The sequence below is a fragment of the Schistocerca serialis genome, chromosome 5, assembly GCF_023864345.2.
Source record: "Schistocerca serialis cubense isolate TAMUIC-IGC-003099 chromosome 5, iqSchSeri2.2, whole genome shotgun sequence".
Classification (NCBI taxonomy): Eukaryota; Metazoa; Arthropoda; class Insecta; order Orthoptera; family Acrididae; genus Schistocerca; species Schistocerca serialis.
In genome coordinates this window covers 587,459,894-587,531,982 of record NC_064642.1, presented here as the reverse complement: position 1 = coordinate 587,531,982, position 72,089 = coordinate 587,459,894, and the positions used below count along the sequence as shown (strand labels likewise).

At 42.2% G+C, this 72,089-nt stretch overlaps 1 protein-coding gene across 1 annotated transcript; it reads right to left on the bottom strand.

Moving 5' to 3' along the window:
* Window positions 1–27,168: 27,168 nt before the first annotated feature.
* Window positions 27,169–62,920, bottom strand: LOC126480973 (senecionine N-oxygenase-like). Its single transcript, XM_050104411.1, has 7 exons — window positions 62,710–62,920; window positions 52,501–52,639; window positions 48,114–48,232; window positions 45,531–45,708; window positions 40,327–40,477; window positions 34,867–35,030; window positions 27,169–28,891 (listed from the first exon to the last, which is right to left on the bottom strand). Exons 1-7 carry the CDS (start codon window positions 62,907–62,909, stop codon window positions 28,589–28,591), a joined length of 1,254 nt encoding a protein of 417 aa, XP_049960368.1. The 5' UTR covers window positions 62,910–62,920; the 3' UTR covers window positions 27,169–28,588.
* Window positions 62,921–72,089: the final 9,169 nt, after the last annotated feature.

Below are 72,089 nucleotides of genomic sequence, written 5' to 3'. Positions count from 1 at the left end.
GTATTCCACTCAGCTGTTGTAATTAAATGCCATTGTCAGAAACGAGAAGGTGATAACATATGGTGTAATTGCGGCAGTACACTTCCCAGTTAATTAGCGGATACAGGCGCAATGAACGAACGCGGCCGGACAAAGCGCTTCTAAACGCTTCCAGGAACGCAGCAACGTTACAACAGTCGGCGTTAATTAACGTACAATGGACTGTCATTGGCACTGTGGACGTAATATTCTCCAGAAAAGATGTAACTACGGATTGTCATCATGTTACTTATTTCGTGCTGTTAGGCAGCTAGTTTCATTCAGGTGATATAAAACTTCATGTATTTGGTCGCTAAACTGTTGATTGTAAATCGTCCACTGCATAAGGATGCCAATATCAGTACTCCATGTTGGAGTGTTGCCCTGGGTTTTACCATTTTCCTCTCTGTGATTCAGTACTAAGCCATTATAGCACACCCAGGTCACATAGTTATCGACAGGTGACTGGATGACAACTATAAAACACTTCAACAAGTATTTAACTTGGGAACAACACGGAGCATTCTTAATGTCACTGTACTATGTCACTGAGTACAAGGGTTAATGATAAGTTAGTGTAATGGCCTATCAACCTTCGTATGAAAATAGTTAATATATTGCAATATATGCCTTGGTTCCAGCATTAATTTTCTTTTTTTAATCGGCTGTAACACCCGTTTCGCAAGTTACGCCCATGTCATTAGGTCGTGGGCCATTTTTTCATAACTGTTGTTAGTGAAAAATAAGAAAAAATTTTCAGCACCATGCTAAGTGACCGGGACGTTCCGTTGCGCATGTAACTCGTTATAACAAACGGCTGAAGGACAGTATTTATAGATGTGTCACGGCGAGTAGATAGACAAAGGGCGTTTAATGTAAAAGAACTACAAGATATATGCAGCATTCTGAGATGAAAACATAATGCAGGCTGAGAAGCATAGCACATCGTTATTCTAAACGTGTTCTACACTTCTGCATTAATGATGTTTTTTATCCGTACAGTTATGATATCACAACCATAAACACTGTTGATAACATAAGCCGGCCGGTGTGGCCGTGCGTTTCTAGGCGCTTCAGTCCGGAACCGTATGCTGCTACGGTCGCAAGTTCGAATCCTGCCTCGGGCATGGATGCGTGCGATGCCCTTAGGTTAGTTAGGTTAAAATAGTTCTAAGTCTAGTGGACTGATGACCTCAGATATTAAGTCCCATAGTTCAAAATGGCTCTGAGTACTATGCGACTTAACTTCTGAGGTCATCAGTCGCCTAGAACTTAGAACTAATTAAACCTAACCAACCGAAGGACATCACACTCATCCATGGCCGAGGCAGGAGTCGAACCTGCGACCGTAGCGGTCGTTCGGCTCCAGACTGTAGCGCCTAGAGCCGCACGGACTAAGTCGCATAGTGTTTTGAGGCATTTGATAACATAATTTGTTATTACTAGTGTAAAACGTACGATAACCTACAGGCTATACCGAAACATGCTGCGAGAAATCACCAGAGCCTAACCAGATGAGTAAAAACGGCCTTTCGAATGATAAATACTGTAATGTCTCTTGCAGCGGTCTCTCCACGATATTTTCAGAAATTTTATAAATTATATAACTCAGTACATATCTCGAAATATCTCTTCTTATCTTACCGATTATCAATGCAAAGTAGTTTCAAGCCCAATTATTCCTTGGAGCGTCCATTTACTCCATGGAATAGCTTCTCTGCTGCATCTCTGCTATCTATGTTTTCTCTTAGGAAAAGAAAAAAAACTTCTTGCCGATTAGTCGTAAAAGAAGGATCTATATGTGCGTATTGTGGAGAGAGTCCCCATCTTGATGAGATTCGGTATGAGAAGGAATTTAATACATGAACTAAACTAAAGTAAGTGTGTTCGAGTATTATTTAACGGATTATTATTATTGACAGTGTCTGCTTACTACGCCGTGTTGCACGGGATCAGTGGGGAACGTCTGATTTACACTGGACGAACCTGCCGTTTTGAATGCTCAAGATATCCCGTTACTTCAAATAAATAGGCTAACACGGTATTACCAGCAGATCTCCGGTCTTCCCCATGTGATCACCGAAAAATAATAATTATTACAAATGTTTCCAGGAGATCGACTGACAATTTTCGTCGCACCGAGACCTCGAAATTGCTTCACTGCCTCATGGAATTTAAGTTAAGCTTAATTTAATCAGGACCGAACAGTATTGAACTGTGTGAATGTGATAAGCCTGCTTTGTCAATGAAAATTCCCTTAATATACGCATGTTTTTACTATCCTGATCAGTGAAGCTAAATCAGGCCGGGCTCAAAATGGTTCAAATGGCTCTGAGCACTATGGGACTCTACTGCTGAGGTCATTAGTCCCCTAGAACTTAGAACTAGTTAAACCTAACTAACCTAAGGACATCACAAACATCCATGCCCGAGGCAGGATCCGAACCTGCGTCCGTAGCGGTCTCGCGGTTCCAGACTGCAGCGCCTTTAACCGCACGGCCACTTCGGCCGAGGCCGGGCTCAAAATTCGTGCTTCGGAATTCTTTGTGTGAAAATCCTGAAGGCTTTTTAAATAAAAGAAACATTATTAACATACTACATCTTAATTCTCTATGCCTACATTTTTAGTTCTCAGGCCACGAACACATATTTCTCAACGAGAGACCAATCGGTTGATATCGTCACTATATAATGTTTGACTGCTTGCACCGCTTCATCACTACCAAAGTGCAGTCCTCGAAGGTGATGTTTAAGAAAATGGGATGGGGCCAAGTCGGGACTGTATGGAGGATGATCGATGACAGTGAAGCCAACGCTTCGGGTTGTTGCAGATGTCAAAGCGTCTGGAATTGTCATGCCGAAGGAGAGAGCGTTCCACGTGTGGACAAACTTTTCGAATTCGAAATTCGATTACAGTACGCTGTTCCTCACGCACCGATGTGGTTATGTTACACACAGCCACCTTACATGCCGCAATTCGGACCCCCTCTAGTGGGACAGAGCTGAAAATATGTAGAGATGAAGGTTAAAGAAGGATTAGTTTTCAGCACGCCCTCGCACATGTAGATACTGTAATGTGCTCTTTCAGAGTAATAGCTGCAGACTCATCACAATACTGTCAATAATGAATGGCGACGTTATACGAAGAGTGTTAAAGTAAGAGTGTTAAAACGTAAGAAACAACATGCAACGAAAAGCAACCAGAGCCCGACCATCAACGGCAGTCCGAGGACAACGCTGTCTCCGATTACTGGCTCCAATTAAGACCTCAGCAATCACAGACAAAAATTAATTCTGTCTCCCTTGCACACGGTTGTCATGGCTGAATATTAAGCACATTGGTTGAATCTCGTCCCTAAAATACAGAAGTGAGAAATCCACTAACACTGAGACAGGCTGCAAAAACGCTTATATAACCATAATTACAGCAATACTGAGAGACGATGTGTGCGAATAAGTAATGACACCATGGTTCATCGTTAAAATACAAATTATTTCGTATTCAGTCAGCGAGGAAACTTTCGCTCAATATATTTGTGAATAAAAGAGCGATCCGACCGGAGCAGTACGTAAATATAGGAAGTGATTCCAAATTTAATACTGCCATTTCAACTATTGATAACACCCAGGGTACAAAATTGCCAATTGTCCAGCACACTCATTCCATTGTCCAGTCCTCGGTTTCGGTGAACCTTAAATTTTCTGAGGCCTGAAATACGAACTGGGATAAATATGGTTCCGATCCTATGACGAAAAAGCATGGTATGCTATCGAATCCATTCGCCACCGAAAGACAGATAGCTGGACGGTACATTAAAAAAGGATTGGAATATCCTCGATAAACTTTAACTCCACTGACTATATATCTGAGCTTGTACTGAGATGTTTTATGAGAGATTTGGTATAACGCACACGGGTCTCCAGAGGCTCCTTACAGAGGAACTATGGGATTACGATTTATTCGATTCGTTACTCCAGAATGTTTTGTTTCTGTGAAGATACCTCTGTAACAGGAGTGAAGCAATTAATATGTTATCATCAAAGCGTACAACAGGAAGCCCAAAGTAATGCGACAGCTCTCAACCCGACACAGAGGTACTGTGTGGTGGCTGCTGTCACTACGGGAACAGTCGTAAGGGTACCGTATGAGATACCCCTCGACAATTTGATTCATATTGACAGAGTGTGTGGGGCAAAGCCACATTATGTAAGCAAATAGATGACACTGTCACCTGTATTCGAGAAAATCGAACTTTAAAATTTTAGGCGTGGTTACATACTTCGTATCATCGCGACTGTTAGACGACTCCGAATTCGAACGAGCGAGCACTTATTTCATAAAAGTGAAGTGTGTGGATCGAATCCCACTGCCGGTACTCTCTTTAGGGTTTTGTGCCTCAATCTGTAGAAGCGGAACCCTTATAGGATAGCTCTGTTGTCTGTCTGTCTGTCAATCTGCCCGTATGTTAAGAACCCATTTTCTCGGGAACGACTACAAGTTGTTGTTGTTGTGGTCTTCAGTCCTGAGACTGGTTTGATGCAGCTCTCCATGCTACTCTATCGTGTGCAAGCTTCTTCATCTCCCAGTACTTACTGCAACCTACATCCTTCTGAATCTGTTCAGTGTATTCATCTCTTGGTCGCCCTCTATGATTTTTACCCTCCACGCTGCCCTACAATGCTAAATTTGTGATCCCTTGATGCCTCAGAATATGTCCTACCAACCGGTCCCTTCTTCTTGTCAAGTTGTGCCACAAATTCCTCTTCTCCCCAATTCTATTCAATACCTCCTCATTAGTTATGTGATCTACCCATCTAATCTTCAGCATTCTTCTGTAGCACCACATTTCGAAAGCTTCTATTCTCTTCTTGTCCAAACTACTTATCGTCCACGTTTCACTTCCATACATGGCTACACTACATACAAATACTTTCAGAAACGACTTCCTGACACTTAAATCTATACTCGATGTTAATTTCTCTTCTTCAGAAACGCTTTCCTTGCCATTGCCAGTCTACATTTTATATCCTCTCTACTTCGACCATCATCAGTTATTTTGCTCCCCAAATAGCAAAACTCCTTTACCACTTCAAGTGTCTCATTTCCTAATCTAATTCCCTCAGCATCACCCTACTTAATTCGACCACATTCCATTATCCTCGTTTTGCTTTTGTTGATATTCATCTTATATCCTCCTCTCAAGACATTGTCCATTCCGTTCAACTGCTCTTCCAAGTCCTTTGCTGTATCTGACAGAATCACAATGTCATCGGCGAACCTCAAAGTATCAAGCTCGAACTTGTGTCACATACACTGCGCGATCATAGGTATCCTGACACTCCCAAAAACACACGTTTTTCATATTGGATGTGTTGTGCTGCCACCTCCTGCCCTGTACTCCATATCAGCGACCTCAGTAGTCATTAGACATCGTGAGAGAGCAGAATGGGACGCCCCGCGGAACTCTAACGTGGTCAGGTGATTGAGTGTCACTTGTGTTATACGTCTGCACGCGAGATTTAGCAGAATGGGACGCCCCGCGGAACTCTAACGTGGTCAGGTGATTGAGTGTCACTTGTGTTATACGTCTGCACGCGAGATTTTCACACTCCTAAACATCCCTAGGTCCACTGTTTCCGATGTAATAGTGAAGTGGAAACATGAAGGGACATGTACAGCACAAAAGCTTACAGGCCGACCTCGCCTGTTGACTAAGAGGCCTTCGACAATTGAAGAGGGTCGTAATGTGTAATAGGCAGACATCTATCTAGACCATCACGCAGGAATTCCAAACTGCTTCAGGATTTGCTGAAAGTACTATGAAAGGCGGGAGGTGAGAAAACTTGGATTTTATGATCGAGCCGCTGCCAAACGACACCTCGTTTGGTATAAGGAGTGTAAACATTCGACGACTGAACAGTGAAAAACGATGTGGAGAGTGATGAATCACGGTACACAATGTGGCAATTCGATGGCAGGATGAGGGTATGGCGAATGACCGGTGAACGTCATCTGCTAGCGTGTGTAGCACCAATAGCAAAATTCGGAGGCGGTGGTGTTACGGGTGTGGTGGTGTTTTTCATGGAGGGAGCTTGCACCCCTTGTTGTTTTGCCTGGCACTGTCGCAACACAGGTCTACATTGATGTTTTAAGTATAAGCACCTACCTGTTGAAGAGTAATTGGGCGATTCCATCTTTCAACACGATCCAGCAACTGTTCAAAACGCACGGCCTGTGGTGGAGTGGCTACACGACAGTAACATCCCTGTAATGGACTGAGCTGCACAGAGTCCTGAGTGCTATAGAACACCTTTGGGATATTTTGGAACGCAGACTTCGTGCCAAGCGACTGACGTCGATACCACTCTTCGGTGCAGCACTCCCTGAAGAATGGGCTGCCATTCCCCAAGAAACTTTCCAACACCTGATTGAGCGTATGCCTGCGAGAGTGGAAGCTGTCATGAAGGCTAAGGGTGGGCCTACACCATATTGAATTCCAGTATTACCGATGGAGGACGCCATAAACTTGTAAGTCATATTCAGGAAAGTGTGTGGATGCTTTTCATCACATAGCGTATTATGGGCTATGATAGTTAAGCTTGTAAGTCATCGTAGTTAGAAGATACGGCCAATTACGCCACGTATTTTGATACTCGAAAATTCATTCATCGAAACCTATAGCGTGCTTCTCGTTGACTAGAATCATAAAATTTCACGGGAAGTGAAGTTTCACAATACAAGTAAAAGAAAAAATCCGACAATTGTTAATTTGTAGTTGTATAACACGAAAAAAATAGTTTTTGTCGGTTTTTATCCGTCGGTCTGCTGGTCTGTCCGTCTGTTAAGACTCTTTTTCTCTGGAGCAGGTTAGCGTATAAAATTGCAATTTATGTTATATACTAAGCCCTAAGGTCCCTTGCGCTGTAAAAATTTTGAGCTTCTAAGTCAATGCAATCAACGGATACGGTTAGTTATGTGAATGACTACTTGTATTAAATATTTTGGAACTCGGAAACTCACTCATCGAAACCTATAGAATACTTCCCGTTGACCTAGAATCACGAATTCGGCAAGAAGCAAAGTTTCACAGTATAAGAATAGTAAAAAAATCTGAAATTTGTTAAATTTTGATTACGTCACATGAAAAATATCTTTTTTGCTATCTGAATGTACATTGCATTTACCGTCCGCCAAAAGCATAATAGACGAACATTACTCCAAGCAGACATGAAATTTAAGCTGTTATCCTATTTTAGTAAGCAAATAAAAAACGTTTTATAAAACTTCTCTCTTTACCCATATAAACTAAAGTCCTCTGTTCGCTTCTTTTTGTATGTTCGGGCTTGTCTGAGGAGCTACCGTAGAGATGAGACATGAGTTTCTCCCGACGTGTGCAGTGTTCAAATAACTTAGGGTTATGCAGCAGGGTGACGTCGTCGACAACCGCTGATATTTCCACAGGAGAACACCATGCGATTTGGACGCTGTAGAGATTTTGATGTGGTCTTGGAATTCCCGGGACCTATATCCTGTCGGTATCGCTATCAATAACAGGCAAAAACAGCTAATTCTTTATTGTGTAGCCATGCTGTCCGTAGTTGCTTTACAACTCTTGAGGGGATTTTTGTTCTGTCGTTGGAACTGCAAAACTGCGTGTTTTTTCACCAGGCGCTTTTCGCTTTGTTGACGTGAAGCATCGTCAGTCGTCTGTAATTAAGTTATTTACATTTTCGATCTTAAAGCAAATCAAAATGTAAAAAACTTAATTACAGATCACTGACGATGCATTACCTCAAAAAACTGAAACGAGTCCGGTGACAAAACTACGCTTTTTTGTAGTTGCAACGGCGGAAAAAAAATACCATCAAGAAAAATACTTATCAATCTCGATTTCCAGGACGGATGAACTATATACATAATTAAGTTTGTTCGGAACCCTTAGTGTTCGAGTCCTACCGGCACATGCCCAGCTTTTATCATTCCCACGTAATTATAAAAACAGATATGCTTGGTACGCAAGGAAACTGTTTGATGACAGAGAATTGTTTACTAATGTAAACCAGTTTTATTTGCAATAGACACATTACAAAATTATACACATGAAAACTTCGGCGTTCATTACAAGTCCCGTACGCCGCAATATTTATTGATTCCCCCTTTTCTCCGGCGAGTATAATCGTGATTCGTGCAGTGCAGCCAGCCGCTGTGGCCGAGCGCTTCTAGACGCTTCAGTCTGGAACTGCGAGATCGCTACGGTAGCAGGTTCGAATCCTGCCTCGGGCATGGATGTGTTTAATGTACTTAGGTTGCTTAGGTTTAAGTAGTTCTAAGTTCTATGGGACTAATGACCTCAGATATTAAGTCCCATAGAGCTCAGAGCCATTTGTACTATTTTTTTCTTCGTGCAGTGCACCATATGTTACCCTGTCACAAATGTAAGTACAACAGTATAAATAAATTGACTGTACAGATTTAACTGAATGTTCTTGAACATCATTTTCTTATTTCCAGTCTTCTTATGAAAATATTTTGCCTCCTTTTTTGAAGATAGAGATTATAAGAACAACAAATGAATCATTAAATACTGATAATTTGGACTGTTATAACCAATCTGCTCGTAGAATTACATGAGAATGAAAAAAAAAAAAGATATACCGGCAGGGAAATTCGCTCCAAAGACCTTGCACTGTTGAATGTAAGAGCTTATTCGCTTGGCTGGGGTTGTCTAGATTCTAGCAACAACACAAAGTTCTTAAAGTAAAATTTTGAAAATCGATTTTTCTCGAATACGGTTTAGAATTGGCTTTCCTGTGTACGTATGTTGAAGTTCTAGTCTCTGTCTACGCAACCCGTCACAATGAATGAAATCGGAGAGAACTTCGTACGGTCCCCTTGTCAGCATACCCGCGTTGCTCGCTCTTCCATTTCCTACGGCGAACCTATATACAAAGTGCACATTGGTCAGTTCTTCATCAGTTAACCAATTCATACTGCTATGTATCACTGTTAACGCACAAATAACACTGCCTAGAGGCAGACCAGAAAACTGAACCGAGCAGTAAGGAATGCAAGCTTGAGAACGATAGTATAGTGGCCATACCGCTGTTAGCAATAAGTACAGTGACCGAATGGATAAAGTCTGTTTCCAAACGAAACACACAGGTCGCTTAGTGGGACTTATGGCGGCGCTATTAATTCATGGACGATTCCTCGGAAAACACCACAAAAATGGTTTTTTAGTACATTTTCACTGTCACCAGCCAACCAAAACCTATCTGGGGATCCCAAGGCGGCTACGCACAGAAAATGGCTGAAATTTTTACAATATATTCCGAAGATCCCGATCTCGAAGAATCTTGAAAATTTTCTTGATATCTTTATCCGTCTCTAAGATATGGAGGTTTGAAGTTATCCTAGTTTTATGCGTAAAATCCGGCATGAGGCGAAATCTACATAATAAACAGCCGCAGCAAGAGAATTTTAAAGATACCGCCGAAGGTAGAATGAGGCAGATGGTATCCCACTTTTCAGTCAGAGGCTTTTAAATAAACAGAAACTTATTTGCGTTTTCTGTGCTCCTATAGGAGTTTTTTCCTACTGTCCTTTATCTGTAGAATGGTTAAAATTATGTTTTGCGTCTGTAACATTACGTTCTGTTCACGTGTTGTATTAATTAACCTCGAGCTAATGTTAAAATCCGGTGACCCACGGCCCAATGCTCACACCTGAAGAATCAAGAAAAGTAAGTCCAAATATAAATAAACCAACTTTTAGGTATATAATCAAACATCTACCTCACATGCTTCATGGTAGGCAAAAGGTGAAATGTTAAGTACAAATTAATAAACCGGTTGGGATTAATGTCAAGAGTTTAATGGTATCACAGTAAAAATTTTACTGAAACTGCATTTATTTATTTAACAGTACAACAAAAACTGTGCTCGTTATATAAATCTCTAGCCAGTATACTATGACAAGTAAAATCATTATTAAAAGGAAAAAGGGAACATCTTCTTACGAAATGCGAAAGCGAGTTGCGTGTGGGAGAAAAGTTCAGTTTACAGGCGTATTGACTTAAATTTAACCAGACATGGAAACGCCTTTAATTGAGGAAAAATTGTGATGAAATGCGTTTACCACATAGGCACACACGTGTCAAAAACTAAGGAATGCATGCAAATCACGAAGAGAATCTGAGCTAAATTATGCATTATGTAGGTGTTGTGTGTTGTCCTTAGGTTAGTTAGGTTTAAGTAGTTGTAAGTTCTAGGGGACTGATGACCGTAGATGTTAAGTCCCATAGTGCTCAAAGCCATTTCAACCATTTTTTTTATGCATTATGCGAAGTCGACTGGAAATATTCTTCGGAATGATCGTCCTTAAGTGCTTTGGAAACTCGTCTCAGTTCGTAAATAGTATTGACTTTGGAACTGGGTAAGCGCAGTGTACACAAGTTATAATGTACTATGTACACTGAGATATTAATTTTAAGTTACAGCTATTCAATCTGTTTATCTGGTATGAAGCTTAATTTAATAACTACAGTGCACTGACCGTTAGTTGAGATAACTAAGTTCATTCACTGGAATAACCACTGTCAAGTGTGATGGATAATTGCGACTCTGTGATATTTAGGCATTATTTGCTTTCAGTTATCAGGTGGATACGGAACCGAAGAGAACTTGTCACTGGTTAAGCGATCGTGGAATTTGTATCTTACTCTAACGTCGGCGTGAATGTTGAAAAGTGTCAACAACTATATGATTAGTGAAAGACGTTAAATGGAGACAGAAAGATAAGCAACTGAAGTGATTCAGAAATTTCCATAACTTTTCGTTTAACACTCGTGAGGGCAGTATGTAACAATGTTTGTTTATACGTATTATTGACTGTTAATGAAGATAACTAAATTTACTCCCAGGTATAATTACTGCCACGCATGATGGACAATTACGCTAACGAAAAGTGCAAAAATTGAGTGCTTTTCAAATGAAATTTTCACTCTGCAGTGGAGTGTGCGCTGATATGAAATGAAACTTGCTGGCAGATGAAAACTGTGCGCCGGACCGAGAATCGAACTCGGAACCTTTGCCTTTTTTCGGGCAAGTGCTCGGCCGACTGAGCTACCCAAACACGTCTCACTACCGGTCCTCATATCTTCACTATGAGGAGCGCACGTGTTGTGCTTGGCTATCTCAGTCGGTAGAGCGCTTGTCCGGAAAAAGGCAAAGGTTCCGAGTTCGAGTCTCGGTCCGGCGCACAGTTTTCATCTGCCATGAGGTTTTATTGTGTGTTTTTAATTATCTGGTGGATAAGGAATCGAATAAAAACTCTCAACCGGCTAACCTTGCTGGGATCTGAATTTTCCAGTAACACTGACGAAGATTTTGGCAAGGATCAGCAATTGTTTATTGAATGAAAGGTATTAAATTCCTATTGAAGGACGTGAAACTGAAATGATTCACTAATTTCTCTAACTTTTCCTTTAACATGAATGAGGGCAGTACTGGGTCAGCGTTTCTCCGTATGTGTCACTGGATCGTGATTCTTTGCTTTATTGTATTAATTAAGGAGTGATACATTATATGTATATAAGATTATCCTTTTTGACCTTATGTATTAGGAACTGAAATGCGCACAGAGCTTCATTATATGTGATGACACATTACACTAGATAAACCAGAAAATTTGATCAGTGCCGAGCACGGGAGTGAATGCTACCTGGTGACGTTGCGGGCATCTTACGTTGGAAAGAAAATATGTAAACGTATCGGAGAACAATAGGGAATCGTACTGGCTACAGTACCGACCACTCTAACTTTTTTTGGTTAAGAATACCCAATACATTTGTTTCTCTTGCAAGGGTGGAGAAAAGACCTTTCATTCCATCGGGTCTTGGTGTATGTATGACAACGCAATTTCATCAAGCGGTGAAAAATACAGATGAGTCTAAATACGTAGTTTGACTGCTTTCGGGAGAGGCAAACAGATAGCAATGTGTTCAAATGGTTCCCCTTGCATCTGTCTTCTGAGAACTCACTGGGAATACTACAATGCCTTCAGCAGAAAGTGCTTTGATCAAAGAAACTAGTTGCAAAATAGACATTTATTGGCTATGGCAAGTCTTTACTGGGCACTGTTGTTAGCGCTCTGCTGGACTCTCGTACTGTGCACTGTCTTCTACCGCGCGAAGGGTAAGTTTGCTATTGGCGCCAGAGCGACGTTAAGCCAAAACGATATGGACCGGCAACATAGCTACAACGTCTCGTTGGAGTCAACAACTCATCTCGCCTTTCGGCGAGTTCTTCACAAGTCGCTCCTCGTCCGTAGAGAGGAACAGAACAGCGCATCTGGACTCACATCCTCTGGCCTAAGTGTTGGACTTCCAAAACCTCAGGTCACTCAGGCGGGAAAGCAACCATACAACCATTAAATGCACAGTGCGCAATGCTTTAAACAAGTTCATACTGCTTTCTTGAAAAATTAGAATATATTTATCATTCTGAGTCTGACAAAAGAGAAAATATGTATGAAAATGTTGTTGATATTATAAACCACGATGACTGGCGGTAGAGTGCCCTGTGTAATTTGCTTGTCTCTCACTGTTAATTCGGTGACGGTTTTTAGTGGATTATTGATGTTCCTGTGGTGCGTGCAAATGTGAAGAGCTTTGGAGTTGAGACAGACCAACAGGTAAGGCTTCGCTCAAGCAGGTCGGTGACCAGTGGATAGGGCCGCGACCTGGGTGGCGTAGAAGTCTTGGAAATGAAGTCGGTTCGGAACTCACACGGACGGCAAGTGTCGTCCTCCATCATGAATGCATGTCTAGTTGGAGAGCAGTACGGCGCCGTGTGGAGGAGTCTGAGGCTATTTCCAAGTTTTACTGACTTCTTTTCAAGATAACCGCGTGCCGCTTATAGAAAGCGAGGGACTCAGGAAACAATCTCTAGCCTCGTAGCGTCCTCTCTGAATTTCTGAAACCCAGTCGTGAGGCTCTAGACATTGGCGTAAGAACTTGCAGTTGGCGTAAAGACATCAGATCGCAGCGCTGAAATAAATGCATTTTTTGGTAGTAGGGAAGAGAGACATTCACGTTATCATTGGAGGTTGAAAAAGCAGCGATATTTTTGGTGGGACTCTCTGCTGGACGGCATTCTCATGACTGGACCGCAGTCGTTCGTAATTTTGCGATTGGCAACTGGCACTCTCTGGCGGCAGGCAATACGTAGGGCGTAAGTGGGCGTATTGAGGGAAGCAGATCAGTGTAGGGTGGGAGACTGTTCGTATCAAATTCAGGATAGCAAGCTGTCGTGTCCTGATAGACTTGGCGTAGCAGAATGGTAGCGACAGCCATATCTTGTAAGTTCACAAAGGATTTGACGACTCTGCCTTCATGGAGGGATCAGCACATCTGCAGCACACACCTCGGCACCACAGTCACACTTATGATGAGCATACGTCGCCACACCGGTAGAGTAGTTCCATTTCAATTCAGACTTGTGGAATCCAGGACGATCGCTTGTCTGTCTGCTTTTGCACTGGTAATAACTGCATGGACTTCTGGATTTTTGTCAGCAGCTTCCAGTCACTTTTCCAATTGAGAATTACGGTATTAAATAGATGTCAGTTACCGGTGAACTTAGGAGACAGTACATCCTTAACAGACCAATAAGTACATTAACTGATAGGGTAGTGCTACTGCTTTCCATTTAATCTTCAAATTTGGATAGATATAATTGTCAGAGGTTTTTGATTATTCATCTTCTTTGTTGATTCCGCAATTGTGTTTACGAGTAAGTTGGAGTTCTGCATTTAATAATGTTTTCTGTCTGACCCTTTCACTTTAAGCTGTAGGCTTATATTCTGTGTCGAGGAAGATATTAGCAATCAGGTAAAAATAATAATCGACATATCACTCCAGTCAGATAACGTTAGTCAGAGTCAGATATTTATTTTACAATTTCCCTGCATTAAGAGCTGTGTCGAGGGCCATAATTTTTGCGTTTTAGAACTTAGTTTTTAAAGAGGAGGCCTGTCCACAATTAATTTTATGAGGTTAAGGGAAATTCTACGCCACGGGATTTTATAGGTAACCCGATTAGAATACAGAGAAGAAGAGTGAAAGACGGTGTGACCTTTACAATTATTGTTGTTAGTCTCGTAACTTGAATTAAAATGTTTGATTAGTCATATGAGTTTAATCGATCATTAATTGGATTTGATTATTACAAATGAGAAACGTAAAGTCGGGAACGGCTTGAATCTTCTCACAGTGTTTGAACGGCGGTGAAACCACTGGTAGGCGACGAGATGTTGGACTGGCATGCCTCATCGCAGTAGGTGCAAGTCCGAGGGCTGTCCACTCTTTATAGCAAGACAGGTGGCGATTTGTGGCAGATCTGTCGTAGGAGTGCAGTGCTGGAGAAGTGTTTCGGTGCACATAATTCAGATCATGAACACGAGGAACCATCCAGGGAACAGCTGCTCTTTCTCATTCTGGAAACATCCCCCAGGCTGTGGCTAAGCCATGTCTCCGCGTATCCTTTCTTTCAGGAGTGCTAGTTTTGCTAGGTTCGCAGGAGAGCTTCTGTAAAGTTTGGAAGGTAGGAGACGAGGTACTGTCAGAAGTAAAGCTGTGAGTAGCGGGCGTCAGTCGTGCTTCGGTAGCTGAGATGGTAGAGCACTTGCCCGCGAAAGGCAAAGGTCCCGAGTTCGAGTCTCGGTCGGGCACACAGTTTTAATCTGCCAGGAAGTTTCATATCAGCGCACACTCCGCTGCAGAGTGAAAAACTCATTCTGGTTATAAACTGTGTCCTTCAGGCTGATTAATTAATCAGTTTTGCAAAAAATGGGTACTGACAAGATAACGATCGTTGTATCGTCTACAACGGTGAAGAACTCCAAAGTAGTGAGCTGTTCCACAATGCAGCAACTGATTAAAATTTTGTGCTCGTGGGACAAAAATACACTTCGTACTCTTTCTTCTCTAAAAGAAGTTTCTGTGCCATCAGAACGTCGGAGCTGCTTTCTGATTATTGAACACACAACAAGAAAAGTACACTTACACACCGAAAAGTCTTATTAAGTTTCAAGATTTTGCAGGTACAGTTTTTGACGTTCAGTCATCATAGAAGAAATTATGGATTGCCATCCAAGTGAGTATAAAAATCGAGTGAAAGGTCAGAAAAGAAACACGTCAAATGAATGGAATACGGACAGCAAAATTTTCAGAAACGCAGCTAGTAGTTGACCGGTGTCAGACGTACTCGTATACAACTGTGACAAAAATTACGGACAGTAATATTGCCAAAAGCTGTGGCGCATGCACTGCCGCTTACTGGTTAATGTCGGTGGCTGGTGAGATGCGGGCTGACAGTTCAGACCCGACACCTGCCTTTATTTGTTGTTTTGATAATTCCTAGTAGGTTCTCGATTTATGTAATAGTAGTTACCTGTACCGTGACGGACCACCCTAGTTCATTGTCCACGCCTCAAAGGCAATAGTTTGTGATATATTTAAGGTCACTATGTAATCTGATACGCCAACGGCCTTGACGCAGTGGTAACACAGGTACCCGTCAGATCACCAAAGTTAAGCGATGTCGGGCTGGGCTAACACTTGGATGACCATCCGGTCTGCCGGGCGCTGTTGGCAAGCGGGGTGTACTCAGCTCCTGTGAGGCAAACTGAGGAGCTACTTGATTGCGAAGTAGCGGCTCCGGTCTCGTAAAGTGACATACGGCCGGGAGAGCGGTGTGCTGACCACATGCCACTCCATATCCGCATCCAGTGACGCCTGTGGGCCGAGGATGACACGGCGGCCGGTCGGTACCGTTGGGCCTACATGGCCTGTTCGGGAGGAGTTTAGTTTTTTTTATGTAATCTAATACCTCTTACGTGACAAATTAACGTGGCCCATGCCTATGGAGCAATTGTTTGACGTCTAAATAAAAGTCACCCATTCTCTGCCAGGGTTTTGGCTCTGACAACAATCTAAGACGATGCTACTTTCCCCCTCCCATCCTTCTCTCTGTAGGCTTAAATAAATTTCCCCTCTCCCTTCATTACTATTCCAGTTGTCTGTGTTCCATCATTTCAGGTGAATACGCTGTAGTGAAAGGAGCAAGAAGCTCCAGCAGAGACCAGCCACCACCTGCAGCAAGAATAAAAAGAATAATGACCCTGTCACATTCGAAAATAAGTGTTAATTGAATTTACCAATAACACTGCGTGACTGTGGCGTGGCTGAATTACTATAATTTAAAGACATCATGGCATGTTCTGCAAAATGGTGAGAAATAATAACATAATTTCTGACATAGGCTTCTTTGATATTACAATGTGTGGCTGGGGCACTGCTGAATTACTATGAATTAATTATGTCACAATGTTTTCTGCTGAACTCCAACATATGAGCACCCTCTATCACTATTTACATTTTGACTAATTTTTCCCAATTTTTAAGATCATCACCCAAAGACGTAAGTCAGTATGGAATTGAACAATTAGCACAACACGATAATTTAACAGGCACACCCATATCCCAAATTATACACGTAGCACACTGCAAGAAATACTTACCAAGCCTACGAGGAAACGCCCTTGCATTATTACAGTATCACAAAAGAATGACATCACTATGAGGTTGTCCTAGAGGAGCTTGACACTGCATGATTATAACGGACCTGTAAATAACGATGGAAAAAATTTGCTCTCAACAGATCGGTAAATATTTGCTGTAAACAATAACTCCCATCATCATGCAAACTAGATAGGAGTAGGACAGACAATCACTTTATTTGAAAAAAGAAACTAAAAAAAAATGCAGGAGGACCCACAAGTGTCCACACGGAGCTTGCCATAGACTGCTGGCCGCCACCTATGGCAGAAGCCTTGATAATAGCATACAGGACTCAAGTAGCAGGCACCACACGCCTTAGCTCCACCGTCCAGCAACTGCCACAATCGCCTAGGCGTCTGGTAGATGAAGAAAGGCATTTCAGGTATTCTCGGGAATTACCCTTCACGCCTCGGTTGCTCTCTGACCATTAAATGAGATGGCAGCCAACCAAGTATACCAGTAACGACAAGTTCACAATTATCACTATCTTGCCGGTTGAAGCAGTGAACTCGATAAGAGAGAAACACACCGTTATCTACAGATGTGTTTAGCATTCAACAGAGAACGATAATATTTGCATTTCGTCTTAAACCACTCCAATATTTTTTCATTACGTGTCTGCCCAGTTGTTGAGGATATTTCCAGTAATAAATTATTATTAACGTACGACATGCTGACAAAGTCCTGCTTCAAAGTAACAATGTTTTAGGTCGAATGAACTAAAAACTGTTCTGGGACATCAGCAATGACAATTATACAAAAAGCTGGTACATGGTGAGAGCCTGATCACGACTAACAACCGTGATTGAATCGATGAGTTTGTATATAGAATATGCAATGGAAATAAGTCTTTAAGGAGGATTGTCAGAAGGATGCAGATAATTGCAAATCTATTCTACTGACTTTAGTCTGTTGTTGCTATTTATTTAGGTAACGGAAAGCTACTCTGAAGGAGGGAGTACTGATTCTAGTAGTGCTGATCATATAAGAAAAATCGACTTACATACAGGCATACAAGATGTTTCGTTTCTTTTTTTTTCAGAGTGCTTTCACTTCATATTGCACGTTTACAGAAGTACCTGGTATGCATTGACGTCTTTCTCATAGCTACCTGTGCGTGCACATCGATATTGGTTCCACTGCATACGTGTACTGGAAGCTGACGTCTCAATCACACTGGTAGGTTAGCAGCCCCTAACTGTTATTTTAATTAATACATTATAATATTTTCAAGTTGTATTCATCTATTACTCTCATGGATTATGAAATGATTTCGTAGGGGTCTTCTGATAGCTACTACGTGCTGTTATCTAGTCCTGACATAGTTACTAGAAAATTGATAGTGTATCTTATGTCTGAAGTATTCCATAAACTAATGTGTGTATTAATTTTTTTATATATACACCAATGTGTCTCACTCTCCTCCAAAAACAGTTAATTTAACGTCAGAATCATTCGTTAGACAGATATCATAGTTGTTTTGGGGCGTTACGCCTTCAGGACTATCCATTAGAGATTCATACGTATGGGTAAAATACTGCCCACTGTGACATTCGCATATAACGCAGCGAAGCCCAACACTGTAACCTTCACATTGTTCTTTCTGTTCGACGGTCATCAGACCGAAACGGCAACGGATGCACTGTTACCGTTTCAGCTGGATGTTAATCAGGATGACTACATAAAAACGTCTCCACTAAGACAAAAGAAGCAATGCAGACCCTAAACGCCCATGAGAAAAGCCGAAGGGTGCTATAACACCAGACACCAGCAAGTGAGATACGGCCTGAAAGACTTGGTACGTATCCATGCATCTGTATAGAAAGTCGGTTTGCCGGAAAAGTCGCTAAAACGCTACTTTGCGTTTCATTACTTTCCTCATTGCTTGTTGGATGTCGTTTATGACGTTGAAGATTATGACTTCATGAAAAAGTAAAAACTGAAGCCGGCCGGAGTGGCCGTGCGGTTCTAGGCGCTACAGTCTGGAGCCGAACGACCGCTACGGTCGCAGGTTCGAATCCTGCCTCGGGCATGGATGTGTGTGATGTCCTTAGGTTAGTTAGGTTTAACTAGTTCTAAGTTCTAGGCGACTGATGACCTCAGAAGTTAAGGCGCATAGTGCTCAGAGCCATTTGAACCATTTGAAAAACTGCAGAAACGTCGTTCTCTTCCTCTGTACGAAGTCCTACTGCAGTCCGGAAGTGCAGATCGACGACGAGGGTTTCACCGAAACTGTAGATCCTCTCGTCGATCGCGAAGCTTTGACGGGAAAGGCTACCTTAGATACTTTTCCTAGTGAAGAAGATTTAAAGCAGCGACTGGAATGCGAGGATACGCCAGTGCTGCTATACAGGAGCACTGGCAAGAACTATGTTATGGTGTGAAGTCAAGCACCGGCACACCAGTCGGGAACGTTAGACCAGAGAAGGCTGTGAACAAGACGTCAGCCAATAGCACGCTGACCGATCCCTCTCCAGAACGACAACGCGACGCAGCGCCCTCTGTGTGAAGACAACATAAGCGCTGCACCCGACTGACCACAGCCAGTTCTACAGAAGCGTCAATACTCGCGACCCGGACAGAGGCATCAACTGTATTACTTCACTTGTATTAGGAGTTGTATATACTGCAGAGATTTCTTATTTGCATGTCGCCCTTTTCTTGCGGCACTTCTGTGTTATTGTCAAATTTAAATATTGTGATTGATTCATTTATAATAAAGCTCTTTAATACGATTTGCTTGAATTGTTGTCTAGCGATCCAAGAAGCAGGTTTCCCAGATACTTCCTATTTGACAAGTAGACAGGATAAAACATTGGCGACGAGTTATCGAAAGAACCCAGGGCCGACAGCAGCCACAGATTCTCTATTTTGTTTTGTTGTGGAATATTGTGTTTTTCTGGCGACTTAATTCTACATTTTTTTTTCTTTGCATGGGTGTGTTTCCTTGCTTTAATAGTGTTTCTTATAGTATTTTTGCTAATCAGAGTTTTCAGGTGGGCGTTGAGGGTTTTTTTTTCTGCTTTTGTACTTACTTTTATTGCTTGCCATATCTGTTTATTGCATTTGCCTCTCTCACAATGAACCTGCTCAGGCGCCACAGCTGCAAGCGATAGATGCAATTCCGCTAGCACAGATGGTGCAGTTTCAGAGTCAACAAATTGCTACTCTACTAAACACATTACAGCAGCTACTCACCTCTCAAGCCACCAATGCAGCGCAGCAGGCACCTACAGTACCTTTGAGTGCCATAGCGCCTTTTCTCCAGTTTAATGAACAACAAGAGTAATGGCTCGAGTGGTTGCAACAGTATGAAGCCCAAGTAATTGCTCGGAAGGTAGCACGGACTGTGAAACGCCATTATTTATTGCCAGTGGTAGGAAGCGCAGTGTTTCACCACATACAGAAGTTGTTCCCTAATACAACTCCGAGTGAACTTTCTTATGATCAGGTTGAAGATTCAGTGACTAACTATTATGACCAACAAATGTATGGTGTTAGCAGCTGTGTGATGATGATGAGGTCCCATACCCCGAGGAGCGCAGGGGACGATGCGGGAGACCCGCACGCAGCTATGTATAAATTCTTTAATTGCAAGAAACGGTCAGAACAAATTTATCGCGAGTTGCTAAATGATTTGCAGGGTATGATGAGCAAATTGAAACTCATATGTGCTTGCGCTGCTTTATACTCAGGTATTATGTTGCGTGATGCGATTGTGTACAATATAACTGGTGTCAAACTTAGAGAATAGGTTTTGAAAGAGTCCTGTCCTTAATTTCAGCACATAGTGCAAATATTAAATCAGTGCAATTCAGGCACAGTCCCAGTAGGGGGTTCGAGTCCTCCCTCGGGCAGGGTCCATAGCATAATTTAGTTTAAGTTAGATTAAGTAGTATGTAAGCCCAGGGACTGATGACCTCAGCGGTTTGGTCCCATGGGAACTTACAACAAAACTACAAAAAAAGAAGAAAAATAGAAAAAGTTGTGTGTGAGTTAAGGCATCGGCTCGTGGACGCGGCAGCTAACGTTGACGTGCACACATATGGGATGTCCCACCTCATGAGACACAGTGCCATCGCAAGAGGGACTGTGTGGTCAGTGCATTTTCCGCTCTCAGCGCTCTCCAGCGACAGTTGTCAGCTTTATTTGGCTTGCAAACAATAAAGTTCGTTGACAAACATTGACGCGTTTAAAATTTCTACGTTCACTCTATTAAAACACACATTTCCTCCCTTGTGCATATACACGTCATGTTGTTCTGTCTGTGATATACATAAATAAAAACTTCACTATCCATCAACAGGCAATAAGACAAAGAAAGGAAAGCTACATATCCATCATCTTATAGAAGTTCACCAAATCGAACAAACGCACTCCTGACAGAGATTGTACTTGTATTTACATAATATCAAGTGTCACAGAATTGAGTCCTATTAATTTCGTAAGAAAGTCCCACAAGCTTTTAGAAAACGCGAAGGTGAAAAGAATTTAGATAGAGCAGGATTCTGTCTACCTACTGTCTGTTCTGTAATGTGATGCTTTTGCCTGTTACACAAGGCTTCGTGTTAAGTAACTTAGAATTTAATGTTATAGTCATTTATAGCCTTCAATTTCTTAATTTACATTTAATGATAACAGGTCCAAAGAACAACGGCAGGTTTTTCATGACTCTTCAATATGCCATTGCCTTAAAACTGCTTACTCTTATAACACGCGTCTTATAATGCTATAGTAACTAAATATGAACATTCTTTAACCAACAATATTAAGTCTTATGCCGATTTCTTACAACAAATCGGACATATAACGATTCGTCCTTGAGACATTCAATGTGCTCGTGCTTAGAAAACAGCATATGTTCATGGGGTATAAGGCATAACGTAAAGCCCATCCAATATGAGCTTCTACTGGATATTAAAAATACATTATGATATCTTGCTTCCCGCTGGCCTCAAGCTTTCTGCTTGTGAAACTTCATTGTAGATGACCATCAACTGTTTATTATTTATTGTAACAGAAACTATGTTCTTTCTACCAACATCAAAGATGTTCACTTCAAATGTTGTACTGACAACCTGGTTACGCTTTGCTTCGGCTTGATAATGGTCTTCTAATAAGAAACCGGTAGCAATGACGATAAAAATAAACAGTTGATTGTCATCTACAATGATGTTTCACAAATATTTGACAGCTGTGAATCGGCTCCTCGACGCTAATGTTTCTGCATGTAACTCAGAGAATGTTCTGGCTTCATATTGGTTCTATTTTACATGAGACGTTGCAGAAATGTCGCAGAACTTATTTTGTGTTTCATGTGGGGAAATGCTTCCTCAACATGAATTTGCGGGAAGTGATGTAAGAAAACATGCAGAGCGCCACGTCAGCACAAGCTAACTCGTCCCGTGTGCCGGAGGCTATCACCATCAATTATTTATTATTTAGTTAGTAGTAATCATTTCTGGAAGTGGTGTTTGATAGTCTGTAGCGTTAGATGTCTGTGTAAATATCAGCGTTGTGTAACATTCTACATTTGTATGAATAGCAACAATCTCCGTTCAGAAGTTCAGTTCTGTTGTGTTTGTACTTTGGTGGTCGTAATATAGAGTCGTTCAGCGTTAAGGGTTCCGTTTCACTGACGCCCCTACTCCCGGAATTTGACTTCAGTGTGGTTGTGTCCTGAATATATATAGCTGTCTTAACTGTGCTAATTGTTTCTAAGTTACGTATAATTTATGTCAGAACGATGAAAGAAGATGAATTTTTCGTTTATGGTCTTTATTCCAGAAAATGGTTGGTGCAATTCTCCACGCTGACCTATCCTGTGAGAAAACTTTTTGTCTCCACATAACTGTTGCAACATACATCAAACTGATATTTATAAGCGAAATAAATTTCCTGTATGGGTCTACAATCAGATCCGATTAGGCATAGGCTTGAATACTGACACTGAACCTATATTCGCAAGTTCAAAGTTTATGATGTCTGATGTGGCACTCCTCGAAGTGGCGTAATAAATGAATAAATAAATCTGTTTAGGGATCCGAACAGTTTTAGTTACAAAATATACGTTCAGTTGAACCATCTTACTCTAGTCAAATATGGTATCCCTCTACAATTTTTACCATCCAGTGCCATCATGCATTAACGAATTAACTATTGCTCCATACCTCAAGAAGTGTTGTATGAATCGATCTTTCCTTTTAACCAGCTTGTGCCATAAATTTATGTTCTCCCCGAATCGACTTAGTACCTCTTCATTAGTTATCCAATCGACCATCTAATCTTCAGCATTCTCCTCTAGCACCACACGTCAGAAGCTTCAGTTCTTTTCTTGTTAGTATCGGCTTTTCAAACTCATAAAAATCAGCATTGCAGACAAATACTTTCGGAAATGACTTCGTAAGCCTAAAATTTGTTTTCGAAAAAATACCACTTTGTTTTAGAAAAACAAATTTTCTTACAGTCTGTTTTTTATATTTACTTTTATCACCATCAATAGTTTAGCTCCCCAAATAACATAAATCGTCTACAACGCTGTGTCTCATTTCCTAAATGACGAATTCCCTCAACGTCATAACATCTTACGATACAATTCGGCTAAATATCATCATTCGTGCTTTAATTTTGCTGATTTTCGTTTTATAGCGTCTTTTCAAGACAGTATCCATTTCAAATTCTTTACTGTCTCTGAGGGAATTACATTGACATCGGTAAAACTTAGAGCTTGTATTTCTTCTCACCACATTTCATCCTTTTTCCATGTTTCTTCATAGTTACCATTGCTGTCTGTTTTACGTTCAGACTGAGTGGAAAGTGGATAGATATCAGTACTCTCTCACTCCCCTCTCAATTACCGCGTCCGTATCATGTGCTTCGCCTCTTAGAATTGCAGTATGGGTTCTGTATAATTTGTAGTAAATATATCGCTCCTTCGTATTTATGCCCCATCCTCAGAATTTCAGAATGTATTCCTGACAAAATGGTTACATTCTCTCTCGAGATCTGCAGACCCTGTAAATATCCTATAAATGCAACTTTTCCTTGCTCCAACCAGTCGTCTAAGATAAATTGTAGAATCGATATTGCCTCAAGAGTTCTTACATTTCTTCAGAACCCAGACTGACATTCTCTGATAAGGATTATTCTGAACAGAAAACCGCCACGTACAGAATCCTGTTGACAACGGTGCTTGTGAGTTTCATACATATTAAACGAAGTTCTTTCTACAAAACTTTTCCCAGAGCTCCTAGGAAATAGCTGTGGTCTATAAGAAGGCTCCCAAGATTAAGGTCATCCATCCTGGACACACTCTATGGAAATTAGTTTGAGTTAGCGAGTTGAGCATTTCAGATCCTGAATTTATTATTGCTGAAAATACCCATCAACATTTACCATAGATGTTAACGTTCCTATAGTATAAATGAGTTACCTAATGCACAGATATTCAGAAACAGCAAAAATATTTTCTAAGTATCTGATTATAGCAATTCCAGATGGGGAAACGTGGACGTAATCGTTCTCCAGATACAGACACGACCTAGTTTGAAGGATGTTTGATGGATGGGTTCCATATTTCGGGCGGCGTATGATACATGGATGCTATTTGATCCAATTCACTCTTCTCGCAGCACGAAGAAGCACCGTCCTGCTCCTAGACGTGTCTCTGTAAGGTACAGATGATGCAAGCGGATTGAGTGTATTGCATTTGCAATGTACTACTTCGGCCACAAAATGCTTTGCTACTCTCTCAAATCCCTTAGTTTCTCCCGAGCTACTGCTTCTTAATTTACTGAAATTAGAACATGACAGTGTGAGCTCTGAAGTTATATGATTCCATGTCTGCATTAGAATAACACTGACAATATAATGAGAACGTATATTCGTAAAATACTAGCCGTAAATATACCTGCATATGGACACTCAATTTAATGAGCGAATGAGCGGGGAGTAACCATAGTGAGCAGAACGTGTACGAAAGCGCAATAAATGTGAAAAATTCTCCTAAACCTATCAGATCGAAGGGCTTCACACATTGGTATGCTACTAAAGCATGTGAATATGTCTACAAAAGATGAAACTAAGTTATAATAGAAAAGTTAATTTTTCGAGATGGCATTTACTGACGACAGAGAAGCGGTGTTATAAAGGAAGTCATAGCGACTGAATAACGATATTCCCGTCTCACACCAGTAATTTATAGCAACACATTTCGCTGCAAGCATTCCATAGTCTTCGTGGCAAAAATTATGTCTTCGATGGAGATCTCTTTTATTGTCTTCCCAGTAATATTCCAGCAAAATCATCGGTTTTAAATGTGGGCTCTTCAGAGATTTCATAGACTCCTAGGCTTTACGAAAGAATAGGTTTCAGAACTTTAAAACCGAAATCGTTATCGCAAAGAAAATAATTTGGATCGCTACTGAACTGAGCCAGAATTATAGTCCACGATCAACAATATGCAACAAAACATTTACCAGAAAATGGAAAATTTCATAATTCTGACTGATACCGAAAACGGAGCCTCCGTTTCGAAGTCTGCAACTATATTTTACAGTCATATGAGAATGTAAGCTTGTGGGTTATTGTTGACTGCTAAGTACGCAGACTTCAGAGATTCATTTCTCAATACTTCTTCATGTTGGCTGGTCGGTTAAGTTGACCAGAGGCACTTTAGAATCGGACTTGCAGTTTTAATCGATGGCCAGAAGAAAAATATTTGCATTTATTGAAAACAAATGCTGAAATACTCTCATGGTATGTGTACTATGGTCATATTCTTTTTATTTAGTTACCCTGTACCGAAGTGAAGTTACTTTGCATCTTTTGAGACCTGCCTTCAAGCTGGATATTCCCAATAAAATCTAAGAAGTGTACTGTGATGGGATGGAGCCTGGAAGTCTTGCATTTAAATACGATGTACTGTTTTCGATATATGACAAAATGCAGCCTCCATCTAGTAGTCATGATCAGTGACGTCATGTTGTTCATGGTCATAAGAATGCGTCACCGCAGAATCCCGCCCTAGGCACGTCATGTCTGAGTAAGTTGTCGAGCGGTGGCACTGTGAGAGGGCTTCTCGTGTGTAAATATCACATTGTAGAATAAAGGAATGGTGTGGCCAGTCGAAACCCAGAACGGATCACTGAACGAATATGCTGTTCTGTTTCATACTTGGAAAATCAGCGAAAGAGACTTATGGAATGCTGATAACAGTTTACTAAGGAAATGTCGTCACGTTAAGGGTGTGTATGAGTGATTTAAACGCTTCCGAAAAGGGCGGGACAATATAGAAGAAGCACCCCGTATTGGCTGGCCCGCACTTGCACGCACCCCGCACAACGTAGAGGAAGTGAGGCAACTTTTGTCCCAGTATAGCGGTGTGACAGTGCGAATGAAAGCAGAGGAAGTGGGAAATGATCTAGAGACAGGTCGAGTAAGTACGCCCCTTGCACACCAAACAAGAGGACTGGACCATTCCCGACGATAATACCCGGCCACCCACTGCCTTTCTGATACAGCTGTTCCTGACCAACAGGGGACTGGCGTCAAACACCCACCCCACTACACAGACTTGTATATCTTGGATTTTTTTTTGTTCCCCAAACTAAAATCAGTCCTGAAGAGCCAGAGATTTGGACATTTCAGGCATACAACATAATAATAATAACAGTAATATTGACAATAATAATTACATGTGGCTCATCTGCCTGGTGAAAGTCTTTCAATTGAGTGCCACTTCGTTTACTTATGTGTCGCTAACCAGCCGGGGAAAGTGGACCTACACTTTAAAGTGGAATCCGAAGCACGTTTCGCTTCTGGTGACTCCTCACATCGTTGAGAGGTGAAGGAAGCTTGCCATGCCAAAAGCGTAATGACCAGACTTCTTCTCTGATACGGTAACCTATCCCGTATAAGCTAAGCATTTCAGCGATCTCTTCGAGCGACATTTCGAACGATACATTACAGACTCTGACAGGTCGCAAGCCAAGAACGGCGTACTTTACTGTTACATTTTGAATATACATAATTTATATTACTGTCAATCCGAATACCTAATACCTCCACATCAAGCGACCGTCCATCGATTTCCAAACAGCGAGAGGAGAAAGCCTTTTCCGTGTGCCAATCGAAACTAAATTTCAGTGTTTCGATCCTCGAGGAAGGAATGATACAGTTCGGTGGAGACATCCCTGCATAAATGACACTCCGTAGTGTACAAGGGCTCCGCTGCCCATAGCCACAGCGAACCTGCACACGCCACGGCAGGCAAACTCAGACTTGACCACCGGGCACGAGATGTCCAGTTTAACATAACAATCAACTGAGAGGTACCCTGAAGACAACTACGCCAAGAATTTCCAGGCCCTACTCAGCCATTCTCAGCAGTGCATTCCCGTCGACAGTGATTACTTCAAAGTTCTGTATCTTCTACTTCAGGTAAACCAACAATCAATTAGCAGTATAGGCACATTCAGTTATCTTCCTTGAGAGAGGTTGTACAAAAGGAACTAAATATATATATATATATATTCGTATCTTGTATATTGTCACCATTGTTGTTCACTGTAGCACTGGACGAAGTGAACAGGCGGTGGAGAGTAATAAACGAGGAAATGGGAATACCAGAGTCCCATGTGGGGGACAAAAAGGACAACAGGGTTCAAGTGGATTGCCTAGCCTTTGCAGACGACATAGCAATAATAAATGAGACGGAAGAAGACGCAAAGACATAACTCGACAACTTAAGTAAGGTACCCAGAAAGGTGGGGCTGAGGATCGCCTCTAACAAGACAAAGACGTTAAATACCACTGCAGACTGGGAAACACTGGAAGGCACTGTGCAAATGGTGGACAAATTTAAATACCTGAGTGAACTTATAACAGGAAGGAACAGGAGCAAGGAGGGAATAACAGAGAGGATAAAGAAGATGAGGTCAGCCTTCTGTATGACGAGAGAGATATACAATAAAAAGAATATACCCACAGAATAAAAAGACTATACCCACAGAGGCAAAGACAAGCCATTACAAGGCAACGGTGAGGAATGCAGCATTATATGCTGCTGAGACGGTGACACTAGGAAGAAATGGGGCAGAACAACTAGAGAAAGAAGACAGAAAAATACTGAGAAAAATACTGGGTCCAAAAGAGGTGGATGCGAAGACCTAGGGAAGAGTTGTACCGGAATATGAGAACAATATCTGGGGAAACAAGACTCAAAATGGTAAGGTTTGCTGGACATGTATTTAGGACGAGTATGTACAGAATGAAGAAGAGAGAGTGGGAAACAACAGGGAGGACAAGGGGAAAGATAGGAACCAAGTGGGTTGTAGAACTTCGGAAGGACTGCATGGAACTGGGAATGAAGGCCGAAGGAAAGGAAAATAGGAGGAAGAAATATACACCGATCAATATGCCAGAGATCAACGACAGAGAAGAATATAGGAAAAGATTAGAGTGTCACCAGTGGAGCCGGCAGGAGAAAAGGACACTGAAGATGTCGGAAGAAGAGCGGGAGAAAAGAAGAGAAAGAATGAAGAAGTTATGGGAGAAGAAGAGGAAAATGCACTCCACGAAGAGGCTACAGAGGTCGTAACGCAAGAAGAAGAAGAAGAAGAATATTCGTATCTCCATTTGGTATTCCACCGATCGATTTTCATTTAACAAAATGCGCCTTTTCAAGTTCTCTAAATGTACTGCTTTAAGTTTATCATCTAGATATATTTATTTCCTAACGAACAACCTTTCTCACATCGTTTTCAAAACGTAAATTTGTGTAAACTGATAACTTTTACTTGGAGACATACTACTTCATCGATTATAAACGTCTGCCTCCACTTGTATCTTTGAATTCATTTAACATCAAGCACATTGTCAGTCTGTTACAGCTTTCATGACATGTAAAGAATGAACTAATATCTAAGGAAACCTAAAGGCGCTTGTAATCAAGCAATCTCTTGGAAAGTTTCGTTGTCTACTATTCGGAAATTATGACGGCGGTAGTTAGCCAGGTCCTCGTACAGCCGGAAAGCGACGGTCTCGAAGAGCTTGAAAACCACCGGCGGCAAGCGCTGCGCCCCAGCCAGGTCTGCCAGCCGGTTGAGGTAGGGCACCTGCTCCTGCCCCAGGTAGTGCGGAAGTATGCCCTCCTCTCGGCGGCGACGCCTCTCCGCCTCGGCGTCGCGTCGCAAAATGTCGGCGTCGGGAAGGCTGCAGCGACCGTCCAGCACAGCAACGAAGAACCGTGACTGCAACAGAGGGTGCCGAATGAGATGAAATATACCGCAAATTCAATGCTCCAGTTTCTTTGGCGGGGAAGCAAACTGCATTGCCACTTGACAAACTGTACGAAGTATTCAGAATGAGATTTTCACTCTGCAGCGGAGTGTGCGCTGATATGAAACTTCTTGGCAGATTAAAACTGTGTGCCGCACCGAGACTCGAAGTCGGGACCTTTGCCTTTCGCGGTCAAGTGCTCTACCAACTGAGCTACCCAAACACGACTCATGCCCCGTCCTCACAGCTTTACTTCTGCCAGTACCTCGTCTCCTACCTTCCAAACTTTACAGTTTTAATCTGTAAGAAGTATTGAAACTTCCTGGCAGATTAAAACTGTGTGCCCGACCGAGACTCGAACTCGAGTCTCGGTCGGGTACACAGTTTTAATCTGCCAGGAAGTTTCATATCAGCGCACACTCCGCTGCAGAGTGAAAATCTCATTCTGTAAGAAGTATTGTTAAAAAAAGTGAATTTTTGTTGATTGGAAGTTTTAAAGTTTTAGACATGCTGTTTCTCAGAAACCGTGTATAATTTTTGAAACACAGGAATTATACAGCCAACCCGTTGCAAATAACTGTTTCGTTCACTAACCTAGGTTTCGACTCCTACTAATGGTGTCTTCGTCAGTACGAAATTTTAAGAAACCGTAACTACATTGCTAGAAAGCAATGAACAGAATATAGAGCAGCTATGTTCAGGTCAAAAACGAAAGAAAACCTATTCCAGCCTAGCTAGAAACAACATCAGACACAAGTCGGTAAGCTTTTCACGTGGTACACCTTGAAAGTAGGCTGTTCAGATTTTTATATTGGTAACGCCACCTAGCGCTCTGTATGAAACTCACTGGCTGTGCTGTGTGCAGTCTGTGGCTGGTTGGCATTGTTGTAATATTCGCTATTGTAGTGTTGGGCAGCTGGATGTGAACAGCGCGTAGCGTTGCGCAGTTGGAGGTGAGCCGCCAGCAGTGATGGATATATATATATATATATATATATATATATATATATATATATATATATATATATATATATATAAAATGACTTTTGAACATTGTTAAGGTAAATACATTGTTTGTTATCTATGAAAATCTTTCATTTGCTAACTATGCGTATCAGTAGTTAGTGCCTTCAGTGGTTAGAATCTTTTATTTAGCTGGCAGTAGTGGCGCTCGCTGTATTGCAGTAGTTCGAGTAACGAAGATTTTTGTGAGGTAAGTGATTCATGAAAGGTATAGGTTATTGTTAGTCAGGACCATTCTCTTGTAGGGATTGTTGAAAGTCAGATTGCGTTGCGCTAAAAATATTGTGTGTCAGTTTAGTGTTGATCAGAGTGAGTAAAGAGAGAAATGTCTGAGTACGTTCAGTTCTGCTCAGCTGTTTGAAAATCAAGTAACGTAAGAGGTTTATCAGCACAGTAATTCATAAATTTTTCTAAGGGGACGTTTCAACCAGAATATGCAGCTCTGCCATTTCACTCTCCTTTTATACCTTCAGTACGCGATGCTATCGTCATCTGTGCATCTGCATATTGCTGTCCCATGACTTTTTGTCACCTCACTGTAATGTTCGCATAGCTTTCAGCAACAAAGCTTTGTACCATCAGCAGTGGCCAAGATTGCTACATATTATAGGACTATGCTGCGCTTTCCAGGCTGGTTATGTGACGAGAAGTGGGCTCCTGCCACTCACAGCCAGCCGGAGCAAGTATAAATGCGTCCCACTCAGCCATTTGCAGCACCTGCACTTCTGGCTACCACCAGCGCCACGACTGTGTCTCCGCTTTTTTGACCAAGCAGTTAGAGCCACTTGGAGCAGGCTCCTCAAACAGGTGAAGCCTCTGGTGTAAGAGCCAACAGCTAGCCCTGATGATTCCAGGATGGTACTTCCGAGGCTAGGTCGTCCATTGGATGCCATTTTCTGATACACTAGTCAGTCTCTGAGGATCCTGGGTTCACCGTGTGGCGTCTGCACATCCCTACCAGCGGCCTGGGGCTACTAGCTGTAAGCGTGTGTCCAGGCATCAGCTACTCGCTGCCGAGCTCACTCCAGTCTTGCGCCAGAAGGAAGGAAGACTGGGCTTAACGTCCGGTCGACATCTATGATGTCGTCAGTCATACGACCACACCGCTGCCTGAGAGATCGATCCGACGGATACGATTCTCTCGATAAACGGAACAGAAGAAAGGCTGTGCTAGCCACAGAGTACACAGCCAGTCGCCAGTCACAGTAGTTATGCTCGCCGCGAGGCGTCGCTAGGTCACTTTATGTGTAGCAGGAGTGTACTGCAGTTGTGCCAGTCTACAGTTCGTAGCCGCCCTCAGTGGTCGGCCAGCGCCGATATTAGTCAGTCATCGTCTGCAGCTCAGTCATTGCTGCAATCAAGTCTTTGTAGCCTAGTTCCCAGTTAGTCTTCAGATTCGACATTCAAGATTACGAGAGATTAATTCGTCACTGTAAGATTTGTGACCTGTAAATTATGTCATTCTACAGGCGCTTAGTCTAGTCGCACCTTCTATAATTGTCAACCAACAGATGATGGACTACAACAAAGTTGTAAATAATTTCTTATTTTGTACTCTTGCTAATTAATTGTGTTTTCTTGTTGTAGCTACCAAGCAGTCTTGGCATTGTAGAACCCACGTTTTCACCTCCTTGGCTACCTCTTATTTGCTACCTGATGTTGATGGACTCGGTTATGCTGGAAGATCGAGAGCCATCAACATCGATGTCATTAGAGATGGAGCACAAGCACACGTTGTGCCTAGGATGGTGAAGGAAATCGACCTTCCCCTTTCAAAGGAACCACCCCAGCATTTGCGACGAGTCATTTAGGAAAATCACGTAAAATCTGGATAGCCGGACGCGGATTTGAACGATCATCCTCTGGCATGCGAGACCATCATCATCATCATCATCATCATCATCTATGCTCAAGTCGCGGAAGTGGCGTCAAATAAAATTACTTACACCAGGTGGCTGAACTCCCCAGAAGGTGGCTCCCAGTCAAATATGCCATACGCATATAGCACATTTGAAGTCTATACACGGCACCAGCTGCTGTTTCGCTGCGGAATGCTGCCATTGTGAATACAGTCGACGCTCGCTAAGCCGCTGCTCCTGATCGCGGTCGTCGACCTCGACTTCCTGTACGGAAGCAACGATTAAACTGTTGTCATTTGAGAAAAATTCTGGACTTTACGCTCGCAGCGGTACTGAAGGATCCCATGCAATTGGGTTTGCACACGCCTCTCTCAGGTATAGATGCTCATCTCAAGCTCTGGTCTCAACATAACGGACGAAATGCACACGACAGACCGTCTCACTCTTGTGTCACGAAACGAAGAACACACTGCGCATAACCTTCATCTCGAACCATTTGTCGACCTGTTTTCGATCTGTCTAGCTGTTTTCGATCTGTCGAGCTGTTTTCGATCTCGGTGATCCGGCGTACAGTCACTTGGAGCAATGATCTTAGTTTTGCTAAGATATGCCTAAACCCATATTACATCACCTGTTTGATACCTTTCACTAGTTCTACATCGTTATGTACTTCAACTAGCGACTCCTTAGTAACACCCATTCGCCTCTGTTTTTATTCGAAAGTGTTTCAAAATCGTTAATGTAGACGTAGCTGTCACATTTAGTTAGCATGAGCGGGCTTCTATTTCTTTGAAATCAAAAAATGGCTCTGAGCACTATGGGACGTAACTTCTGAGGTCATCAGCCCCCTAGAACTTAGAACTACTTAAACCTAACGAACCTAAGGACATCACACACATCCATGCCCGAGGCAGGATTCGAACCTGCGACCGTAGCGGTCGCACGGATCCGGACTGTAGCGCCTAGAACTGCTCGGCCACCTCGGCTGGCCTCTTCGAAATCAGTTGTTTGTAAAATCTAGCGGTAGGAATCCGCTTGCAGCGCTAGAGTATGCACGTCATCTTTCAGGACCACCTGTTTAAGCGCGTACACAGCTTGCTTTGCAGACTATCCCCAAACAAGTCACCAATGCTCATGGGGTAACAGCTACCGCGGTTAGCGTCGTTGCTATTCCAATGTCAACTACAATTTCTCGTGTCTTTTTCTGTTGACGGTTTCCCAAGTTCCACTGGTTAAGACTGGTCTGGATGAAATTCACGAGCAGGGCTGCGCAACAAACTAGTAACCCGAATTTAGGACTGGTGTCATCTCATGCTGTAGCAAAGCTACCTCACATTCATAAGTGTTTTAAACGCTGAGTACGTAATTATCACATTGCTTTACTGTTTGTCTGTTGCTAGTTTGTGGCCTCCCTTCTGTCCCTTATTATATAACTTCTCCTGGCGGAAACGTCTGCTGCAGGTTCAACCTCAGAAGCTGCCATGATCAGAGCACAGAATATCTGCAGATAAGATTTTTATCTGCTGATGGGGAAGTGGCAACAGATTGGACAGCTAACTCAATTATTCTCTCCCTTCTCTCCTCATAGATACTATCCACACTGCAAGATGGATATTGCTTTCACTAAAGCATATTTGTAGAATGGAAATCATTAATGGGCTAAGTGCTGAATAACTATTTCCGAATTTTGTTTTGACAAAAATAGTTTCATGAAGAAACTTCAAAAATATGTTTTTATTTTTGTACGGTAAGAGCAACACAACTACTGCAAAATTTTTTAAGTTCCTTTCTTGAAAATCTTGTAGGTGCTCCAGTCTTCAAGTTCGTTAAACATTGTTCTCGTCTCGACGACACCAGGTGTAATTATTTTTAACTTGAATCTAACTGCATTTGTTAATATTTATTTTCGTTGCGTCAATATATGTATTGGATAATTTTTTAAAATAAAGTTGTCGTCAGGCAGGAGCTTAGTAATCACAAATGGATTGCTTGGTGTCGCATTCCTCCTAAGTTTCACAAGTTCCTTATGTACCTGACATTCTAACATTCTTCCAGGTTCCTACGTTTTTCAATCTGGACAAAATCTCTGTCATACGGTGCAAACTGCTACAAAACTTTGTGGCACTTATCCATCTTTCTTAGTCTCACTGGTGTACCGTCACAAACTGCTCATGTTATCCTTCGGGCACTACTAGAAATGGTCGTAGTTTTTCACGTTGTTTTCAACAGCACTTAGCTTGGTTTTTCGGTTCTGACAAAAAAAATTTTTTCGGCACCTAACCTGTTATTTATTTCCGCTCTACATTTATAGATTTTGAGAAACAACTGAGTGTGGTCAAAATTAAGAGGAGATAAATTACAGAGTTGGTATAGCACAATACACATTTCTCAGAAACCGAGATTTGGTAACATCGAGTATAAATGTCAGCATTGTTAAGGGTTAATACAGTATGTAATAGAACGAATAACGAAGGCAAAAGTGATGGTGAAACGACTTCTTTTTCGGTAGAGAAATCACAGTTGCTATTGGAATACGGCAGATGGGAGTATTAAAGAAAACCAGAGACAGAGTCACGTTCATCAAACTACTTTCCATTAGGAACGTGAGTGCACTCAATCACCGTGAAGTGACTTTCAAAAGATAGACCACAGCAATAAGTCGTTCTTTCCTTTCTGGTTTTATTAAGCAAATCTAGATTTTGGCCAGCACCTAACCATTATCAATGTACTATTTCACAGTATCAGTGCGTGTCCTAGTACATCAGTTTCATGCTGTTCGCGCTTCTGTCATACTTCGTTCCAGACGTCTTCAACAAACTGTGAAAGAAGCCCAAACAACAGGGGACTGACATACTGGGACACGCATTGAGACTGTGAAATAGTACACTGATAATGGCTGAGTGTTAGCCAAAATCTAGATTTGCCTAATAAAATCCGAAAGGAAAAGACGACTGATTGCTGTGCTCTATCATTTGAAAGAGACGTGTTCGTCTGCAAATGAAATCTGTTCTTGGCGTACATTGGTCTCTATTTCAGGGAAAAGCAGACATCAAACCACCGCTCACCTGCAGGTCGAAGAGAGCGAACGGGCAGACGATGAAGGGCAGACCGATGAAGGCCAGCGTGGGTCGCTCCACGCTGACCACGTGCATCAGCAGGGGGTGCACCTCGTCCGCCTCCACCTGGACGCCGCAGTCCGGCGTCAAGAACGGGAACGAGTAGCTGTAGCCTGCGCCGGGAGAACAGAGGAGCGAAATGTTAGCTGGCAGAACGTCCAAAACAATGCAAAAAAACTGTACAAATGGGAAAACATTGAAAAGAAACTAAGTGTTATGAAAGCAGCAGCCTGTAGCTCGCATTTCAGTCTCCAGTTTTTTTTATACGCTTTAGTCCGAAGAGTGGCGTGAGGCAGCTACTCCGCATGCTAGTCCTCCGTCCCTCCCACCTCCTCCCTCCACAAATAATACGAATCTGACTATTTATTGATGCCTGAGGCTGCCCTCCGTATCATCCTGTTTCTGTCAACTGCAATACATTTATTTACCTCATCTCCTTAATTACTCCGTCCGTCCGACTAATCATCATTCTTCTTTTGTAGCACTACCTATCAGAAGATTCTATTGTCTTAATTGAGCAATTTATCATCCACGTTTCTTTCGCAGTAGGCTACACTCCTGCAAATGATTAGCTTTTCAGAGCATTCACACAAGGTTGGCGCCGGTGGCGACACCTACAACATGCTGACGTGAGGAAAGTTTCCAACCGTTTTCTCATACACAAACAGTAATTAACCGGCGTTGCCTGGTGAAACGTTGTGATGCCTCGTGTAAGGAGGAGAAATGCGTACCATCACGCTTCCGACTAAGGTCGGATTCTAGGCTATCACGATTGCTATTTATCGTATCGCGACATTGCTGCTCGTGTTGGTCGAGATCCAACCACTGTTAGCAGAATGTGGAATTGGTGGGTTCAGGAGGGTAATACGGAACGCCGTGCTGGATCCCAACAGCCTCGTATCACTAGCAGTCAGGATGACAGGCATCTTATCCGCATGGCTGTAACGGATCGTGCAGCCACGTACCGATCCCTGATCACAGATGGGGCGTTTGCAGGACAACAACCATCTGCACGAACAGTTCGACGACGTTTGAAACATCATGGACTATCAGCTCGGAGACCATGGCTGCGGTTACCCTTGACGCTGCATCACAGACAGGAGCGCCTGCGATGGTGTACTCAACGACGCACCTGGATGCACGAATGGCAAAACGTCATTTTTTCGGACGAATCCAGATTCTTTTTAGAGCATCATGATGGTCGCATCCGTGTTTAGCGACATCGCGCTGAACGCACATTGGAAGCGTGTATTCGTCATCGCCATACTGGTGTACAGCCCGGCGTGATGGTATGGGGTGCCATTGGTTACACGTCTCGGTCACCTCTTGTTCACATTGACGGATCTTGGAACAGTGGACGTTAAATTTCAGATGTGTTACGACCTGTGGCTCTACCCTTCATTCGATCCCTGCGAAACCCTACATTTGAGCAGGATAATGCACGACCGCATGTTGTAGGTCCTGTATGGGAGTTTCTGGATACAGAATATGTTTGACTGCTGCCCTGGCCAGCACATTCTCTACATCTGTCACCAACTGAAAACGTCTGGTCAATGGTGGCCGAGCAACTGGCTCGTCACAATACGCCAGTCACTACTCTTCATGAACTGTGGTATCGTGTGCAAGCTGCATGGGCAGCTGTACATGTACACCCCATCCAAGCTCTGTTTGACTCAATGCCCAGGTATATCAAGGCCGTTATTACAGTCAGAGGTGGTACTGATTTCTCAAGAGCTATGCACCCAAATTGCGTGAAAATGTAAAAACATGTCAGTTCTAGTATAAAATATTTGTCCAATGATTACCCGTTTATCATCTGCATTCCTTCTTGATATAGCAATTTTAATGGCCAGTAGTGTATATCCACTCTACTTCCACCGTAGTCAGACATTTTGCATCTGAAAAAGCCAGAGTCGTCCACTAATTTTGCTTGTAACATTTTAATCGATTAATCTAATTCGACTACAATCCATTTCTCGTGTTTCAATTTTGTTGATGTTCGCCTTGAAAACCGGTTTAATGACACTATTCGTTGCCTTCAAATGAGCTTCCATGTCCTTTGCCATCCTGGGGGAATTATTTCACAGGAAATCTTGAGGTTTTAATTTCTGTTTCATGAACTTTAATTTCTCTTCCAAATTTATCTTGGTTTCCGTTACAGCTTGCTCAATGTGCTGACTGAATAAAATCAGGGCTAAGATTCCCTTTCATGTTCTGCGAGTTTTATAACTGCAATGTGATTTCTGTAAAAGCTGTGAATAATCTTATGCTCCTTGTATTCTACCCCTGCTAAGATCAGATTTTCAGACATTGTATGCCTGACAAAACTGTAAATAAATTTATCTAAACGTGCAAATACTATAAATGTAGGTTTGCTACACTTTAATAAATTTTCTAAAGGAAGTCTTAGTGTCAGTATCGCCTCATTTATAACTGCAGTTCTTCGGAACACAGACTGGTGTTTCTTGGTGTCGGTTTCCTTCCTGCAAATATTTCGTGTCAGCTTTTTTCAACCATGGATGATTAAACTTATGTTTCGGTAGCATTCTCAACTGTCAAAACATGCCTTCTTTCGAACTGGAATCATTCTTTTTGATGTATGAGTGTATTTCGTCTCTCTCATATATGTCCCGTATCAGGTGCAGTAGCTCTGTCTGATGTACAAAAAATTATGCTCTACTATTTAAGAAATACAAAGCGAAGAAAGATGAAAGAATGTAGCAAGAGGTTAGACTGCAAAACCAACAAAGGTATGTTTACATTTATGCCATGTAGCAATATTAGGTCTGCAGTAAAGTAAACAATGAGCTAAGTTCGTTATAAGATATAATAAATTACAAAGATATGACACACACAGGCAAAGTAATATGCCCATCACTCTGTCAACACCAAGCGGGGACTCAACTACGCGATTCAGAGACTCAACTTACGAGTAACGTGTTCTGACACGTTTGTGCGGACCTTTTGGACGAGCAACCATGGAGGAATGGATATGATGGAGATATCATTACCAGAGCACACGAGTTTCTTCCGAACTGAGACGTACGCGAGGTATTTGTAGACGGACAGTGTTCATTGGTTAGTCGAATTTGGATGGCACAGTTGGTATAACGTTGTCAGCGAAAGACAAATGTAAGTAAGTCGTGTAACATTACAGATTTAGGGTTTATTGCGACAAAGTCTCAGAATTTTACGGTCTCACCTTTTTTGTGTGAGAGTTGTCGTGAGTACTTCACTCTTGACATTTGATATCAAGCACGGAATTGCCGGATGTTGACAGTGAGAAAAGTTTAGACTGTAGCTTTCCTGGATAAGAGTTTGATATTCTCACAATTCTACCTCCCTCAAGATTCGACAGCAAGCACTCATGTAAAAAAATTCTTGTCCAGCATGTTGAACATTATGGTGCAGGGCCCATAAGTGTAGAAATTACTTGGAGAAAATTATGAGGGGAATGGAAAGCATTGTAAGTAGCATTTTTTCCTAATGTGCGTTTTCAATTCTGTTTTGTTCCCGGTACTCTGTTGCATGTCCCTTGATGTCATCCAAGTGTTCAACCATAGGAAAAGTCTTTCAGACATGCATTAGTAGACGGCGTGCTTCCCTCCGGATTTCAAAATTTAAAAGATATGAAAAGTGATTTTTGTTAACTACAGTTCAGCGTGTTTCTGTACTTAGATTTTGATAAGTGAGACGAGTATGTCAGTATTAATGGCACTTGAAAGAAAAATTTTCTTCCCACTATTTTGTGGAAATACGACATTTTTGAGACCGTGGTTGTCTACAAAATACAGCTGCAACCAGCCACTGTTAATAATGCTACTTATTTACACATCGTTACTGAGTTCGAACTGATGGTTCCTCTTCAGAGGGTTCTTCACATTTATATTAAGTTTTTGTTTTTATTTACGTTAGCTGTTGAAAAAACATCCAAACACTAATGTAATGTTGTTTACATTATTTGTTGTAAAAAAGTCTAAAAGTAAAGGAAACAACAACAAAAACGTAATATAAACTTGAGCAGCCGTTTGAAGATGAACCTGTCGGTTCGAAAACGGTAACGGCGCTATTTATGTAAATACATTGCGTTATTGTTATCAGTGGCTGGTTGCTGTTTCCTTCTTTGCAAGAATCAACTTACAAAAAGTCTTGTCTGTACTTAAAACCAGTCATTTTCCTGGAACGAAGGTTGTTAATAAAATATTTATTTTCTAATTAAAAAATATAATAAAACAGTCTAGACTGCACAAAATAACTATATTTCAAAAAATGTGACCGGTTTAGATCAATATTTGATTATCTTCACACCATTGCTCCTTGCTGACTGCTCGGGATGGTGACATGGAGCATCAATGGTCTGAAGATGGGCGAACATTGATCGAAAGCGGCCACCTTCTTAAAAAAAAAAAAATCTATTTTATTTGGTGTAGACTGTTTTTATTGTATTTCTAAACTTATTTTAGGACCGATTACGCCTGCAAAAATTATGTTTCAGAAAATTTTAATTTTTGTAATTTGTCTCATTATTTTTTGCAGTGATGTGGTGAGTAGCATAACCCTATGGTATCGGAATACCTGCTCAGTCTTTTGGATACAAATCAGTTACATACAAACAGAGATACGTTGATCTTACAATCTCCTGACAAATATTAGATTTGGCCCTTAGAACGTTTTCCTTCTTCTGTCATCAAATAACAGCACCAGCTTCAATTGTATTTTCTATTATCAAGACCGTTTACAGACACCAAGGCCATTTACATTTGTTTATTAACGGAGGCTCAACCTTGGTAGCTAAAAGCAGTCATAGTACTAGAAACTAAAGTAAATAAGTCTAGAGGAGGCGTCGCAACTTCGAGTGGAGTAATTATGTTTTCAAATAGAAGACACATTTAATTTGGATTACCTATGTTGCTCATGGCGCAACTTCACTTCGCTCGTTACTTCATAACAGTAACCTATTTTATGTATGTGTCATATTTTTCATGTAGCAGTCCTATATTAAATCATGTGTTCCAGTGATACAAATTAATGTTAATTACCTTTAAATTTTAAAATCTTGTTCATTATGAGCAATAAATGACTACAAAAACAAATAAAAACATCATATTGTCAAATTACTTTAATTTCTTCCATCCCAGGCAGACGTTGTCGCAGCCGCAATTCTGTGGACAGGTTGGCAACACTGCTTATCACTAAAAAATGCAGTACTTCTATCCTTGGTATATGATCTTAAATTGAACACATCGCTAAGTGTAAATGCAAGTGTAAGTCACTTACACAGATGTGGGCTGAAGCCATTATATACTGAGGTAAAATATGTTACTTTTGTATATCAGTGGCACATTCATAGCTATGTCGATAAATCGTGAATAAAATCCGCAGAGCCAGTAAATTAATTGAGAAGGTTACCTGTACAGTAACAAATGTCGTCCACCTCACAGAATGTACCATCTCTGAAGTTAGCACCCGTCTCTGTGATTGATGTCACATCTGGCTTTTCAATCACGTTCGATGGAAACAAATGACCAATGGACTTATCAAGATGATGACTAAGAATGACCTGTAGAATCACCAAATAAAATCTTTTAACACTGTTTTAGTGATATTTTCTATACTGTCATTAAAATTAATACTTGAAGGAATACACAATGCTTGATTCAGGTAAGATTTTTGTGAACAGAAAATTTATTTCAAAAGTTCAACGGAGGTTACTTACTTTTTCTACAGAGTTCTGGACATAATTTATTTAGCTATTTTATGGAGAGTTACAAGAACGATTTATAATGTTTTATACAGAACAAAAACTTTTTAAGTCATGTAGGAAATGTATTTAAATCATAACGTACATGTCTATCTAAGTCCAATTTTTTTCAGTTTTAATTATGAGCTAGAAACGTCCAAGGTTTTAGGGGTGCCTACCACATCCTGAACCTAACTGGATGTGTTCAGAGGGAGGTTGAGATGGCGGGATATTCATTTAAATAAATTGTTCAAGCGAGTACCCATTTCCTGAATCCAGCTTATTGGGCCTTCTAAACTACTGACAGACGAGATGTAAAGTTGTTAGTAAGTGATGTGGCTACTTACTGTCCAGCCCATTTATCACCAAGTGAAACTCCAAAGCAATGGCCTGCCATCTATGATATCATAATCGTCAAAATGACGTCATGAGCTACACCCACTTACTACAAAGGGAAACCCCCAAACAATAATGAGTTATCTATGATACCATCATCATCATAACGACGTCATGAGCTACACCCTACAAAACAGGCAATTATAGTTGCATATTTTATGACCCATTGATATCAAAAGTCAATCACAGTGCAGTATTTTACCAGCCACTAACATGAAAGAATCAGTATGTAGTCACCACCTTGGCCACGTTAAAAGGCATCAGAAGAATTTGCCCTATTCATTCATAAATATAGACGCACACATAGCATAATGTTCCAACTCTGTTATATCTATTATGTGAAATACAGTACTGTCCTGTCCGTAAATTTATTTCCCTCTATCTGTTTTGTTCTTCAGTAGAAATGTTTATGTCAAAAACCATGCTGCCATGATTACTTTCTCTGACAGTGCAAAACACATGTAGATAAAAATAACACGCTTAGCAGGCAGCTGACACGTCATCTTAGGCCTAAACGAGAGTTATATATATATAAACATATTACAAAGCCTATAACTGTACAAATCAAATGTTGGCTACAATTCTAAGCTGAAAAGGCAATAGGTAACACAAACAAATAAGCATTCTGAATTTCTGTTTTATAAGTGTAAGCTATGGGAAAATTGTAGTTAATGTCTAACTTACAGCTGCTGCCTAAAACATGATTGTGGACTTTCAAATTAAGCGTTACAATCCTATTTCCGTATTTGAATTGTTCTATAATAGTACAATACACGTGTGGCTAATAATAACATGCCAAAAAGGCAGCTGACTCTTAGTTTTATGGCTAAATGAAGCTCTGTTCAAAAAAGAAGTTGGTTAAGCCTATAACTGTGAAAAACAGATATTGGCATAAGTACTATCCCAAACATGCAAGCAGTGATAGTTGATTCAAACAGACAGGCAGTCTGAATTAATATTCTGTAACTGCTAGCTACTGGAAGATTGCAATTAATGACCAATTTGATGCCTTAAAAGCATAACTGTGAACTCTTAAATCAAGTGATACCATGGTAATTCCATAACTAACTTATATGTAATATTTATCAAAATAAGTAAAGATACTGACATTTCGATCTTAGGCTTCCCTTAGCCAGAGTGCTCACGGTACAAAATATTTAATATCCAAAAGCTGATACCAACTGTCAGGTTCTCATATACTATCACTATATATTTGTCGTAATGGCAGTTAGCATGAGCGATAGATAATGGCACTTGAAGCTTAGGTGCAACATGGTTATGTAGTACGATTTGTTACAAATCTGATGTATCAGGGGGAATTCGTTACAGTTTTGATGTAACAGGGGCAAATCGCAACAATTTTACTGTAACATGATGATATATGTAGCAATATCGTGCAGTTTTCTTACAACATGTCAATATAAGGGGCAATTTGTTACTATTTTACCGTAACCTAGCAACGTATTGGTTAATTTGTTGCTGTTTTGATTTAACAGGATGATTCATTACAATTCTTCTGTAAAAGAGTGATATATTGTGCAGTGTGTTGTAATTTTGTTGTAAAATAACGATATGTTGGTTCAAAGTGGCATCTAGTTTCGACTGTGTAGTGGTATATCAGCATAATCAGCAGAAGAAACCTTTTTTACTGCAAGATTATGTTCTAACATGAAGATGCTATAGCAACTGGGTGGCTTCGGAAAGTTGTTAAAAGTATAGCTGAAAGTGAATCAGTATTTATTTATTGTCTATACGAATGTGTATGACGCATGTTTATCATTTTATTTCATTGACATTACCATTATTTCCACTACGTCACAGCATAAGTCAGTGCTTCGCAAGTGAAATTTCACCTTTTGTTAGACCAGTAGGGCCATCTGTGTTTTCGTAATTAATACAGACGATTTTTCGATTTGCTTGGGTTGTAGTAGAATGATCGAATTACTGAAAAAGCGCTGACACGGTTCACTGACTGACGTTACGTACGTATGTAAATAACGTGGGCCAGGTTCGTCCTAGCCATTCTAGTACTGTACATTTCTTACGTTCAAGTGTCAGTGATTTATAAGGAAAGCTTCTTCAGTAAAGAGATTTCTTTGAAGAAAGAACTTAATTTATTGTCCTGATGTCACTTGAGAGTCGACAGAATTCCATGTGTCTTCGGTAACCCTGCTGAATAATCTGGTGGCGAAGTGACGCGTGACATGAATGGAAGCTACCTGCGACCAAATGTGAGCTCCGATTGACTGACTTACTTCAGAATCATTTCCAATTTCTCTGAACTAACATGTGAATTATGAACAACAGCTACCAGATCATCAATTACGTTCGCTCTGCTTGTTGTAGACTTGCTTCTTACCCTCTGGATAGTATTTCAATTGTCTTCCAATAACAAAAATTTTGCAAGTTCGCTGAATTATCATTCTTGTTGTTCATCGTCTATCGGGACAGCTTTGTGCGCACAACTCAACAGTACTCTTCACGTACCTAGTACATTCTCTATAATGAAGTAGCATATCTAGTTTATCTCGACTGGTGAAGACATATGGTTTTTCTGAGTGAATAATGCTCGAAAAACGTCGAGCGACACAGACCAAATGGAAGCTACTTTCTATTTGTGTCCGTGTAATACTGGTACCGCGGCAGTGCCACAGCGTTCTCATATTCGCTGATTTTCGGCAGCAGTGTTGTCACTATTAAGTTCAGGCCCTCGTATTTTCACTCTTTGAAAATGTAATTATGTATTGCTTAATTTGTTGGGATATCCCAAAGCGTGGATTCAGTCGCCTGTCGGAAATCGTGGTCTTCCTCCGCGAACATTGGTCCATTTTCTTGTGGATGTTGAGAGTTGTGTCGTACGCGTGTTTGTAGAGTGTAGGTGAGTGCAATGGATACTTGTGTAGTGTAATATTACGTTTGTGTTGTATGATGTCTGAGAGGGTTGAATCTGGTGCCAGCACATAGTGTATTCTTATAGAATAACACCAGGGGACCGCCGAGCTTAATGTTCACAACCAATGAACAGATCACCATCAACAGTATCACTTAGCCACGACACTGATATAAAATTGGGGAAACTTTGCTTCATCATATCTGCTCCACTTACTGGAGAAATACTTACAGTGAGAATTTCATCCACAAGAAGGATTCGAACCGGCTTACTTTGGTGTCGAGCGCCCTGCACAGGCCTACGTCACTGTCGTAGCCAAGTGATACTGTTGGTGGTGATCTGTCCATTGGTTGTGAACATTAAGCTCGACGGCCCCCTGGTGTTATTCTATAAGAATACACTATGTACTGGCACCAGATCCCAACCTCTCCCTCGATACAGTTCCCCACAGTCGTTTAATGAACAAAGTAAGAGCATATGGACTATCAGACCAATTGTGTGATTGGATTGAGGAGTTCCTAGATAATAGAACGCAGCATGTCATGCTCAATGGAGAGGAGTCTTCCGAAGTAAGAAAGATTTCAGGTGTGCCGCAGGGGAGTGTCGTAGGACCGTTGCTATTCACAATATAAATAAATGACCTTGTGGATGACATCGGAAGTTCACTGAGGCTTTTTGCAGATGGTGCTGTGGTGTATCGAGAGGTTGTAACAATGGAAAATAGTACTGAAATGCAGCAGGATCTGCAGCGAATTGACGCATGGTGTAGGGAATGGCAATTGAATCTCAATGTAGACAAGTGTAATGTGCTGCGAATACATAGAAAGATAGATCCCTTATCGTTTAGCTACAAAATAGCAGGTCAGCAACTGGAAGCAGTTAATTCCATAAATTATCTGGGAGTAGGCTTTAGGAGTGATTTAAAATGGAATGATCATATCAAGTTGATCGTCGGTAAAGCAGATGCCAGACTGAGATTCATTGGAAGGACCCTGGGGAAGTGCAATCCGAAAACAAAGGAAGTAGGTTACAGTACACTTGTTCGCCCACTGCTTGAATACTGCTCACCAGTGTGGGATCCGTACCAGATAGGGTTGATAGAAGAGATAGAGAAGATCCAACGGAGACCAGTGCGCTTCGTTGCAGGATCACTTAGTAATCGTGAAAGCGTTACGGAGATGATAGATAAACTCCAGTGGAAAACTCTGCAGATGGGACGCTCAGTAGCTCGGTACGGGTTTTTGTTAAAGTTTCGAGAACATACCTTCACCGAAGAGTCAAGCAGTATATTGCTCCCTCCTACGTACATCGCGCTAAGGGACCATGAGGATAAAATCAGAGAGATTAGAGCCCACACAGAGGCATCCCGACAATCTTTCTTTCCACGAACAATACGAGACTGGAATAGAAGGGAGAACCGCTAGAGGTACTCAAGGTACCCTCCGCCACAAACCGTCATGTGGCTTGCGGAGTATGGATGTAGACATGTTAGCGATGTTGGCTACAGAGGCAGTCTTTTCATTTGTTATTTGTTTGAAATTATTTTTATGTTACGAAAAATTTCCCGTCGCCTGCTGTGCGGCCTACCTGCTGAGCGACAGATGCGACTTCCAGCGCTAGGTCCATGCCAGAAGGCCCGGAGCCGATGAGAAGCACTCGCCGCCCCCTGTAGGCGTCTGGGCGACGGTAGTTGTGGGCGTGGCTCTGCCGGCCACGGAAATCGCGCGAACCCTTCAGCTGTGGCCTCTTCTCCTTCCAGTAGTGTCTATACGAGTTCGTGAAGGCATTTTCAGCTATTAATCGTAGATGAACGTTGTTAACCCTTTAACTACTCTGGACGTGTTAGGCGGCGCGCGCCTTTGTGCCTGTCCCTGTGTGCTCTGAACGTGTTTACGCGCGCCACCAGCCCTTCCACCTGTTACTCCGAACGCGGCTACGCGCAGTCACAAAGGCGTGCTCGTTAATACGTCCAGAGCAGTTAAAGGGTTAATTAATATAATACCATTACTAAACTGTCGCGAATCAATTTTTGTGGAATGGTACAGTTTTATTGAGAGATACGGGGTTGTCAAATGAAAACCCTAAAACTGTCATGAACATTCGATTTCCTGCGCTATTGTTCTGTAAATTGGCAGCGTTTTTACATATGCTTCAAAGAACTTTCAATAGGTGGCAGGATACTGTCGACAAGTGAAGCACTGCTACAATAGCAGTTTGCAGTGACTACCTTGCTTGCAATAGACATCAACGAAAAACAATATTCCGTTATACGTTTTCTGAGCTGTGAAGGTACGAAACATATCGAAATTTTTTTTTTATGATAATACAGTCTGACATATTCATCAGTGCAGGAAGAGCATGATTGGAGTGGAAAGTTTACAAACGTCGTGACTTGGGTGGCGGATGGTCTCCGCTTAGGTCAAGTAAACCGCGTTCTGATATCAGAGCTGACGCCACGGCAATCGCCGTGTGATGATGGATGAAATAGCCGAAAATCTGAAAATTAGCCACATCTCAACACACAAAAATGTTAGTGGCGTGCTTGGGTTTTTCTAAGTTTCTGCCAGGCAGATACTACGGTGTCTTCCTCCAATACAGAAACAGTAACGCGTTGACGTATATGATAAACTTCTGCGGCGCTTTGAAGCTGAATGTCATGGCTTCCTTGCGAAAATCGTTACAGGAGGCGAAAACAGGTTCACTACTAGCAACCCTAAATCAAGAGAGCAAGCATGGAATGACTTCATTTCCCACCGTCAGAAACCAAGTAATTTCTGGGGTAAACACTAGTAGGAAGGGTTATTCAGACCCTCTTTTGAGTTTAAATGGGCTTTTTTCTTGGAAAACAATAGGCCTAGGGGAAACACCATTCACAGAGCATCACATTTCGAACGCTGGATTCGTCTTCTGACTCAAATCTGATAAATTCACCATGGACCTGTGACTGTAGGTGTGATTTTGCAAGATGACAATGCTTGACCCCATATTGCTCGTGCATCACTGACCTGCGTTTTCATTCCCACATCCACCATTTTCGACAGACCTCGTACCAAGTAATCATCACATGTCTGGTCCACCCAGACAGGGGATGGGAGGAAATAAATTTCATTTTGATGAAGAGGTGCGCCATGTGATGTTCGAGTAGCAGCGCACATGACCACAATAATTTTTTTCCATAGGAATCCATATCTTTTCCTGCGTTGGAGGAATTGTGTTGAACCTGAGGTAGACAATGTCGAAAACGATACATTTACGTCACACTTTTGTTGAACAAATCACATGTAGAAACATATTTAAGGTTTTCATTTCACTCACCCTCGTATCTCTAAATGAAAACTGGTGCCGCAGAAGAGTGTTTTAGAATAGATGGGGTGATGGGATCGATGATAAGGTTTTGCACGGAAGTGAGCAAAACAGAAGTTTGCGGAACAACTTCACTAAAAGAAGCGTTCAATCTATAGGACATACCCTAAGGCATCAAAGAATAGTGAGTTTGGTAGCTTAGACAAGTGTGGCCGTTGGGTGAAATGGGGGGGGGGGGGGGGGGAGGGGGCTGAAAACTGTTGAGCACGGTTTGAGCGCAGTGGTATGTTGAAATGGATGTTGGTTGCAGTTATCGTGCAGAGATGAAGACTTGCACAGGGCAGACTAGCTTGGAGAGTGGCATCAAGTCAGTCCTCGGAATGAAGATATCACTTTTTGGTTACTGCTATCATTATTTAAATGTCACTTGTAGTAAGGCCTTTACCGAAGGTTTACGCCTTAAAAGATATTCATGTTGGTACTTGGATTAAAGTTTCTCTTAATGAGAAATGACAAGAAGCCATCTGTATGTACTTTAAAGAATTTTTTATAGCCAATAACGCGTTCAAAACTACGTTTTACTAGCCAGTTTCGACATGCAAGACCGTCCTCTTCAGATCTTTGAAGATCTGAAAGTGACAGTCTTACTTGTCGAAACCGGACAGTAAAAACTAGTTTTGATGGCGATCTTGGCTACGAAAAATTTCTTCACTTAGGTACCTTCGGACAGAAAACCATCACGAATCAATACATAAACTGCAACAATGTTGAAATCCAGAGTCACGAGAAATGCTTAGTATACAGTTTATAACGTGTTACAGGTATATCTCAGTCAGCAGTTTTTAATGCAGCATTAACATGACTTACCCACTGCACACCATAACAGAGTCAAACTGATAAGTTGTGACTTCAGCTGTATCCATATTTGTAGCTGACACTTCCCATACAGAGCCACGTGGTTGCACTCGTTCCACGTGCTGCCGGAACTGCGGAAATAAATCGTTCTTCTGATTATCTGTTATTATTGTTATTATTCATCTGTTGTATCTGATTGACCTCACTAATGGGTCACATATGTGATCGAATCTTTTGTTAGACAGAAATCGAATGAAAACCGTAAGTAGTGTGAAATCAAAGTAATTTTATCTAAATGTCTACAAGCAAACTAAAGTAAAATCTTTCGAAACTTCTCTATGACGTTAGTTTATTTATACGTTGACACAAACTTTTGTTTATGTATATTTTGTAACTCTCATTCAGGAGCAAGAATAAAATATATTTGTAGTAAATAAACATGGATGTATGTATTTTTGTTGTAGAGGCAATGACTCAGGAAACACATCATTTACGTAACGTGATACTTTATTCTAAAGTTAATTGAATTTCTGGAATACTCATTTGTAGTCAACCTTGGTTCCCTCATTGTTACTAACGTACAATGAATTTCATTTGATCCCATGAGAGAAAGAATATTTTAGGTGGTATCAGCGCGACATTTTGATTAAAAGCAACTCCGTGAGAGTAAGTAGGTGGTAGACATATAGTTTCGTTCTTAAGCCTGGTAAAAACTGGCCAACAAAATAGTAGCAACACATGGCTGCTAGTAACATGTATCCCGTCAACTAGCAACAAGGTCACAGATACTCGTCAACATGGGGCGGCATAAGATCAAAGAAATTCGTTTACTGTTGCTTGTACCCATGTTTTCCATTTCAAATGCAAAACATCGTCCAGTGTAGACGGAGTAGTTAACAATTGAAAAAGTGGTGAACGTACAGTTTCAGCAGGCTAGCAGGTACGTTATTATTTGAGCATATTTTATTATTTTTGTTATGTAGTTCTTGACTTGGTCTGCCATTCAGCAACATGTTCAAACTTGACCTTCGCTAAAGGTTGAATATAACCTCGGTTTATGACGACGTGAACTAGTCATAACTAATCTTTTGTAGCAGTCATGATGTGGACGAAAGACCTAATTATAGAGGTCATTGAAATGCTGAGAGCTGCTTACGGATTATAAGACATTAAGTGCAAGGCATACCAGACCAGAAATCCAAAACAGATTCGCACTTTGAAACAAATGTCTGTGAAATATCCAGGAAAATTAAGTCCATAAGAACTCTGTATTTCAGGGAACGGAAGAAAATACATGAGAAAAGCAAAAGTGGAACTGGTACCATTTCTGAAGGCAGTATATGGCTTATATACAATATGATGAGATTTCTCGTAGAAAGGGCGGTTTTATAGAGGCCAATACTTATTTGGTTCAAATGGCTCTGAGCACTATGCGACTTAACTTCTGAGGTCATCAGTCGCCTAGAACTTAGAACTAACTAAACCTAACTAACCTAAGAACATCACACACATCCATGCCCGAGGCAGGATTCTAACCTGCGACCGTAGCGGTCGCTCGGCACCAGACTGCAGCGCCTAGAACCGCACGGCCACTCCGGTCGGCCAATGCTTATTTATTTATTTTATTGACCTAGGTTTAAAAATAACTAATGCCACAACAAGTCTGTTATTCCATTACACGCTACTACATACTGCACAGACGACCACTAAAAGCTGTAATCACGCAGATATTTACTATTATTTTAAATCAAGTAAGACAAAAAGTAGTAATGATGTAAAATTTAAAAAGGCAAAGAAAAGTACAAGTAGGCAAATTTATTTTGCCCCGGTATTTCCCTTTATTCTGAAATAAAATGTAGGGCCAATGCTTTCCTGATTTCTCTTGCTTCCCGAGAAGCATTTCTAGGGAGTTGCTGCAGTTCCAGGAAACATCTCTTGCCTTCTGACCCCTACAAACCCGTGTCACTGTACCAGTGTCCGCCCCTGGTAGCTGAGTGCAAATAAATTGCAAATAAATCATTCGCATCTATAATATCTCAACCTACAAAGGTTCAACCTGCGCGTTCAACTGCCAAAAAACCCAAAATAAAAACAAAATGTGATGCCATGGTTAGCAAAGCGACAAATATATGCGAAGCATTCAAGAAAACGTGAAATCAAAAGGTGGTTTTGCCGTTAACGGTGAAAACGTAGCCAGCGGGATGCGGGGCTCAAAACTAGACAGTCGGAATATATGTACAGCAAAAAATCGCACACCTAATTTCCTCTTCGTCCTGGTAACGGGTGAATTTACAGCGCATGAATTGATTTCGCCTAATCCTTAAAGATCTCCTTTGATCAGTTTCCAAGTCATCAATGGAAAAAAGACAATAGACACCATTCAGCAATTTGCTATTCTCCTGCAGCATAAGCTACAACGTCTTTAGCTTCACTGCCGGCATCTATAATAATAACTTCAGCACCCTAGCGGACACTGTCGACGCCAAGTCAGTAAATGCGCTCTTTTCCTACGGCTCAACCAAAATATCCATCAAGACGTCAATCTTGTAATTCAGAATCTCGGACTGAAGTGTTTTGACAGCCATGTTCATGTTATACGAGCAATACACCAGAAAATCAACAGCCTCGATCACAGAAGTCTTTGGCACAGCAAAATTTAAACACCCCTGAAACTCAACAGCCTCAGCCACAGTATTTACCTCTACAACGACAACATACACCATAATCTCGCTTTATTTTGGTAATGACAGACCTTCACAAACACCTCTTTCCTCAAGGGAATTCTCAATAACAAACCTTATGGATTCAAAAAAATGTTGAAATGTTTGTGAAATCTTATGGGACTTAACTGCTATCATCATTTCCTAAGCTTACACACTACTTAACGTAAATTATACTAAGGACAAACGCACACCCATGCCTGAGGGAGGACTCGAACCTCCGCCGGGACCAGCCGCACAGTCCATGACTACAGCGCCTAAGACTGCTCGGCTAATCCCGCGCGGCAGACCTTATGGGTATAATATATCAATTTTATCACCATAATACAATCACTTGGAGTCAATAAATTCTTTGTACAATATTTAGTAACATATAATTTGTATTTTAGTTATATGCTTATTTGGCAGCATTCTTTACGACCGTCAATGATGGCTTCGAACAATTCAGGTACAGTGGAGGGAACTGAGTGTTTCGATAACTTAAACAAACGTTTTAGACTACGAAACAAATCATCTGTAACTAAGTATCGCAGAGTAAGCGCCGGTCTTACTGATGGTGCAATAGCAGAACGGTTGTTTAGGTTCTTTTTGGAGATTTTACGGGCTACCAAACAAAGAAGTAAGATAAAAGCAGCATGTATACCAGCGGTTACAGTCTCTTCCATTCTGTACCCAACACTGGGTTTGTTTTGCACGCGCAACACCGTTAACAACATGTATACAGATGCCAATTGCTATGTCCAACAAATATGTTGCCAACCTTCGCCAACAAGTTGGTTCAAATGGTTCAAATGGCTCTGAGCGCTATGGGACTTAACATCTGTGGTCATCAGCCCCTAGAACTTAGAACTACTTAAACCTAACTAACCTAAGAACATCATACACATCCATGCCCGATGCAGGATTCGAACCTGCGACCGTAGCAGTCGTGCGGTTCCGGACTGAGCACCTAGAACCGCTAGACCACCGCGGTCGGCCAACAAGTTGGTAACATTTTGTTGGCCAGTCTGTGTAGAATAGCTAGATTGCTGTAAGGAACGTACCTGTGAATTTGAGTAGAAGTTATTTCAACACTTAGATTACTCACTTGTTGTTACTAATCATTGAATTTATTAGTTATTGAACTGACTCTGGAGCTACTGGCTACCTATGTTACCTGATTACAGCCGCTTCATTCGATCCTTTCATCCTCTATACATAAATGCGGATGTATGCACGCATGTGTACAGAGAGGTTAGGGTTAGGTTAATGTTGTTTAACGTCCCGTCGACAACGAGGTCATTAGAGACGGAGCGCAAGCTCGGGTTAGGGAAGGATGGGGAAGGAAATCGGCCGTGCCCTTTCAAAGGAACCACCCCGGCATTTGCCTGAAACGATTTAGGGAAATCACGGAAAACCTAAATCAGGATGGCTGGAGACGGGATTGAACCGTCGTCCTCCCGAATGCGAGTCCAATGTGCTAACCACTGCGCCACCTCGCTCGGTGTACAGAGAGACGATTATCATTACAGAACATAATTTCTACTCTCACCTTCAATCCGTCGATGTGCTAGAGGTGTAAATCATTTGTGAGGTAACTTCGGTCGTATTTGCTTATACTGGAACACACACACACAAACACACACACACACACGCGCGCGCAAGGACGCATACAAAAATGCACATAGTGATATTCTTACCTTAATGCAACGACGAAGTCCAAAGTGTTCCGCATATGAATTGAGGTATTTTAGTACATCGCCAGCCGGCAGATAGGATTGCTCGCCCTCAGGAAAAGGGTAATCTGGAAATGCCATTACCTCCTTGGGCAGATTCGTCCTGCAACATCAAACAACTGTGAGTAAGGGTATCTGAAGCATTTTCTGTACAATAACTAGACCTTACATATGGGCGACTTCGTCCATAATTAATAATAGATACTGAAACCGCACCTGGTATAACTAATTTGAAGCAATTTCCCAAGGCGTTATGTAATTATCCAATCTGAATAATGTATGTCTTCGTAAAAATTCGTAAAATCTCACATACTGTTGCTATTAATTCTGGTAGGATATACAATAAAAACTTCGAAATTGAACATGTTATTATCCCATCTGGATAGTCTTACTGAAAAAGAGGAAGAGCTTCTAGCTCTGTATCTCTGCGGAACAGTTGAACCTGGCAAAACCAAAAAGCATTCTAGCACGCAACGAAGCGGGTTAACGCACACTGTGATGGTAAATCTCAGAACGTTATCGCACCTGACACCAGCTGCTCATCACAAAACAAGAGAAATTAAAAGCTGTCGTTACTATAAGAACTCACCAACTGAAAGCGGAAGGTGACTGGTTAAATGGCACTTATTTATAAGGCAATGACAACAGTGGTGAACGAATTAGGATCATGCTAATGTTGATAACATGGCGCGATGATACGTTCACTGGTGTCCACTGCTACTAATCCATTCCTGTTTTTACATTAGGCACGTGATGGTGGAGAATTAGTGAATGTCAGTTATTAAAATGCAGTTTTATTTGCAAAGGTCTGCACCATATGCTATAGATTTAGAAGATTATATCACCAATAGATAGCCTCTTGCCCTTGTCAACAAGGTCCAGTATTCGGTAGATACGTTAACACTGTGTCTGAGGGCTTTGAAGGCTAATGACATGAACGCAATTACGAATGGTTCAAATGACTCTGAGCACTGTGGGACTTGACTTCTGAGGTCATCAATCCCCTATAACTTAGAACTACTTAAACCTAACTAACCTAAGGACAACACACACATCCATGCCCGAGGCAGGATTTGAACCTGCGACCGTAGCGGTCGCGCGGTTCCAGACTGAAGGGCCTAGAACCGCTCGGCCACACCGGCCGGTGGCATTTACGAGTTCAAAAGAATTCTTTCGAGATTTAATTCTATAATTACTTGTTACTTCAATGTTTACATTGTACTAGTACTTGAAGGGCAACAGCAGATTCATTGTCGGACCATTGTTATTAGTGATATGCACGTAATGTGCTTCAGATCGTGGCTGTAACATCGTCAGCAATGTTATACATTCGAATATGCAGCCTAGAGGCTGCAAGTTCAGCAGCGAAAGATAGAAAATGACGTCTTGTGAGCCACAGGAGGTCAGGCTATCTGAAGTAGAAGCAGCTTACGAAGTGCGTAAAAGTTGTCAAAGTTGATTCTGATTCTGTCTGAAAATAAAACTGTTTTATAAACACACACCGATTTAACAGGGTTTGTTTGTGTGATTGTTAGGAACAAATTATTTATTCTGTACTTCCACCTGTCATACTGTTTATTTTGTTTAATTTTAATACAGTGCGATGCGTTTGGAGCATGCATTGCTTATCATCGGGTTTTTGGTATACATGACGAAAAGTTACTAATCTAGTATTCATTATGCGAAAGCTTATATTTACGCAAGTGGTTCTTGTGTGACGACGATAAGGGAGGAGTTAGAGTGGAGAGTTTAGTAAGCGACGTCAAACACTGTTAATTGTTGCTGTTGTTGTAGCTGATGTTGTGATGTAGGGCACAGAACGCCGAGCTCCACGCAGCAACCACAGCTCACACTGTTGGACGCTATGTTTTTACCCTCCTAAGCTCCATTCACCTCTCACATCCCAATTTTCCCATCAGAACCAACTGATTCAGCATTGCAGTGAACATAATTTGGAAATTATCACTTAGCGGTAAAATAACTTAGTTACTTTTGTTGTCAGTTTATACAAAAAAGGAGTAATCCCATGGATGAGTAAAGCAGGTTCGAACGGATCGAAATGTGCTAAGCTAATTTGAAACAAGGCAGGCAATATGTCTGGCAGCAAAACAAATAATACTGTGCATACATATTTCACCTCAAGATCAAGATGCATTCCGTGGTCAATTTGTGTGCTTCTCTGTGGTGCACTGAGTGCTTTGTGAAGACAATGGAATGTGATACGAGTCCGTACTACAGAGATTCACAAGTTCCATTCGATAACGGCTTTTACGATGACCGTGGCACCAGCAGAAGCTTCGTACATCTCCCACGGGTTTGCTGGCTAACATGCCACTGATGCAGCCTCTTCTGTTACACTGACCATAACTGCGTATAATTAGGTAAATTCAAGGACGACTCCATGCATGACAGATGGTTGATAGCAAGTGTGACATGAGTCCATAAATCGTAGAAGGGAAGTTTTAAAACAGAAAAAACGTTGCATGCTGAAGAAACCAGTTTCACAAAGTCTTGGAGCGTCCTGTTAAATTCGTGCAGGATATTTAAGCCCAGCTGCGAAAGTTTCATAGCTCTCTCGACATTTCCGTTAGCAGATTCTTGGCGTTTGGCGCACACCTCTACCTAACTATTTTCGCCTTTTATTCTCACACTTTCCTACGGACAAACTACCTTACAGAACTGCGATGCCAGTGTGTTGTGGTAGGACCGCTTATAACATTTACATCTACATTGATGAGTCAAGACATTATGACCACTGCCCACCGCGAGAATCACTGCAGGCGTTTCGGGCAGTTGACGCGAGAAGGAGAGTATTTACACACATTAGCGGCGCATGGAAAATCGTTCCTCTACGATACGGGCCACAAGTTGGGAACCTCACTGACATGGGCGACTTTGGCAAAGGGTAGTTTGTTATGGCCCGGCGCTAGGGAACGAACATTTCGGAAACGGCAAAACTAGCCGACCAGCCAGTCGACAGTAAAGTGTACTTACTGTAGTTAACATCTAAGACTAATGGATGAAAGACGGTGGAAATATGAGAAGGCGACAAGGCGCAGTATGTCCATGTCTCGTAACAGAGTGTGGAGGTTGGAGACTTGTCCGCACTGTAAATGATAACCATCGGTCTGTGGCAGACCTGTCGACAGGGTGCAGTGTTGGTACAACTTCAAGAGTTTGGAGCCCTACGTGTTCGCATGTTGACCCAGCGGAATCGAAAGTTACAGTTGTAATGGTTATGGGATCAACGAGATTGGACCTTGGAATCTAGAAACATGTCGCCTGATCCCTTGAATGACATTTCTTGTTACAACAGTTCGATTGTCTCTTTGACATGTGGTCATCAGACCGAAAGGCGGCTCGAGACACGCACTCTGCCACCTACGCAGTCCTCTGGGTATTGAAATATGCTTTGGGGGACTGTCACCTCGATTTGCTTGGAACATGTGGTAGCAATAGGTAGCACCATACCGTGAACATTATTGCAGACCACTTGCATCCCTTCATGAGTGATGTTCTCCCCGACGGAGATGGTATATTCGGTGGTACGAAAAACATTCCGCTAAACAGCACAGAATCACCTCCAGCCTCCAAACTCTCCATGTTAAACACCTCACTGAGCCATCTCTGGAATCAACGCGTAGCATCATTCGAAAAGAGGCAAAATCGCGACTCGAAAAACCACAGTATACCACTGCATTCAGATAGCGACCAATTTCTGAGTTGTTTTGTGCACTGAAGTGCCGCTTTATGTGCCATTGTCAGCATGACCTTCTGCGATCTACGCGAGTCGAAATGTCAGCAGCGTGCAGTTCACTTCGCAATGTTGATTCGGGATTGGTTGACATGGACCTCATTCGTGTCACTTGGCGACACATTGTCGTTAATGTGAGCTGTTGTGAGGTTTGGCTCTGTGCTGTGGCATCTCCTGTGTGGTTCAACGAACAGGAAGGTTATTTGGAGGAGCAGTAAGCTAAAGCTGTCAGCACATGGGTCAATGAACGCAAATGGGATATCTAAGGTCGCGAGTCACAGTGCCGTCGGCACGCGACATGAGCTGGTTAACGCGATTCTGTACTCCCAGCGCTCTCCAGCGGCACTTATCTGCTTTATTCGGCTTGCAAACCACACCGTTTGTTCATGGAAATGGACGTACGTAAAATTCCTACGTTAGTTCTATTACAATGTACACTTCCTTTCTTGACAGTACGCTGGTTGTGTTGCTCTGTCTGTGGTAAATGTAAATAAAAAATTCAATAGCCGTGAACATGTAATAAGACAAAAAATGAGAGATACGTCTCCACTCAGGAAGGATATCAGTTTGTAAAAGTTTACAAACTGATATCCTTCCTGAGTGGACAAACTCACTCCTGACGGAATGCACACTTATATTTACGTAACATCAAATATCACAGAAATTATTTCTACTAATTTCTTGGGAGACTTCCACAACTTTTAGAAAATGCTATGGTGGTAAAAAATAAACGTAAGCAGCAGGATATGAATCATCTACTGGTCTACTCTCGGTTTCGTAATGTGGCGCCTTAGTTAATGACGCTGTGCTCTGCTACCACTGACCTCATATTTCAAGTTATAGTTTTCTGAAGACTTCAATCGCTGAAACGATATTGACATTTAATTATAACACACCCTAAAAAGAACGACATGTTTTCATGAATCTTTAGTGGGTCGTTGCCTTACAATATCTTGCCATCATAATATGCGAACTATAAGGCGAAAATAACCGAATACGAAAATTATTTAACCACCAATATGACGCTTCCCGTCATTTTATTACAATAAATCGTACCAATAACGATCGTTTTCGAACCATTCAATGTGATGGTGCTAAGAAAATGGCTCTGAGCACTATGGGACTTAACATCTGAGGTCATCAGTCCCCTAGAACTTAGAACTACTTAAACCTAACTAACCTAAGGACTTCACACCCATCCATGCCCGAGGCAGGATTCGAACCTGCGACCTAGCGGTCACGCGGTTCCAAACTGTAGCACTTAGAAGGGCTTCTGCTGAATAAGACAAATACAGTAGTATGGCGTCTTACTTTCTGCTTGTGACGTAGGGAGCGTTCTTGCTTCTTATTGGTTCTACTTTACGTGGCACGTTACTGAAATATCATACAGCTCGTTTAGTGTTTCAAGTGACGAAATGGTTCCTCAACGAGAAATAGTAGGAAGTGACTTCTCAGAACTCGTAGATCTCCATTTCAACGTTAGCACTTGGCCGTTGGCTCAAGTGCATGGTTTAACAGTGGGAGCTCTGTCTGTTATTTTACTGTGCATGAAGTGGATCGCCATAGCGGTGTTACAGTATCTGAAGCACGCCGCTGGTTTTCATCTGTCCTGGAATTTGGATTACCATCCAGCGCTGTGAGTATGCGAAACCAGGCTTCTCAACTAAACATTGACGCATCTGTTTCAAAATAGTCGAGTTTTCGGAAGGGTACATATTGTGAATAGGTGCACTCTACACAAAGAAATGTACAATACAAGCGGTGCGTTCTGCCTTTTATATACAGAGGGCTGCTTGGTTGTAGACCGGGTTTCAAGGATGTCCACACATAAAGTGTGGCCTTCGGAGTGTGTTCCGAGACTTCGTTTTCAGACTCATAGTGTTTTTCTTTTTCGCAAGAGGCGACGCATCAGATTGGTTACCTTCATTACCAACGCAGCTGGTAATCACTGCGGTCAGTGTTGATGAAGCTCGTCGCCGTTGTGAGCGTTGAGCATAAGTGGTACATGGCACATATGTAGTAAGTGGTATATTGACTCAATATGTAACCTGGTGCTTGCTATATTGAGCTTACTTAAAATTCTGGACCATAGGGGTGCTCTCTTAAGTATTTAATCCTCACAGACACTTCGTTGTCGTTATTAACTATATGTCACAAGATGTGTGATATACTATGTTGTCTACGGGTTTCGAAAACGAAATGGAGCTCCACATCCTAGTTATTTTGTGGTGTGTTATTTTAGGCTGTTTATTAACATGCCTGTTAAATTTTAAACACCGAACTGGGCGGGTGCTTTTCAAAATTATGTTGTTCTGTACATGCTAGTCGTTTTACGAAGTGTTATTTGTTTGTTCTCTAGCATATCGTGAAATTTTAATTTCTGAGCTTCATCATGTGGGTAGAAAGTAATTGCCACAGATGTGAGAGCTTAGTTGGTACAGAGATTCTAGCCTTACGTCTAGGCCAAACTCTATTGTAATTTATTTTGCAGGTGAGCGAAGTATCCATTGTACATAGAGTTTGAGTGAGTGGTCAGGAAAGACCCAATGATTGGCTACTTCTGTCTTCATTTCCAAGGATCCACGGAAGCTACTCATAATGCTAAACGTAAACTGGGTATGGTTGGTCAATAGATTCGGCGAAGGGAACCAAATAGCGAGGTCATAGTAGGACCTATGACCTCGCTATTTGGTTCCCTTTGGTTCGGATTAGGGAAGGATGAGGAAGGAGGTAGACAGTGCCCTTTCGAATGAACCATCCCGGCATTTGCCTGAAGCAATTTCAGGGAAATCACGGAAGACCTAAATCAGGAGGCCGCATACGGGTTCGAGCTGTCGTCCGCCCTAGTGCGAGTCCATTGTGTTAACCTCTTTGTGTCACCTCGCTCGGTAAGCTATGGTGACTTTATTGTGGCACAAAACTATTTAAATCTTGAGTCTCAGAAATTGTAACATTTTTAGTAAATAAACTGGCACATCTCCCCGTCTCGGAATCGGTGCGTTAAGACGCAGGCTAGTCATCCTGCACCACCCGTAGAACTCTGCGTCTTAAGCGATTGGTTCCGAGACGTGGAGGTACGCAGGTGCCGAACCGCATCCACCCAGCTACGAGTGTCGGTGTGTCGGCCAGCTTGGTTGTGGTTTTTAGGCGGTTTCCCTCACCCCAATAGGTGAATGTCGGACTGTTGCCCAATTCTCACGACAGTTGCACGATTCGCAGACATTTCGAAAATAATCGCTCACTTTAACATGGCTAACATTACACGCATCAGATGGAGGGGGCGGGGGGAGAGGAAGGAGGCGGGAGGGGGAATGGGTGGTGACAGGAAGCGTATCTGAACACTATGGAGTAATCTTCTCGAAACCGTAAACAGCAATGTCGACCCTGCGCCGATGCGGGACAAAAGCATCAGCAAAAGAAGGCGAAGCAGTGAATCTGCGCTTTAGTAACCCAGTTCTTGTTCCCACTGCTGTCGTCCTGTGGTACAAAATGCATTAACTGAGAACAGCAACTCTTTTTGGTGAACATATCTGACGTCAGAACAGGAGAAGACGTGGCCCACGAGAAAGACAGGCCGTGACGCGTACGTCACGAAGGTAGTCCTGCGCTCGCTCGCTTGCTCAAATCAGCAGGAAAACTGCGTTTCTTCATGCATGAACGCGTAACTAGGCGTGTCCGTACAAACGATAACTGTATCTTTTACTGGAATCCGCTATTATGGGATCTTACTGTTATTAGTCCTATAATGATGGGGAGTCCATGGGCCTGCTTATAATTTGTACTGCCGTACAATAAAATAAAATCATGCCACTTCCAGCATGTAATGAGTACTGTTAAGCAGAAGAGACTAAATGCTGTAAACAAGCCGTGATTTCATTTACATTGAGTATCGATCTTAAATTTTGCTGTAGTACTATTAATCAGTAAGACTTCATAACAGCAGATTCCAGTGGTAGATGCAATTCTCGTTAGTACTTACAGGCCCAGTTGCGAGTTAACGGGTTTAGAAATACATTTTGTCTGCTGATCTGAGCGAGCGAGCGAGTTCAGGTCTACCTTCGTGTGTCCGCAGCTCGTGGTCGTGCGGTAGCGTTCTCGCTTCCCACGCCCGGGTTCCCGGGTTCGATTCCCGGCGAGGTCAGGGATTTTCTCTGCCTCGTGATGAGTGGGTGTTGTATGATGTCCTTAGGTTAGTTAGTTTTAAGTAGTTCTAAGTTCTAGGGGACTGATGACCTAAGATGTTAAGTCCGATAGTGCTCAGAGCCATTTGAACCATTTTTTTGTCACGGAAGATGCAACGGCGTTGTACTCTGCTAGCTGCGTTTATAACGCTACGCGGTCTGAAGATGGTGGGTAATCTCTCGAAACTAGTCATCACTTTGCACAAATTTTTAATTTTCAATACGAGTGAGACAATATACTGAAAATTTTTGAAAATTTTAAAATGTTTTATAGAAAGTTTTTTTGAAGTTCTAATAATTTCATATTTGATTAACTCCTGTTGTATTTGAAACCGACTGCCACTGACAGAGTGTGACATGTATCCCTGGTAGAGCGTGACATGTATCTCTGGTCGCTGTTGAACAGGAACCTTTAACGACAACTGTTCTTACTTCGTGTTACATTTCTGCGTGTTGTGCACCATTACTTGTAGACACAGTGGATAGTTCGCAATGATCCCCCGAAAAATCTGGCAGTTCCACTCACAGTATGATAATCGGCGCGTAAAACCGCGGTATCTCTTTTTTTTGGCATTCTAAGGCGTCTCTACGTCCGCCCATTTTACTCTGGTGATGTCCATCCCCTGGTAGCGGAGTGGTCAGCTCAACAGATGCAAATGCTCAGGGACTGGGTGTTGTGTTGTCCTAATCGTCATTAGTTCATCCCCAAGTCGCCGAAGTCGCGTTAAGTCGAAAGACTTGAACCAGGCGAACGGTCTACCAGACGGGAGGCCCTAGTCACACGACACACACACAAAAAAAAAAAAAAACTCTGCTGATTCGATACAAGTGACGTTCACATGTACAGAACTGCATTTCACATCTGTGGCGAAGACCCACATGGCTAGGTGGTACTATTTCCATAGAGTTAGCAGCGCAAGTGGGATGAGTACTGCGAGAGGCGTTCAATGAGCAACGCAACATTTTTATTTCGGGGGCAATTTCGGTTGAAGGAACGCGAAATTTTTTGTGGGACATTGCGGAATATTCTCGCTTCAGCCACTATATTTTCATGAAATTCCGATATGTTACAATGCAATACATAGTCTTCAAAATGACGACTGTAGCGGAGTTGCGCTCCAAGCACAGAGGTGGCTATTTTTTTTTTTTTTTTTTTTTTTTTTTGCTGGAAACCAGAGCATCGCTGATATTCATAGGCGTTTGCAAAATGTCTACGGAGATCTGGCAGCGAACAAAAGCACGGTGAGTCGTTGGACGAAGTGGCCGCTATAATCACAACACGATCGCGAAACCTGGCTTATCTCCCGTGTGTTGGCCGCACACAGCTATGACTACTGCAGTGTTGAAAGCGCTGGCACTCATTCGAGGTGGTCAGAAGGTCGCAGTCAAACATCTCGCGGCACAACTGGACATCTCTGCTCATAGTGCTGACATACTCATCCACCCGCTGGTGAACTCAGAGGTGTGTGCCCGTTGGATTCCTCACCGCCTCATAAAGAGCAGCGAAGGACAATGTGTGCGGAATTGTTGCACGTTACGAGGCTGATCGTGTCGAATATCGTCGTAGACTTCGGTCCGGAAACAAAACGGCAATCCAAGGAGTGGCGCCAGACCATCTCTCCTCCGAAGAAAAAGTTCAGAGCCCCAACCTAAGCCAGTAAAGTCGTGACGACAGTCTTCTAGAACTCTGAAGGCGGTATTCTTTTGATGTCCTACATCACAGTACAACGATCAACCCTGAGCTGTATCGCGCTACCCTCAGAAAACTGAAGAAACGACTTCAGCATAGAAACGAACTTCTTGTCAATGACTGTTTATTCTCACCCACACTTACAGCCCAGATTTCGCACCTTCCGGCGTCCAACTCTTTGTCCAATGGAGGATACACACTCTGCGAGAAGGAGTATGTAAGTTATGGGGAGATCATTGATGCAGCAAGACATTCGCTCCGACGTCGACCGGTGGAGTGGTACCACGCTAACACAAAGACACCCCCCCCCCCCTCCAAGTAAGGTCGAGTAAGACCGTCGCTTTGAAAGGAGAGAGAATACGATGAAAAATATGGTTTTGTAGCCAGAAGCGAGGGGAATTATACGGTTTATTGGAATCCTGAATAAAACCAAACTGCTTTCAGAAAAAAATGTATTTTACATTACTTATTTAAGGCCCCACGCATTTAGTGTGATGAACTTTGGTGAGAATGGTAAAGCGAGGCCTCATGTTGGAGAGCGAACTCACTCAAGGCTGCGGTACATGCTGCTGTGGACTGGCCGGCCGTCCACGTCGAGTCCCGTCTTTTCCGTGAAGACCCAAGTGCCACCCAGCTGGTCGCCTCGCTCGAAGACGGTGACGCTGTGACCCCGTGGAGACTCCAGCAGGTGCCTGGCCGCCGCCAGCCCGGAGGCTCCAGCGCCAATCACCGCCACCTGCATCTTCATCCGACGTTGCGCTCCAACTGTTAACCAAGCTGCTCGCTAATTCCCCGGGGTTATCGAGTGATACAAAGTCGTGGCTGACGCAATTCTGCAGCTTCGCCTGTTATCACACAGGCCAGCCAGTGGTACTAGAATGTCACCAGAGGTTATCGAGTTCCAATATACATGCTGACGTAAAGCAATTATAGAATGAATTCAGAAGTCCGCTGTGGCAAACCAGAAATTTAAATCAAACACTTGCACTGCTAGTTCCAAGATGCTGTTTTTTATCATAATTGTTTATATAGGCCTACATTTTTATCAACATACATAGATCGCAAACCTCCACACGCTACACGGAGGTGGGTACCTTCTGCCACTATTAAACATTCCCTTTCCTGTTCCACTCGCTAATTAAGTGAGGGGGGAAAGCTACTGTACAAGCCCTAATTTCTATTATCTGTCTTCGCCGTGATGTTGATTGACGGCAATAGAATCCTTCAGCAGTCAGCAGCAAAAGCCGATTATCTAGCTTTTAACAGTATCGCTTTCGTCCAGGGATTCCCATTTGAGTCCACGGGGTACTTCCGCAACACAGGTGTGTAGATCGAACCTAACAGGTACAAATCCAGAAGCACTCCTGTGAATTACTTCTTTTACTTTCTTTAATCCAACCTGGTGTGAGTTTCAAACAGACGATTAGTTCTTCAGACTTTGTCACACTAGTTTTTATGCTCTGCAGATAAGTTACACTTCCTACGTTTCTTCCAATAAGCAGAAGTCGAAATTTGTCTCCCCCGGAACAGACCTGACGTGAACGTTCTACACTACTTGGAACTAACTACCCACAAGTAAAGGAGGAAACGAAATGAAACTTCACAGTTTGACAGGATATGTGTTGTTACTTCAGTGGTTGCGATATCGAGTAGAACTTGACAGTATGAGCCCACTTATCAGTATTACATTGTACCCGCTGTGGCCTGGATGCATGCACTGATTAGCTTGGGAAGGGTATCATGAAGCAGTTGTATCCTCTCCGGAGGCAAGCTGGCCGACTACTGTTGTAACTGGTCCTTTAATATCCTAGATACTGACGCTGGGACTGAGTTCGAGGTGGTGCCACACATGTTCTATCGGGGGCTGATCTGGGGATATTGCTATTCACGGGAGTACCTCAACATCAAACAGACGTTTGGTAGAGACACTTGCCATTTGTGGACGAGCATTGTCCTGTTGAAAGATTGCACCGCAATACTGCACACGAGAGGTACCATATGACGACACAGAACATACCGTTGCCTTAGCCACAGCTAGCAGCGACCTAAAGTCATATACAGTGACTTCCCATTCCATAATGTCAGGGCTAATACCGCTGATCCTCTTCAAATAACTGGAATAATGGATTCAGCGACACTTGCCATTTGTGGACGAGCATTGTCCTGTTGAAATATTGCACCGCAATACTGCACAGGAGAGGTACCATATGACGACACAGAACATACCGTTGCCTTAGTCACAGCTAGCAGCGACCTAAAGTCATATACTGTGACTCCCCATTGCATAATGTCAGGTTTCATCCGCTGATCCTCTTCAAATAATTGGAAGAATGGATTCTCTCTCTATGCCACCGCTGTACTTGCGGACGATGGTCATGTGGGGCAGTGCAGAATCGCGACTCATTGCTCAACACAATGACTTACCATTCGCCAGCTGCCCATGATTCTCGTTCATGAGACCACTCCATACTCAGCCGTTTGTGTTGTAGTGTTAAGGGCATCCTATGCATGGAGCGGTAATTCCGTAGTCCAGCTGTTGCTAGTCTCTGACCAGTCTTGCGGAATGACACAAAATATTGCAGGGAGTCCATTTCTTATTCTCGTATGGCAGCAGTAGATGAGGAGGGTTATCATGAGCTTGGTGCACAACACGACGAACCCCCCCCCCCCCCCCACAGGTCGTCAGACGCAGCAGACAAGTATGCCTGCCCTTACATACCCAGCCAGTCCATAGGGCCACTGTAACATCCAATGCCCCACAAATCTTGATATTGTACTACTCGACCAGCCAGCCAAATGGTGACTCACAGTGAGACCCTTTTCGAATGTCAGGTGCCGATAACACTGTCATACAGGATTACGTGACAGCCCCATATCCCTCACAGTCTTCATTCAGCACCTCACGCTATACAAGCGTCTTATATACCAGACGTGCTAAAAACACTAAACACGGACAACAGTAACGCTCTCTAGTGGTCCTCCACCTGTCATGGACAAGTGATACTTTTATCATTTACAGATCTGCAAATGGCGTATCCGTGTATGGACGTACATGGACATCGTACGCCAGGTACACTCTAACACAGAAAATATATTTAAAAATACCGGAAGACTCACTACGAAGGAACTATCCGAACGGGACGGAAATCTATAGATGTGACGTAAATGTACAAACAAATCATTCAATTGCAGAAAAACTGGATACTTTTATCATTTACAGATCTGCAAATGGCGTATCCGTGTATGGACGTACATGGACATCGTACGCCAGGTACACTCTAACACAGAAAATATATTTAAAAATACCGGAAGACTCACTACGAAGGAACTATCCGAACGGGACGGAAATCTATAGATGTGACGTAAATGTACAAACAAATCATTCAATTGCAGAAAAACTGGCTGATTTATGTACAGGAAGAGCTTCACAAAATGAGCACGTCAGTAACGCATTGGCTCACCACTGTCACTTACGCAGTTAATTATTCGGTTTGGCATTAACTGATACAGTTGTTCGATGTCCTCCTGGCGCATTAGAACATCAAAATCCCGAGCTGGTTAGAGGGTCCTGCCTGTAATGTTCCATACGTTCTCAGCAGAGGGAGATCCCACGGCCTTTCTGGCAAGGCACAGCCGGCCAGGGTGGCCGAGGGGTTCTGGGCGCTACAGTCTGGAACCGCGCGACCGCTACGGTCGCAGGTTCGAATCCTGCCTCGGGCATGGACGTGTGTGATGTCATTAGGTTAGTTAGGTTTAAGTAGTTCTAAGTTCTAGGGGACTGATGACCTCAGATGTTAGGTCCCATAGTGCTCAGAGCCATTTGAACCACTTGGCAAGGCACAGTTTTTCAAGCACGTAAACAAAATCTCTCGCTTTGTGCGGGTGGTCATTGCCTCGCTGAAATGTAAGCCCAGGATGACTTGCCATGAAGGGCAACAAAACGGGTCGTAGAATATCGTCGACGTACGGCTGTGCTGTAAGGGTACCGTGAATTACAACCAAAGGGATCGTACTATGAAAAGCACCCCAGACCATAACCGCTGGTTGTCAGGCTGAAGGGAGGCAAGGACGGGTGACGTTTAATCCGGTATCCCATCGCTGTCCATGGCGTCTCTTGGCACATCTTCAGCCTGGAATGTCATTGACTGGAGTAGGATTGTCTTCAGTAATGAGTTTTGCTCCAAACTGCCCCTCGATGAATAGCGACGACTTGGCTGGAGACGCCCTGGACAGCGGTGGGATACAAATCCGACTATCGCCCGCCTTACGGCTGGACAATCCGAAGTGGTGGTTTGGGGTTCCATTTATTTTCGTAGTAGGACCCCTTTGGCTGTTATCCGTGGCACCCTTACATTCCAGCAAGATAATGTCGGCGAGAGTTTCTAACGCTTGTCTTCGTGCTCGCCAAATATTCCCTAGCCCAGGAAGTTCGCTGGATCTCTCTCCAGTTGGCAACGTTTTGAGAATTATGGGCAGGGCCCTTCAACCAGTTCGAGATTTTGACGATCTAATGCATCAGTTGAAGAGAATTCGGCACGATACCCCTCCGAAGGACATCCAGCAACTGTATCAATCGATGCCAATCCGAATAACTGCTTGTAAAAATGGTTCAAATGGCTTTGAGCACTATGGGACTTACCGTCGGGGGTCATCAGTCCCCTAGGACTTAGAACTACTTAAACCTAACTAACCTAAGGTCATCACACACATCCATTCCCGAGGCAAGATTCGAACCTTCGACCGTAGCAATCACGTGGTTCCGGACTAAAGCACCTAGAACCGCTCGGCCACCGCGGCCGGCTAACTGCTTGCATATGGGACGGAGGTGGGACAACGCATTGTTGACTTCCTCAGTTTGTGAAACTCTTGTCTTCAATCAATCATCCAGTTTTTCGAATATTGTAATCAGTTTATGTATGTACATGTACATCATACCTAGCCCTTAATTACCGTTCATTTTTGCTAATTTCTTTCCGGTGCGTCGGTTTATTTTTTTTTGTCTTGGAGTGTATTTAATCGACGTGATTGTGTCAAGTATCACGTCACTAATATCATATTCGAATATTAAGGGAATTTTTTTTACTCATCTGCAGCAATTTTAATTTTCCTGCATTTGAAGCAACCGCCATTCGTCACAACAAAAAGAAATTCAGTCTAGGTCATTCTGATACTCCTATAGTCATTGGATGACGATACTTTCACGGAAACTGCAGTGTCATCAGTAAACAGTTGTAGACTGGTCCCTATCCATCACATCGTTTATGTACTGTATATAGACAACAAGAGCGGGGTCTATCACACTTCCTTAGGGCGCTCCTGGCGAAATCGTTGTCTCTGATGAGCACTCGCACAGGACTAAGTACTGGTTTCTGTTCGATAATATTTCTTAGAGATACTGACATATCTGAGAAACTATTCTGTACGCTCGGGTCTTCGGTAACAGTCTGCATTGGAACACTACGTCAAAGGCTTTCAAGAAATCTAGGAATAAGGAATCTTCCTTCTGGCCTTCCCCCATGATTTACAGGATACCGTTTGAAGCGTTACTCCCCCTGGACAGAAGTCGGCAGTGTGCCTTTTGTATTCAATCCCGATGCAATTTCTGTGCTCATCGTCAATGTGAAGGCCAAGGGTTACAGTCAACCCGCCGTGGTGCATCGGAATCTAATACTGGTTTCCCAGGAAAGGTTCAAAGCACAGACAGTTTGAAGCGTTACTCCCCCTGGACAGAAGTCGGCAGTGTGCCTTTTGTATTCAATCCCGATGCAATTTCTGTGCTCATCGTCAATGTGAAGGTCCAATGGCTACAGTAAACCTGCATTGGTGCATCGGAATCTAATACTGGTCTCCCATTATACAACAGTCGTCTTTGCATATGTACAGCGGAAAATCAACGACGTACATAAACGCTGTAAGGGATTGGAAAGTTACGCGCCATTTAGATGCAAATCAGTGTCCAGGAGATGAACTTACTTTCCCGCAGCTTGCCCAAGACATCAGAATCACTAAAAGGCTTACTTACAATGATCAAATTATAAAGATTTCGGGGATATGCTTTTTCTAAAGCTCACTGACTACAAAATGCCGAAACATTTCACACATGAACCTAAGCAAAGAGGGTAGTAACGAAACACCATACTTCCCTGACGTTAGCCAGGAATTGCTACGAGACTGTAGGTCGCATTTCCCTGGTTGGATAAATCGGATAGATCAATGACATACAACTAGCGGAAGTGGCGTCCATTTCAAAAATTTACGGCTGGCGTCGAGCAAAAGCCAGTTATTATTATTGTGCTTGAGCTAAAACAATTTCTCTTCCAGTATCCATACAGTTAATTATTGAGTAAACTTTTCAAATTAAAAACAAAAAGTGGAAGAGGAATAATATCTGCAAACTCTCTGTTAGTTGTGCAAGCGACAGAATCGGTAGCAGAAAGCGACATGGAAGTATTAGTGTCGCACAACGTCGCTGGCTGCAAGAACAGACGAACAGGCGGGCCGGAGTCAGATAGCTGCCCTGCCAGGGTGACCAAGACAGCTCTGATGGCCCTGCTCCATCACGGTACCGGCATTTTGTCTCAGCTCGGCGGCATTAAGTTATAGAAAAAGTACCGCGCCTGTGGTGCTTGTTGGTGTTGGAGCTTCGCAATGCCAGCAAATAGCTAGTCTATTTCGGATGCGGCTACTCAACAGTAGTAGATCAGTACCCGGCATGAAAATATTTTTTATTTAGTGTTGGTTTCAATAAATTATGAGACCTTATCTATTGGCAAAAGATTCCGGAACAGCCCCCAGTTTGGATCTCCGGGAGATCAATGTCAAGGGGCATGTGACCATGAGAGAAAGATTGAAGAAACAATGAAAGGACAACGTTCAGCGAGTTGGGGTGTGGAAGGTCAGAAGTTTGATGTGGTAGGGAAGCTTGTAAACCTGTAAAGGGAAATGCAAAGGCTCACTCTAGGGTCAATGAAGGGAATGGGAAGATGAGAAGGATTTCTGGTCGGATGAGTACAGGATAATACCAACAGCAGCAGAAAATTCTAGGATTCGTTATGAATAGGAAGATGGGGCAGAGAATGTGTTACAGTGAATAGCTCAGGTTGTTCTTATCACAATCAACAGCAAACTGACAGCGACAACAATAGTTCACGGATGCACACCGACGTCTCAAACTGAATATGAAGACACGTAGAAAGTATTTGAGGATACTGAACGGCTTGTTCAGTACTTAAACGGAGACTGGAATGCTTTTATGGACGACTGCTTACTGAGAGAATGTGGTCCTGGTACTAGGATTGAGAGACGAGAAAGACTGATCGATTTTTGCAAAAAATTTCAGCCAATAATCAATAATAGGGAATACTCTAATAATAGAAAAGGAAGAGGTGGAGGTATACTTATAAGATGCTGGGACATACGGGAAGATTTCAGTTAGATTACATCATGGTCAGACAGAGATTCCGAAATCAGATACTGGATTCTAAGGCGTAGCCAGCAGCAGACACAGACTCACGCCACAATTTACAATGATGTGGAGTAGGCTGAAACATAAGAGACTAGTCAGGAATAGTCAATAAATAAAGAAGTGAGGTACATATCCAATGAGTAGTGAAGAGGTATACTTGATGTTCTCTAAGGCCATAGGTTTCGAGATCGGCTGAAGAGGACCTGGCATCTCTAAAAAGTGCAAACACGTAAGTTGGAATGAAAACATAGGTACGTAGAAGATAAATATGAAGAAACCATGGTTAACAGAAGAAATACTTCAGTTGATTGATGAAAGGAGGGGGTACAAAAATGATCAGGGAATTTCAGGAAGACAGAAATACAGATGGCTGAGGAACGAAATAGACAGAAAGTGCAGGGAAGCTAAGACGAAATGGCTGTATAAAAAATGTGAAGAAATCGAAAAAGAAACGGTTTTCAGAAGACTGACTCAGCATACAGTGAAATTAATAGCAAGGGTGGTAACATTAAGGGCGCACTGGGAATTCCACTGTTAACTACAGGGGAGAAAGCGGGTAGGTGGAAAGAGCACGTTGAAGGGTTCCATCAGGGGAAAGACATGTCTGATTACACGTTAGAAGAAGAAACATGAGTTGATATAGAAGAGACAGAAGATCCAACAATAGAAATATATACTTAAAGAGCCTAGGAAGAGTTAAATCAAATAAAGCTCAAGGGATGGATAAAATTCCATCAGAATTTCTAAAAATCATTCGGGGAAGTGAGAACAAAACGATTATTCATGATGGAGTGTAGGCTGGCTATAGAATATGTGACTTACAGTAAAACGTCATCCACACATTTCCGAATTTTACAAGACCCGACAAGTGCGAGAATTATTGCACATTCATTTTAACAGCTCTAGCATCCACGTTGCTAACAGATATAATTTTACATAAGAATGGAAAAGAGACTTGAGGATCTGTTAGATAGTGATCAGTTTGGCTTTAGGAAACGCAAAGGCTCCAGAGTGGCAATTCTGCTGTTGCGTATGATACAGGAAGGAAGACTAAAGAAAAATCGAGACATGTTCAAAGGCTTTATCGACCTGGAAAAAGCGTTCGACGATGTCAAATGACGAAAGGTCTTCGAAATTCTGAGGAAGATAGGGGTCGTTATAGGGATAGACGGGTGATATACAACGTGTATAAGAGCCAAGAGGGAATAATAAGAGTGGGCGACCATGAATGAAGTGCTTGGATTAAAAATGTGTAAGACAGGGATGTTGTGTTTCGCCCCTACTGTCCAATATGTACATTGAAGGAGCAGTGATGGAAATAAAAGAAAGGTTCAGGGATGGAATTAAAATTCAAGATCGAAGGATATCAATGATCGATGATCACATTGCTATCCCGATTGAAAGTTAATAAGAATTACATGATCTGCTGAATGGAATTAACAGTTTCATGAGTACAGAATACGCATTGAGAGTAAACAGAAGAAAGACGAATATAATGAGAAGTAGCAGAAATGAGAACAGCGAGAAACGTAACATCAGGATTAATGGTCACGAAGTAGAAGTTAAGGAACTACTACTTAGGCAGAAAAATACCCAGTAACGTACAGAGCAAGGAGAACATCCAAAACCGTCTAGGACTGGCAAAAAGAGCATTCCTGACCAAGAGACAGCTGCTAGTATAAAACATAGGCCTTAATTTGGGGAAGGAATTTCTGAGAATGCACGTTTGGAGCACAGAATTGTATGGTAGTGAAACATGGACTGTGAAAAGAAGAACAAAAGAGAACTGAGGCATTTGAGATGTGGTGCTAGAGATGAATGTTGGAAATTAGGTTGACTGACAAGGTAAGGTATGAAGAGTCTGCATAGTGTTGGTGAGGAAAGGAATATATGGAAAACACTGACAAGCGGAAGGGTCAAGATGATAGAACATCTGTTCTAACATTAGGGCATAACCTCCATGATGCTGGAGGGACCTGTAGAGGAAGACAGAGATCGGAATACATCCACCAAATAATTGAGGACGACGGTTGCTGTCTCTAGTCTGAAATGAAGAGGTTGGCACAGGAAGGAACTCGTGGCGGGCCACATCATACCAATCAGAATTACCCCCCCACCCCCAAAAAAATGTAATTAACTATTTTCATATTTAGATATTAATGATCTCCCGCTGTCTAGTTACTGCAATAATTTGAAGATTGAAATGAAGAAACAAAAACACGTTTCCAGGAAATTTTGAGGTAAAATTTTGCACTTTTGCGAACTGTATTCTGATTAAATATCTAAAAATGATAGCTAAATGTTCTACATGAAAGCGCTGAAGTGTAAAGTTATGCGAACCAAACCACCTGTTATCATTAAGAAAGAGATCTTACTATCCATACACATATACACGACTAGTTTCTGGACTTTTATCTCGTACGTCGAAAAGACTACAAAATTCATTAGATTACAAAGCCAGCT

Bases quoted from the DNA above. Each gene is read 5' to 3' on its own strand.
- LOC126480973 (XM_050104411.1), bottom strand. From the start codon at position 62,909: ATGAAGATGCAGGTGGCGGTGATTGGCGCTGGAGCCTCCGGGCTGGCG. The intron at 40,478-45,530 runs GTAGGCCGCACA...GTGATTCTACAG, and splicing joins TCGCATCTGTCGCTCAGCAG to GTCATTCTTAGTCATCATCT. The intron at 28,892-34,866 runs GTGAGCGGTGGT...CCTCTGTTGCAG, and splicing joins TCGCTCTCTTCGACCTGCAG to TCACGGTTCTTCGTTGCTGT.